This window comes from Ictalurus furcatus, chromosome 21 (genome assembly GCF_023375685.1).
Source record: "Ictalurus furcatus strain D&B chromosome 21, Billie_1.0, whole genome shotgun sequence".
Classification (NCBI taxonomy): domain Eukaryota; kingdom Metazoa; phylum Chordata; class Actinopteri; order Siluriformes; family Ictaluridae; genus Ictalurus; species Ictalurus furcatus.
This window is the reverse complement of record NC_071275.1, coordinates 11,065,153-11,131,514: the sequence shown is the minus strand read 5'-3', so window position 1 is coordinate 11,131,514 and position 66,362 is coordinate 11,065,153. Positions and strand designations below refer to the sequence as shown.

General features: G+C 39.4%; 1 protein-coding gene across 1 annotated transcript; it reads right to left on the bottom strand.

Annotated features, from left to right (window-relative positions):
• Window positions 1-6,095: 6,095 nt before the first annotated feature.
• On the bottom strand, window positions 6,096-64,984 carry pax7a (paired box 7a). The gene is made up of 9 exons (XM_053652907.1): window positions 64,571-64,984; window positions 63,135-63,370; window positions 61,982-62,126; window positions 61,508-61,636; window positions 37,798-37,997; window positions 27,693-27,858; window positions 27,411-27,607; window positions 8,415-8,664; window positions 6,096-6,634 (listed from the first exon to the last, which is right to left on the bottom strand). Exons 1-9 carry the CDS (start codon window positions 64,653-64,655, stop codon window positions 6,519-6,521), a joined length of 1,524 nt encoding a protein of 507 aa, XP_053508882.1. The 5' UTR covers window positions 64,656-64,984; the 3' UTR covers window positions 6,096-6,518.
• Between the last annotated feature and the right edge of the window lie 1,378 nt (window positions 64,985-66,362).

Below are 66,362 nucleotides of genomic sequence, written 5' to 3'. Positions count from 1 at the left end.
CCAAATCAAGGTCCTTCTTTCTCACCTCACACACTTTCCAGGCATGCCTCCCAGGAGATAGCGGCCCACCGGCATTCCTCTCTCTCACACGTCCTGGAGCTCAGGAGTTTCATTTCCATCCCTGTGATCTAAACAAGCCCATTATGGGAAGGACACGAGCCACGGCCGATGGGAAAACGTCCCAGTGTTAAGCCACCGTGGCACCTAGGCACCTTCAATGGCTCTACGTCTAAGTGCGGGGCACAATATAGAGGGTTTTTAAAAAATATATTTATTTTTTTATCAGAACCTTTCCAGAAGAAGCGAGAGGAATCGGCTCTTGTGGGTTCTGTTTATCTGTCGTCCTGTAGTCAATCAATTACAGCATCAAAGCAGAGGAGAGGGGCAAGCCACAAAGCGGAGGTGCATGGTGGATTGGGACGCAACCCACAGGAGGAGGACCAGGAAAGACAGGAGAGGTGGAGAACTTTGGATGCAGAAAACGAGAACCGTACAAACATAGTTAGAAAAAAATTACAAACAACAAATATTATACCTACATAAGTTGCCTGAAAGTCAATCCTCAATTTTTAAAATGTTTTTAAAAAAAAACATGTAAAAGTATTTATTAATGTTTATTTATGTTATTTATTTATAAGCTTTGTTTTGTTGCTCTTTGATCATTTCCTGTTTTCTTGGATGTTAGAAATAAAAAAAAACCCAACAACAACCATTAAACATGATCTGGGCCATTAAGAAAAAAAAAATGCAAGAAATTTGAAGCAAAAAAAGAGAAAAAAGAAAAAAGGAAGAGTTTAAAAACTTGTTAGACATTACAAGAATAGGTTCATCAAACTTAAGAGTGGGGGTGCCAATACTTTTACACCAGCGTTAAGGAAAGTATTCATATGACTAAAGCTCAGCTTCTGTGTTATGTCATGTTGTATATTCATTCTTGCTTATTGTCATGAAGGGTGCCAATATTTTTGTAGTCTACCACACGCTAATCCCGCCGTGCTGCTGTGGTCATCAAAAATACACTCAGTGTGGATCACATCGCTGGAGCGCAGAGAGCTGGGGTTCTCCTCAGTGTTCTCCTCAGAGTCTCCTCAGAGTTCTCCTCAAAGTTCTCCTCAGAGATCTCCTCAGAGTCTCTAGGTTCTCCACAGAGTTCTCCTCAGAGTCTCTGGGTTCTCCTCAGAGTTCTCCTCAGAGTTCTCCTCAGAGTGTCTTCAGGGTTCTCCTTAGGGTTCTCCAGTGGGACACTGCGATCTCACACATCAGACCCCAGAGTGTGGAAACACATAAATGTTACTGTCAGAATGAACAGAAGAGAACGTTGTTGCCTAGTTACGCACATGGTCACCGGCTTAACATTTAAGTTCTTACACTTAAATACTAAAGACGACTTAAATCACCAATGTTACACTCATCTGCCATGTTTGCAGGTTGAATTCACCAAAACTCCTCCTCCGTCACTCCCTCCCTCCCTCGTGCAAGGAATTGTGGGCAATATTGACTGAAAAAGTGCCCATGGATCCACACTTCGAAAATCTACCAGAAATAGTAGACCATCCAGGTTCCTTTTCACCATACTACGATTTGGTACACACTAATTCTAATTTCGGATACTATTTAGGATGGACAGTAGGCGAACTGGGAAGCAGCATACTTCCTAATTTGTTTTTATGACACCTCTAATCACACACACCTGATTCTCAGACTCACACCTGAAGGCTGATTATGTGTATCAGGTGCGTTAAATTAGGAGTGAAAATCATTCGATTAGCATGAATGTAAAAGCAGGGACCGACGAAAAATATTATTTTAATCATGTTATAGATTAAAGTAAGAGTTCGCGGCACAAAAATGAAAGTAGATATGATGACACAGAGGTCTGGACCTGGGTTGTTTTGGAAGATTTGGATTTTTCCCCCTCCATTTGTCAAATTCAAAATGGAAACAGCAACTTGATATTCAAGTTGATAACTTGAATCTTGATACTAGGGTGCCATAATGTAGGAAATACTTTGTGTTTTGGGTTCCAAGACCCAATTGGGAGTGATGATCGGTTCTCGACTGACCACAGAGCAGCAGAGAGGAGGACTCTTAAGGATTGCCAATAGACATCCGTTATCGCTGGACAAAAATGTCGCCTCGGTGTGGACGGAAGGCCAAAACGTAGAGAAAACTCTTAGTTTTCGCTAATCATGGTTAATGAACGTGCTGCCAGAGTGAGATTTTTGATCGACAGCTCCCTGACCTGGAAGTAGGGACTTCAGCTGTGTGAATTTTGGAGAGCGTCCTGGATGCAGTTCTCTGTATAGTTCTAGTGTTTGTACTTTGTAGTGGAAATGACTTGCTTACTGAGTCAGTATATTAGTTTGTTAATAATATTTGAGGTTTGGGTAGTCTCATACCACTATTAATTTTTCGAGATGAGCTCTCAGAAGCGGTATGGAATGTCATCGTCATCATCATCATCATCATCATCCTCCTCCTCAGCTGGACACTCAAGCTGTTAATCCAATTCTCACTAGCCAATGAGAGTAAGTCGCTGTTAAACCCTGCCCATAAGTGAGAATGGCGAGTGTAAACTTGTGAAGCATAAATGAAAACTTTGAAAGCGTAAACTAAAATTCTGGCTGCGCGTTCATAAGCCATGATAAGCGAAAAGGAAGCTTAGAAAACTGTTAATAAAGAACGCTGTTCATTAGAATTTTTGCCCCTGAGTTTTCAGTTTCAGAGTGTTTTTCTTATATTGTATATTTTTGTTCGTTTCTTAAAGAGTTACCTTCAATACTTTTGCCACAGATTTAATTCCATAAAAATGCAAATCTAAAATCATAAAATAAACATCCATCCATCCATCTTCTATACCACTTATCCTTTTCAGGGTCGCGGGGAATCCTGGAGCCTATCCCAGGGAGCATCGGGCACAAGGCGGGGTACATCCTGGACAGGGTGCCACTGTATGATTATAAATAAACGTCAGCTGATGAATTACAGATCACTACAAACTCCTTGTCTGGCTACAAATAAACACTTAATAAACACGTAGTTCAATTTTAAGTTGTATTGTGTAACATTACTCATTAATAACATACTACGAGCGTGAGAAAGCTCATTATTAACTATTGTCTTGATGGCCTAATATCAAAATTCAGAAATCATCAAGTAACTATTGATTTTAACTCAATAAACATAGAGTCAGAAAAGTTTGTGGATAAATGGAAGGAAAACATAACGAAGATTAGAAATTAGCGATTCATGCTGTGCACATATTTAACCAGAACACATTAATGCCACGTGGACCTCATGAAAAAGTTTCATCCCGGTTTGGGGGTGGAAATTTTGATTGCTGTCAAATTGACATAATGTTAACTCTTTAAAAAAAAGATAGCTGTTTGTGATCATACAAATAGATGAAACCAGATGTTATATCTATTTATATCTATAAACCATTATGTTGAAGGCTAAATATTCTGACCCAGTATTTCAGTTAACGACTAGGCCTATATTCCCATAGATCCATACCAGACTTTCCTTTAATGATGCATTTGTATTTGCATTTGAAGCATCGTCATGTTTATAAAATTATAAACTCATGATACAAGCAGGGTTTTTTTCTTTTCTTTCTGTTTTAGATCTTTAATCAGTAACATTTATGCCAGTGTTACAGGAAAGACACCAAAGTAGTAAATACCAAATACAAGTTTCACACTAATCTATTACATCATACAGCAGAATAAATTATACCATGGGAATGTATACACACACACACACACACACACACACACACACACACACACACACACACACAGACGCACATGCTAAACAGAAATGGAAGAAAGCATAAACACAAATCCTAAGTGATAGGTTTAAGTGATTGGTTTCAGGGGTTTCAGGAGGAAATAGATACACTTTTAATATCCAAATGTCGATTAGCACACGTTAGCCACGGATGGTCTAAGCTAAGAGTTGATTCTCTGTTTATTTATAAAATGTACACAATCAGGGGCAAAGGAATCATCTAAACAGTCAACAACTACTCGCAGTGTCTTGATATGTTGAGGCTTCATGAGGAGTTCTTCAGCGCCGGAGCTGCAGTAGCACCGATCATGGCTGTGTTTTTCTACCAGATATATTCCACAACAATCAAACAAACGTCTCTGTTCCAAAAAGTAATAATAAAATAAAATAAAAATTCACATCTGCAAACTGAAAATGTTGAGTTCTTATCATCGGCGTCCATGTAATCGATGTCAGTTTGTGTAGTGGTCAGGAAGAGTCAAATATAATATATACTATATATATATTTCACAATTTTTTGGGAATTTATGGAATGCTGTTTCATATTATAGCAAAAAAAATTTTCCATCATCATGGAAATAAAACATAAGAACAGAAAAAAAGAATAAACCCACACTCTGACAAAGTACTGTATTTTTTAAATGAAAAAAAGCCTACATATCAATTAAAAAGTAAAGTAAACAAATGTAAAAAGAAAAAAGACGAAAAAACCAAATCCCTTGTTTCATCTACTATCAGACATAATTGTTGTTTTTTTTTTGGTTTAGTATAAAACATACTCTTCATAAACAAAACAAATACAATCTGTGTGTTTTACTGTACAGTTTCCTTCACGGGCAACTAAATATAAATACGCTGGAACGGCTATACAAAGGTCAAAGATTGGACCGTCGTTAAAGAAAGTTGAAGAAAGAGTCTGAATGAAGAACGGGAAGTGAAAAGAAAGAAAGAAAGAAAGAGAGAGAGAAAAGGAAAGGAAAGGAAAAAGAGAGAGAGAGGGAGAGAGAGAGAGAGAGAGAGAGAGAGGGAGGGAGGGAGAGAGAGAGAGAGAGAGAGAGAGAGAGAGAGAGAGAATGTGATGTTGCACTTTCACCTGTGCCCTTTAGCGACTGAGATGAGGATTCGATTTGCGGAAGTGTGTGTGAACACAGGGATTCGGATCTGGAAAAAAAACGGCACTCCGACGTTCTGACGTAATCCAAACACCACATGAGTAAAGGTGTTTGTTCGTATACATGTAGGCCAAGACATTGTATATTTTATTATTATAGGCTATCAGTTCCAAATATCCAAGACCACACTGAAAATCTGGGATCATATGTTTAAGTGTTTAATTGAAGACAGAAGGTTTTACAATTTTAAAACAAAGTTTATTATGCTAAATATTCAGAATATATAATATCCTGCGGTATTTCTTCATTATTTAAACTGAAGCAAATGTATGATATTGATCATGTGAAGTTTTTGTAGCCGAAATTTTTTCGGATATTCTTCGAGTCTTATCCCTCATGCTGTCATTAAAGCAGAAAACGGGACGAACCAAATACTAACAACTTCCGAAATTTGTGTAAATATTTCTAAAATTTTACTTTTCACTCAATTTTTTATTTTTTTTTGCTGATAATGAAAACTGTTGCATTAAATTACAAAGCATTTACATTTTTTTTTTGCTCTATGTTATTTATACAAAGGAAGAATCCAGGAAGTAACTGCAGTGGAATAATTCAGTAATAATAGTAGATGAGGTCAAAGTTCAGTGTAGGTACACGAAAGTCCTTCATCTGCTGCCTAAGCAAAGTGCTTCTGAGTCTTTAGGAGGTGAAACCAGGTTCTGAAACACCTTGTTTCTCTCAAAACGTGATTTTTACCAGGCCTACATACATGCAGTACTGTAGATGCATATTTAACTTCGCTCAAGGGGAGTCTTTAATGTGAAGAGTTTAGTGATTTAGAGATCGAAAAATTTTGGTTGTCCGTAGGACCACACAAACAGAGCCTATATCCCACAAATCCTCTTTCCTAAGGGAGAAGAGTAGCGCAGAGAACATTTGTCTCACAAGCGATGACGTAAATTCCCAGGAGAAGGTCCTCAGTCAGACTTCCCAAGATCTTCTGGAATGTAAAGCGAAATAGGAAAGCTCGTCAATGCGCACCATTTCACATTAAGACTACAGAGTTCCGAAATTTGGGAACGGGAAAGGAATGTCACGGTCTGACGAACACAAATTCAGAGAGAACGAAGAAATGAAGGAATGAAGGGACTTGCACTCATAGCTTTTCATACAGCTTCATTATGATGATGATGATGACGATGATGATGTTTGTTGAAATCATAAAATTATTCGACGGACTTTTGCATGAGATCCGGTCGGTGTTGTGTTTCAGAGCAAAAACAAAGGTGTTAATCATAATTACAACAACAAGGAAGAGGAGAAATATCATTATCAGGAGAGTACTAATAAAAAAAATGAACAATTTTTAATGACGTCTGACTTCATAGATGAGTATATACAGTACAGGAAGAGACACGGTCAGAAATAAAAGCCTGTCCTCTTTATCAGACGAGTTCTCGCTTAAACACCAGGGACATCAGGCTGGAAGTCTCTCACACACACAAGTGTTAGAGAATTACAAGCAGATCACTTAATAAGCAGATCCACTGGTGTGTGTGTGTGAGGGTGTTTGTGTGTGTGTGTGTGTGTGTGTGTGTGTGAGTGATGAGATGATCAGTAGGCCTGTCCCGTCTCCACCTGCAGCAGGCCGAGTACTGCAGAGTGATCTCCCAGCTTCATCCTCCTCTGGGTGGACAGACTGACATTTTTAGCCAGGTAGTCGACTGCACCTAGAAAATCACACACACACACACACACACACACACACACACATACACACACACACATTAGTTGTGTGCTTAGTTGTGTCATTATTCTCACTATATCCTATATGAGTACGGGACAGGGATAGCACTGTATTACGCAAGTCCTGCCTTTTCATAAAAAGAAAGAGCCAATCACGTTGCTGGTAAGGGCGTTAAAGGAAAAATACTGGCCTATCAGATTCTTAGATTCTTAGATATAGTCTGTCTCCACACTAGCGTTGCTAACTTACTGTATCTAGATTTAGTGACTTTTGACTATTTATCACTCTTGTTCCCAACAACCAATCAGTGATCAGCATTATTCCCGATGACCAATCACTGACCACCATTGTTCCCGACATCCATTTACTGATCACCAGTATTCCCAGCGACCAATCACCGTTCTTCCTGTCTGTTGGCAGCACTTGATGACACTGGCATAGCTTAAGCATGAACCCGTGCTGTCACTCACTGGAGATGTGTGTGTGTGTGTGTGTGTGTGTGCCACTCTTTATTACTCTTGGCATCTCGGATTTCATGCCTCACACACTCCTCATCAAAGCCCTTCCATTCATTCTGCCGTCATTAAGCGGCTCGTGTCGCTCAATCTCTCTGATAATTAACCTGACACTCACTCATCAACTTGCCTCCCACAGTGATCCACCTTCCTATCGATCCAACACACACATACACACACACACACACGCACTGAGGACACACACTTCACTTGCACTCCACACCAAGGCAGTGAGCAGAAGTGCTGCAGTTTGGCCCCGGTGTCAACACCAGCCACTGATTATGTTAATTCAATCAATCAGTCCTTTCCTGGCCTGCAGTATGTGTGTGTGTGTGTGTGTGTGTGTGTGTGTGTGTGTGTGAGGGAAGGTGAGAGAGGTGGCTAAGAGGACACTGACCCCCCCGAGGGTACTTGGTGCGCTTTGAAGCAGCCCGGTGCCCGTTTCCCCAGCCGAGCAGAGTGGAGTGTGACTAACCGAGGAGCCCCGGGACATGGATAGGATCTTTATCAGGAGCATGTGTGTGTTCCTCTGGCCACAGGGGTCACGGAATGAAAGAGACACAGCCATCGATCGACACGTTCACCACTTCCACCACCCTTAAACAAAACAATTATTTTTGCCCAGTGGTAGAAAGTCAAGTTGATTGCACTTGCAGCTAATCCGAGACACTGAAACCTTCTAGATTATACTGTGACTCTGTATTACTAAATATTTCGAGTAAACATGAAGTATGGGCCACTCCGGGACAAAGGTGGAAGAAATAAAACATGCTATGTTGTGCTGTTGGAGGAAAATAATCAACGAAGGAGTGGTGTGAAGAAGCAGAGTTACTGTTACCACCCGGAAGTGTTTTATTCCTCTTATGCTGCAGCGATTTTTTCTTTTTTTAAAGAACGACACTTCATACTTTTTTTTATCCGTTTAACGTTGTAGAACATCTGAGAAACACGTTCCTGTTATCACTTACATAAAGAGTCGTTTCCTCACTCCCAGCCTATTTTTTTTTCTATCTCTTGACGTTAATAAGACAAAAAAAACACACACTTAGTCATGTTACTGAGAAAGTGCTGACACTGGAGACTCCTTCCAAAAATGCTAAATGTTAAATGTCTCCTTCAACAAGTCAACGGTTGCACATGGTTTAAAAAAATAATATAATAAAAAATACAAGTGTCGAGCTGTTGCTATAGAAACGATAAGGTATTAGAACTGCTGGTCGGGATGATGCGGACAGGAGCGGTACTCACTCTGGCCGTACTGGCTGTACTGGTAGCCGGCCGTAACGGGGTCCACGCTGTAGCTGGTGGCGCTGTAAGTAGGAGGGCAGTAGGATTGGGACGAGGCCAGGCTCTCCACGCTCTTGATGGGATCCGAGCGCTGGCTGCAGCTGGCCGAGATGGAGCCGGAGGCGTCCAGGCTGCTGTGGAGCGGTGAGATGGGGAAGTCGTGCTGTGGCTGAGTGGGCACGGCGTTGGGGTTGCTCAGGATGCTCATCACCTGCAGAGACACGGCGGAATAAAGCAAATGACGCTTAAAACGTCCGATCTGAGTTCTCCGTGAGTCAGGCATGAACTTTAAGAACTTTTCAAGAAGAACTTTACTGTCATGTCCACAAACTACAACGCACAATGAAATTCTTATCCGTTCTCACGGATGCTGCTGTAGATAAGAAATAATTACAAATAATATTGCTGAAGAGTTGCATGATGTGAAGATCTTAAAAGCTCCACTGATTGTTTAATGAGTGGCTTGGAATTTATCCATCAACACACACACACACACACACACACACACACACACACTAAATGTCACCCTGGAAATTCTTCCAGAGATGTATTAAGAGTAAAAGAGCACCGGGACAGCATGGACTCCCAGGCAGGGCACGGGCGGCGGCCAGGCAGCTCAACAAGCGCTGAGGGAGAACTTAATCCCACCCTCCAGGCATCCCACAATCCCCTGCTCATGAATAATAACGAGTCAAGAAAGATCCAGCCAAGCACCCATTCATGAACGTGCCTTTTTGTTTTTCGACCGAATTACACCGCGCTTTATACAACAGATCACAAATCCACAGCTGTTTAACTTTATATATATTACATTTGCATATAAAGGATAGTAAAAAAAAAAAAGGAAAATTAGAGTTGAAAGCGAAAACATGGGGTTTTGCATTAAAAAAAGTGAAAGATGCTACTCGAATATGTATAAAGTTAAGATAAAAAAAGATGTGTTTTAAAGTAAAATATGTTTTAAAGTAAAGTGAATTGTTTGAATTAGGACACAGGACATTTGCTGTGAGTGATATTACTTGCAAATTTGCACAATATTAACAATTCGGGTTATGGTCAAGTTTAGGGGTGGAGTTGGTGTTTTTACCTTTGTGATATACAGTATGTATACTATATATACATAAAATAATGGTGAAAATGCACAGAAATGTGACTGCTTTGAAAGAAAAACAAATATATTACCACAGTCTTTGAGATTTGAATTACAGGTGTGCATCAGGACTGGGAGTTTTACTTTCCTCTGTATGCATGGGAGAATATGATGCTCGACAAAGATTTGATGAGTTTTTCATGTGATTATGCGAGTAATATGCGATCACACATACTGTAGAACAATGATGCACGAGGGTGATGCCGTGTAAATGGATGAATCTGTGAAAAAGAATGAATCATGTGGAGGAGAAAACCACATGGACTGCATGTGAAGGAATTAAGGTGAAAAATTTGTGTGTGTGTGTGTGTGTGGGGGGGGGGTACACAGGTACTACTGCGTGAAATATAACATATTAAGTGACTAAAAACCAAACGTGAGTCGTGCGATCGTTAACGTGACGTAACGTGATGGTTAACGTTAACGAAACACGTCGGTGCTTTCCAGCTTGACTGCTTTACTGATGTACAGTACACAGGCTGTACAATGCCGTGGAAGCTATGAAGGAATTTCAAGTTGTACAATATTGAGATTTCGAGTAACGCCAGATGTGAGACAGACAAAGCGAACTGAGGGGAAAGTGTTCTTAATGCTCTGCGTCAGTTCCATAAACAAGATGGTACATCTGTAACCCGCAGTATATTTAAGAGGTTTATGAGACGTGTTCAGGGACATAAGGCCCTGAGAGAAAGAGAGAGATAGAGAGAGAGAGAGAAACAGAGGGAGAGACAGAGAGAGACAGAGAGAGACAGTGCGAGAGACAGAGCGAGAGAGAGACAGAGAGACAGACAGACACAGAGAGAGTGAGAGAGAGAGACAGAGAGACACAGAGCGAGAGACAGAGAGAGAGACAGAGAGAGACAGAGAGACACAGAGACAGAGAGAGAGAGACAGAGAGAGTGAGAGAGAGAGAGAGAGACAGAGAGATAGAGAGAGATGGAGAGAGAGGACAGAAAGATGCCTCACACACGATCTCTCTCTTTCTCTTCACATCAGGTTCCTGTTAAATCAGCTACGCTGTGCTGCCCTTTGGCCTCCCTGCCTGCTAAACCAATTAGTCCATCATGGAGTTGCTTAGACACACACATTCACACACACACACACACACACACACATACACACGTACATACATATATTGATCCTTGATGCTCTGGAGGAAACGTATTATTTTTAATATTTGACAAACGCTTCTCCTAGGAAATGGGAAACACTTGAGCCACATCGGTTAGCCATTTCCGAATGGTAATTCTATCAGTAGGACTTCTCACACACACACACACACACACACACACACACACACACACACACACACACACATCACACGCACACACGCACACACACACACATGGAGCATGTATGGGACATGGATTCATGTATGCTGGATATCCATGGTCCTTCCAGTTGAGACACAGGTGGAAGAGGAACTGGGAATGCCGGAGCCATGAGGAGGCAATACTACACGCTACAGCGCTGTGTAACACACTCATGAAGATGTGTGATCTTTCATTGTCTCTCTGAAGAAACAGTTGAACCCTACAACAAAGTGCTTTACTTACACACAGGGTTCAAGTAGAACCCTTTCGGAGGCGTAAAGAACCACGGAAAAACCCTTTTTTAAATTCGTAATACGTAGATCAGGAGTTTAACATTTTGCCTGGTGTTACTCAAAGGTGGTTCTTGAAGGGTCCTTAACATGTGCATGGGATAATATGGATTCTTTTCCTCCTTCTAAAAATGTTCTACTGGATATAGTACACTTCAAGAGTTCTTCAGGGGTGTACTAGAATGGTTCTACTGTACATGGAGCGCTTTCTAATACAGAAGCACTCTTAGGAGCACAGACCTCAGAACCCTGTATAAATATATGCACACATATCACAGAATACACCTTCAGAAGAACATGTATTTGGTTCCAGATGAGTTTGTTGCCCATCTGCTTCTGTACACAAAGTATTAGCCTCCCTGCACCCCATTCTTCCATGAAAAGGAACCTTCATAAGACCAAGAACCCTCTAAAACCTTTTTTTTTCTCTAAGGGTGTATTCCTTCTATTCATTTTTCTTCTTTCTTTCATCATTTAAAAATAACATATATCTAGAACCCTGAAGGAGTTTGTCCCTCTGGAGGAACCTTTTGAGGTTCCATGTTGAATCCTACAATCATATCATAGAAGTAGTAGGACACTTATAGGGGGCTAAGAAATTGAAAACACTTAATGTATATACCAAGAGCTAAGAGAGCTAAATGCCTGACAGGATCTAGGTTTTGATGTTACATTTATATACAGATTATTGTACAGGTTAAAATGACAGGCAGATTTTTAATTCTAATACTAATGCTAATATCCTGTTAAAGCGGCCATGAGTGCACTACACCAGCATTTGGGATGGAGCCCGAAACCCGAAACTGGAAGCGCGAGGCCGACCTCTTTTTCCTTTTCTTTCTTCTTCATCCAAAAAGTTAAATGGTTGACAGTATGATGGTACAAGTGTTTTACACACCTAGATGTCACTGTTGAGAAACAGTCCAGCAACAGAAAGCATTCAATGCTGGTCAGTAACACAGTGTTAAAAACCCAAACCTCACAGTTGTACACTCATACCACACACACACACACACACACACACACACACACACACACTGGTGGTCTTAGGGAGGTCTCTATCTATGGGTAGAAAGGAATGAATACTTTGTGCATAGTGAAGTGAGCTACATGCTTGGTGTGTGTAAAAAACTACAGCAAGTAACAAGCTAAGTTCCATGAGAAGGTTGAGGAGAAGTTGTTTAACCTTTACGCATGCAGTGAGATTATCTCCTTCACCTGAGATCTGATTACACATGTCTCGTCACCTGGGGACGCTCACGTGGCTGAAAAAACACAAATCAATAGCATCCCGAGTCTTAATCTGATACCATGTTTTATCTGGATCATCTCAAGTTGGAGAGGGAAGAAGATGAGCACCTCGTGGCTATCACACACACTTCACAATCTCCTCCCCTCCCATCCCCCAGTCTCACTCTCTCTCTCTCTCTCTCTCTTGCGCTCTCTCTCTCTTTCTTTCTCTCTCTCTCTTTCGTGTGACTTTGATGAGCTGTGTTGTGTAGATAACCGCTGCCAGGACTGCAGAGTGTAGAAGCACACAGCCTCGGGGCAAGTGCCCGTCTCAACACACACCCGTCTCTCTCTCTCTCTCTCTCTCTCTCTGCTCATAGATTACTCAATAAGTCCTAATATGAAGAGGGGAAAAAAACTAATTAATTCTCCCAACTTCTGAGAGCTCACAGCCTACGGCATCTCTAAAGCACAAGTGTAAATTGATACAATGTGCATCCTTTTAGATAAACAAACACACAGACAAAACGCCAGGCTTTCACTCCATCCATACACACACACACACACACACACCGAGCAGTCAAATTAGACACTATAAAATTATTATGCTATAAATGTAAGTGGCAGCTAGATGACATTTTCACAAGTGGGAATGAGAATTATAAGTACGCTGCTTATTTATTTATTTATTTATTTATTTGTATGTTTGTTTATTTATTTATTTGTTCATTCAAAGTTTGAAGGAACTCCACGTCAGTAGCAATGACAATCAAAAATCCGGCATTTAATCCACCATCCTATATGTTCTATCTCTTTTGTTATTTATTAATTTTTTTTTAAATTTCACATATGTAGCTCTTATTCATTCGTCAGCCTTTTAACATATTCATTTGTTTGTTTCTTCATTCGTAGATTCGTCATCTTTGTTCTCTACTTTAGAAGAAATGACAGTGAAAAAAATCCTAAATAAATTCTCCCATGCCATAGGCTTTTAATTATTTCTTATTGACTATTTTAATTTACTATTTAATTTGAACATATTTATTCATTCATTTAGTCAATCGTTTTATAAATATTCTTTCTTTTGTAAGTTCACTTTAGTAACAATAAGGGTCAACAATCCTAAATGTGTTCCCCCCTCCCATTTAGTTTTATTTATTGTTTATTTAACAGCTTTTCAAACTAACTTGTTTATTTATTCATTCATTTGTTTAGTCACTTGTCATTTTTTTCATTATTTTCTTTGTAAGTACATTTGAGTAACAATGAGAGTCAAAAACCTAAAGTTTATTTCCCCATGCTGTAAAAAAACAGCTTCATTTACTTATTTACTTACTTACTTACTTACTTAATTACATAAAATAACATTTTGTTATTGATATATTCTTACTCATTATTTATTAAACAGATTTGTACATTATTTTTAGCTTATTTATCTATTTGCTTGTTTTATATTTTTAAAACTTCATGTTAGAAGTCAAAAACATTCAGTTTGTTCCCCCATGCCATATACAACAGCCTTATTTATATTTCTTATTTATTTAACATTTGGTTATTTCTATATTTTTTATTGATTCTGCTATTTATTAAACTGCATTTTACGATTTATTTTGTATTTTGTATATAAGTTCACTCTTGTAACAATAACAGTCAAAAATCCTATATTTACCCCCCCCCCCCCCCCCATAGCTTATTAAAGCTTATTAGAGCTTACTCAGTCTATGGGAAATACAATAAAATAAATAAATGCATGATATACGGTATCATATAAGAGAGCTATTCAATCTCTCTCTCTCTCTCTCTCTCTCTATCACACACACACACACACACACACACACACACACACACACACACACACACAGGTTTGTTGATTGGTGAAGTGTTGAAGTGTTGAGTACAAAGACTTCTGTAGGACTGAGTTACTGAATTCGCCTGAGGGCCGTCAGCCTGCAGAGGAGATAGCAGCAGAACCCTTCTTTCCTAATACACACACACACACATACACACACTCCTAATCTGGCCCACAGTGGATTGTGGGGACTTTTGTCACCACAAACTCCCCCTTTTTGAGTCCTCAGTGCCCTCCGGTGGTACCTTCAAGTTTAACAGAGGTCAGGGTGGAGAACCGCGGAGAATCCGCCGCCCGAGTGTGTGTGTGAGCTGCCCGAGTGTGTGTGAGCCGCTGAGAGTTATCGGAGAGGAGCAGAACGACATCACTGATTGGCCGAGCTGATAGGCGGCATGAAACCGGAGAGAGACTCATGTGGTTTAATGGTGTAAAAAGGAGTAAGAGTTTTTGAGTAAATAATAAATAAATAAATAAATACAATACAATAAGCACGTTTCTTTAATTTCATTAGATCAGTGCCAGATCTATTAACAACCCATTCACTTTGGCATCAATACACCAACAGTACCATTAACAACCATGTATTATTTATTTATTTATTTATTTATTTTTAGAATATCAAACCAAAATTACCCAAACCTGCATCAGAGAGTGAAATCACTTCCTCATCATAAACAACATAATATTTGGATAATCTTTAACGAACATTTAGAAATGCTGTAAATGAACTGATGCTACTTGAATCAACACTTTCATGAAGTGAGCTAAGTTACTGTGTTACTTTATTAACGTTATTAAAGGTGTATTAATGCTGAACTAGCCTACAAGTTAACTAATGCAGTAAGTAATGCTACTTAACGGAATATTTAGACTATATAAAACCTATTACGTGTTTCCTATGAACACTTTAATCAGTTTTATTTAGTGATGTGAAAATGTAAAAGCAGCTTCCAGCAATAAAATCATAAACCCATAATCACACAAGTCTAGCCTGCAGAAATGTGGACCGCACCCCTCCCCCCAACACACACACACACACACAGCACAGCCCCCATCTGAGGAGACAAAATGACTATTTAAAAATAACAGTGGTTGCATAAATTCAATTAGGGGGCTTTTGGTCACGGTGGAAGTCGAGCGCGGGGCAATTAAGCAGCCTGGGAGTGCCTAGCCAAGCCGACTGGTGGCAGGGAGCAGATGACGGGGGCAGCGGTGAGCGTCAGCGCCTTAATTGGCCACAGCACATTAATCAAAAGTGAAAAGAAGCTTCCGTCGAGGACAGAGAGAGAGAGAGAGAGAGAGAGAGAGAGAGAGAGAGAGAAATGAGGAAAGGAAATAGAGACTGACCCAGGAGATGCTGAAGCGATGAAGGCAAGGTGTGATAATTGTGTTCAATTAGGCGTCTGATTGGCACTGACAGAATCTGGGCACTGACAAGTGCAGCACAGATGAGAGCGATTAGCAACTGCTGGAACAAGCTGTCAGTCCTCACGGCCCGCTAACGGCATCAAACCCAGCGCATATGGCTTCCTCTGACCGGCCAGCTCGCTAATATCCTCTAATACACTCCTGTTCTACACCATCAACACAGTCACTCTCACTCTCTCTCTCTCTCTCTCACACACACACACACACACGGAGCTGTGTGTTAACGTTGAAATTTAAGCCACTGCAGATGGAATGGATCATTTTGAAAGATTAGGCTATAGATATCACAATAAATCATTTCCCACTCAAAATCATGGACTGTACCACTTTAGGTTGTTTCTCACTTCAACTGCCATCAAATGTTTCACATGTAGTCTTACTGGGAGGTTTGCTGTTTTAGAAAAGACAAACTCTTTTTTTTTGTTCCTGACCAATCAGGTTTCAAATTCAGGGGCAACCCAGAGAAACAAACATGGAGGATGTATCACATAACTTGTTTTTATTTTTCCCCAAAAAAGTTGCTGGAGTGCCTTTTTACTGATTTTCCCTCTCTCTCTCTCTCTCTCTGTGTGTGTGTGTGTGTGTATATATATATATATATATATATATATATATATATATATATATATATATATGTATGATGAACATATATATGTTGTTTGTTGGTAAAAGCTCTAACCAGTAGCTAGTATCAGCTAAATATCTAGCCTAGCTTGTTCTGTAGATGAGTTTTGTTTTTTTGCTCACAGTTTTCCTTTCCCAATAGACTGAAATGGGGGCAGGGGTAGGGGTGTGTCTATAAAAAAAACACCGAAAAATAACAGAAGTAATGTAAAACGGTCCTCACAAGATTTCACCCAGTTTTTTTTCAAACTTTGCGATGCAAATTTGCGGAGTTTTTTTGTGCTTTTTTGTGACAAACTACTTAAATTGGTGAAATTGCAATCGCACAGAATTGTTTCGCTCGGTCTTTCGCAGTGATGTTTGTTGGTAAACTAGACCTTTTAGCTGTACTCGTGTTCGACGCACGTGAATTGAAGAGGGCTTTGGCTGAACGCGTGTTGTAATGACGTCACGTGACCCGTCTCAGCCAGAATCTGCGGAAAATCTGCGGTAATAAGCTCCTCTGAATATTGCGGAGTTTGTTTGATTTTGCGTCAATTGTGGAGGGACCGGTAAACACAGAGAATTGTTCTCGGGCTGGACCGCAGCTTTCCGAACGGCTTTTCTCAGCATTGTAACATCCTGATGCTCATGCCATGGCTTAAACAGGTTTTTTTTTTCATCTATATTTTTCCAGATTATTTTCTAAAAAATCAACTATTGCACCTTTAATGCACAGGCCCATATTAACTGTCACTATCTGTTAATGTATAAGGTCAAAGAGTGTGTGTGTGTGTGTGTGTGTGTGTGAGTGTGTGTGTGTCAGGGAGCAGACAGAAGCTGTAAAAAGGTCTGTGCTCTATTGCTCTTTCTCTCTCATGGGGCAGGAGGCAAGGCGGCGAAGTGTAAAGTGTGTAAAGTGAGGGACACGAGCTGGGAATGAGCCGACTCACTCTCTAAACGCTGGCAGTGTGTTCGGCGGAGAACCAGAGGTTAATGTGTCTTCTATTGGGGAGCAATTGCAAAGCGCATGGAGCGCAATCCTCTATTCTCCGCTAGTGATATGCTTGAGTGGCTGCGGGATGGATTCAGCCACCAGGAACAGGAGCTCACACCCACACACACACACACACACACACACACACACACACTTCTCACTTCGCAGAAATTAAACGGCACATTTTATGATACTGGATGAGTGCTTTCAGCATGGCTGTGGTAGAGAGAGAGAGAGAGAGAGAGAGAGAGAGAGAGAGAGCATAGTAAAGGAACTGAGGAAGAACCCACAGTGGTGGTGGGGTGGGGGTGGGGGGGTTGTTTGCTGAAGACAGCAGGGGGGCGTCCCAGTGAAAAATGTCAGGTCAAATTATTCTTGACAGTGTTAATATCTGGCCCTCATAGCCATAATCACATGTAAATAAATAGTGAAATAGCTCTCAGCTGGAGGCAGGGAGCAGAGGGATGCTTCCAGATGAGCGCCATGGCTGACACACACTTCCTAATCAGAGGATGGTGAGGGTGTTCAAGAACCGAGTGATACTCGAGCTGAAACAATACAATCTGATCACTTTTATTTGAGACGTTGTACCTACACTCTCCGAAAGAAAAGGTAGCAGACTGTACTTTTCCTAATCTTTCCTTGTTCCTTTAGTGTTTACATGCGGAAGGTGCATGTAATTTAATTAGCATTTAGACAAGGAGTGCTAAACAATGCTATTATACTGTATATGAAACAAACCCGATCTCCGACATGCAAAAGTACAGAAGGTACAGCCGTTCAACTTCAATTGCAAGTCAGGAACTCCAATATCCACCTCGCTCGAGTTCTCTGACATAAACACACCTAACATCACAGCACTATAGCAGCACACCAATATGGCAGTCAACATTTTAACAGCTCAGTAAGTTTAAATTTGTAACGTAATTCTGATAATTTCAGGCCAAATATCCTAATGTGATAAGACCAACGTGACATAATATTCATGAGCAAACATGAACGAGACAGGTGAGTCATGTTATACGTCATGTCTTTTTGTTAACTGTGCAGAAATAATTCATGTAGATGTTTATCAAATATAAATTCAGCGACTAGGCAGACAAATATGACATTTTGATCTCAGGAACTCAGGAAAACAGACATGGAACGTTCCAAGGTACGAGTACAAGTGAACCGCAGCATTAAATCCTGAAGTAGGCGTGGCCTGGAAAACAAGTTCTAGCTCTGACAGTTCCTCAACCTAAGCTACATCACTTCAGTTCAAAATCTAGTCCCTGCAGGATTTAACGGTTTTCCGATCGGACAAGTGAACGCCGCAATATTCGGAGGAGCTTGCAAGTTTTTAGATTTACCGCAGGTTCGGGGCGAGACAAAGCCGAAGCCGAAGCCGAAGCCTTCTTCGATTCATGTGCATCGAACACAAGTACAGCTAAAAGGATTCATTTACCAACAAACATCACCGTGAAAGACCGTGCGAAACCATTTCATGCGATTGAGAAATAGTTTTCCGCAAAAAAAGTACAAAAAACTCCGCAAGTTGCATCGCAATTTTTTTTTTAAAAGCCACAGCAAAAGCAAATGTTTTTGGCCACAACAATCACAAAAAAAACCTCTGTGAAATCCTGTAAGGACAGATAATCAGTATCAACTAAAATTGGGATTGTTTTTTTTTACACACACAAAACAACAAACTAAGAATTCAAGTCACCACGACCCTGACCAAACAGTTCATAAAATAATTGCACACTTCCATAAATTAATGTTGTCTTCGTTTGTCCTGTGAGCTTCATATCAAACCACTGAACAAAATACATCCCTACTGTATGTTCAGCAAGTTTTAAAGGTACACCAGAGGTCACTAATGCCTAATAATGTGTATTAAAATACATTTAGAAATGTGTCCTGATATAATATTCATATTAAAAGTACACAAAATGTCTGCTTTATAATACCAAGTATGACGAGGATAAGTACTTCTTTATTTCTGACAGTGTCCCAAAGCCATGATAGACTCATAACACAATATCATCCTTCCCCGAAATCATTTTAAATCCTCATCAAGCCTCTTTCATTTATGTAAGAACCGTTTTATGGACATCCAAAGACGTCCATATTAAATATCCAAGGCACAGAATTTGATCTCAAAGGGGGGAAAAATCTCTGAGGGTTTTGGGGGATTTTATCCGGTGGGGTGCCGATGAGCGTGAGAGAAAACGAGAGCATGTGAGTGTGGCGTGTAAGCGAGTAAGAAGCCGTTGCGGTATTAATCACGTCCACGCACCTGTCACACCGGCATGTGGAACTAACAGGAAGCACATTGGAGAAAGTGACGCCATCCAAATGGCTGGAGCTACCAGCGCAGGTTCGCCCATGTTTACTCGGGCAGACAGCGACCCCGTGACCTCCTGACCTACTGAACCTGTAGATCTGAGGACAAAGCCAAGCCTGGATATGTCTAAACACCCTCACACACACACACACACACACACACACACACACACACACACACTTCCACCTGTCTACAGAAAAAAACCCCTAATCTATAGAAAGGTAATAATCTGTATTATGATTTTAAAGAAATCTGTAATTTGGGGCCAAATTGAGACTCAATGCTGTAAATCCCAGCAGAAATATCTCACTGTAACTGGCATTTAGGATACACACACACACACACACACACGCACAATTTTATACTGGCTGCTTGCTTCTGCAAGATAAATGTAAAAAATCGCAGACATTCACCATTTATCAGGAAACAGGAGCTCACATTCAGCGAGGGAAAAACTATCTCTGAGAGGGGAAGAGAAAGAGAGAGAGAGAGAGAGAGAGAGAGAGAGAGAGAGAGAGTCTTGCATTTAAATAGCATTTTATTGTCCCTCCGTAGCCTTTTATATCTGAGTGAAGGGAAAAAGAGAAAGAGACACAGAGAGAGAGAGAGACAGAAAGAGAGAGAGAAAGAAACAAAAAGAAAGAGAGACACAGAAAGAGATTGAGAGAGGGAGGGAGATAAAGAAACAAAGAGAGAAAGAGAAATAGAGACAGAAAGAAAAAGAGACACAGAGAGAGACAGAGATAAAGAGACAATGAGAGACAGAGAGAAAGAGAGAGACAGACAGAAAGAGAGACAGAACGAGAGAGACAGACAGAAAGAGAGACACAGAGAGAGACAGAAAGAAAAAGAGTCACAGAGAGAGAGATACAGAGATAAAGAGACACAGAGAGAGACAGACAGAAAGAGAGACACAGAGAGAGACAGAGAGAGAGACACACACACAGAGAGACAGACAAACATACGTACAGAGAGAGATTCAAGGGATTGTGTAAGACGTGCGTAAAAATCACGTGAAATTCCACTGCATGCGAAACATACAGGTGATGTGTATAAAAACGTGGGTAAATGTCACGTTTTCCATGTGATCATTAACACGTGACGTTCACATAGCTTTTCCATAAACGTGTCTAAAGTTGTAAGAACAGATATGAACATTAAGCTCACACAGGATCGCTAACCCTGACCTTATATATATATATATATATATATATATATATATATATATATATATATATATAAACTATACCATAACACTTGCACAACAGACAATAGAGTCTTACCAAACCGTCAGAGTACTGATGCTGTGTAAGTGTACTTTTTATACACTTTTGATTTATTTACAGCCTTTCACTCTCGCATGCAAATAAAGTGCAGAAACGGGTCTGAGCTCTGAACCTGGGAACGTCTTTAGTAGATCAGACGTGGGTGAAAAGGGGAAGAAAATATATTTTTTTCCCCTTTTAGATACAAAGAGAAATTACCAGAACACCCAACCAGACCCCCTGATGCTAAAAGTTTTTGCGCCCGTGGGTGATTTGGGAAAACCCAAGCACATTTCTTGGCACGGATCTTCTTTCTCAAGCCTCTTATGCATCTTTTCCCATTACACCAAAAACATAAACAGTATCAGCTTTAATGTAATTATTAAAATAAATACCCCTCCGTAAGCACACACACACACACACACACACACACACACACACACACGGGAAGTGTGTACAGGGTGGTATAAATACAGATATGCGCTCATCTGCTTTGAGAGCACGCCAGCTGACACCGTGCCCAGTGTGCAGCTTATAATAATGCCCAAGTGTGCGTGTGTGTGTGCGTGCGTGTGTGTGCGTGTGTGTGTGTGAGTGTGTGTGTGCACTCTCATTTATATTCAGGAGAAACACAGGTCTTGTCGAAAGTCAATGAGGAACATAGATGATGGAAGCTGAGTTCTGTTCTTTGGAGCTTGTGTAAATGCGCAGTGCTGCAGTATAGACGAGGAGGACGGTTCAGACGGAGTCGGAGCGTCTCTCCTCCCTTATCTCAGTCAGACAGTTGTGGAGAGCTCGAGAGCGGCGGCGGTGAGAGCGGTTAGAGCGGGCGACGCGGGCACACACAGGCCCGGGGACAAAGATCAAAGCAAGGAGTGTGAGGAGTGTGCGCATCGAGGCTTCCTCACTTTTACTCGCCATCCTGCCTCACTCGCATGTCCAGAAATTTCTCTTACTTCTCTCAGTTCTGAAATCCTCACGGTGTTGATTAGTGGTGTAACAATTTGAGGATTTTGACCGATGCGCCGATTTAAAAGGCAAACGACTGCAATTAATTAATACAACAACCATGAGCTGATTTTTAAACTGATGTGTAAATAATTTAATAGGCTAGCAAGCTGATTTGGCCGTAACTCTGTCAGGTTGATAATATTCTGTAATATTCATTGTTCTCGAGTTAACAATAGACGTCATGCAGACGCTTACTGAAGAACAGACAGAGAAACCAAACAAATTTCCCTTCAGGGACAGTAAAGTATATTTGAATTAACAATAGGCCTGCCCTAGATTCTGAACAAAGTTGTTCATATGTCAATCAGAGGCTACTAAATCGCATTACATTGCATTGTATTGCATCGTATTATATCGTATCGTATCGCATGGTATCGTATCCTAATGTATCGCTTTGTATAGTATCATACTGCATGGTACTGTATCGTATCATATCGTACCGCACGATATCGTATCATATTGTATTGCATCGCATGATATTATTTCATATTGTATCGCGTGGTATTGTATCATATCATATCGTATCGTATCATATCGTATCACATCGCATGGTACTGTATCGTATTGTATCACGTGGTATTGTATCGTATCATATTGTATCATATCATATCACATCGCATGGTACTGTATCACATTGTATGACGTGGTATTGTATCGTATCACATCCCATCGTATCATATCATATCGCATGGTATGGTATTGTATTGTATCACATCTTATCGTATTGTATTGTATCGCAGGATAGAGGATACACCGCATAACAAGATCTTATTCGTGCACGACATTTGAACACACACATTATTTGTCTTGCTATCCTTGTGAGGTCCTTTTACTGACCGAATTATTAATGTAGCTAATAAATGCCATACTAAATGACCTAAATCTATGATTTAAGTCTATGATTACAGAATCTATCGGTTTGAGGTTGATTGATAAACATCTGTGTATCTTCTCAAGACTACATCTAATATATGTTAATGTTTGCATGACGTCTTTGTTGCTGTTAAGGGACTTGAAAGTTCCACACGTTCGCACAAGGAGAAATGTCCTCTATAACAAAGAATGAAGGTGAAAAACATTTTCCTTGTTATTTTTTATGACCTATGCTTTCCTTATTGACCGGTGGCCATTTTCTCCTTCCCTTCTTCCAACACCTGCTGTGCTCCAAAATGAAAAAGGGACCGTACCTCCGACCCAGTCAAGCACAGCTTAATGGATCTCATTTTGACATGGCGGCGCTCCGAGTCGAACCTCCTGACTTCCTACAAGCGGCGATGAGGACAACCGCAGGCCGCTGAGCAGCGATGAGTTTTCTGCCCGGCCGTAATGAGAAAATGTAGTGTGTCTGTGTGGGTTATGGGATTGGAAAGGTGACTGCGACGGCTGTCCTGAGATCAGCAGGGATCCATTACCACAGGCCACTCGGCCACCGCAACCCATTTGCCAGGAATGACAACATTTTGGTTGATTTTTACCAGCTACGAGCAGAAATGGCTTGTCTCCACCAAACAGATGTTCAATATAGCAGTGTTTTATATCTAGAAAAGGGAAGATCTTTTTTTTCAGAGAGAGAGAGAGAGAGAGAGAGAACTTGGGAAAGGAACCAGACTTAAAGACACATCTCCTACAGGTTAAAGGTTCTAGGTTCAAAAGAACACACAGGGTTGCTCTCACACGGAAAAAAACAACAACTTTCGTGTCTTCTCCTGATACAAAACACATCAGTAAATCTTACAGGAAAAATCTCAGCAAAAGTCACACACAGGATAATGACGCATCAAGTCCATTCAAATATACTACACACGTACTTTTGTATATTTACAGAAATGTGCGGTTTATTTGCAATAAACATTATCATGCCTGGGTATACATGAAGAGGATTACTCTGGGTGCCGGGTATTCTCTGTTCCAGTTTAGTTGTAAATGCAGGAATACTGTATTTTAATGTTTTGTTTTTTTATTTTTTTTAAAAATACATATATTTGAGTTAAATATACATATATGTTACATACTCAAATATATATTTATTGTTCAAGCATTTACAATTTTATTTGTAGAAGAGATTCCAATTTTATTTTACTTGAATATCATTAGAACTTGATTTGACCTGGTCTTTCTTTCTGCCTTGAAAAATCTCATAACTCTTTTTTTTTTTTTTTTTGTCTCGTATTATTTCTACCAAGGAATTTTCTTGTGCTAAATGAGGCACAAGTGAGAATCGCTATTAAATCTCCTGTGATATGAAAGAGAAAGAAATGTTCCACTGGGAAAAGCTTTACGACAAACAGCCCTTTATTAGGAAACACTGCTGGAATGCCAGGCATCTCCTCTGGTCTTTAAGGTTTTACCCAGATTGAGCTTTACTGTTGTGTGGAAGCCGAGAGATTCCCGGCGAAAGGACGGATGTGGGGTTCAGCAGTAAGTGACTGCAGCAGATGCTCGAATGCGGTAGGGATTCCTGCGTTCGGTCAGAGGTTTCGTGTGAAAGCGCTGGCAACCACAGCACAGAGACTTTGAGCTGAGCCTGAACTCTGGCTCTGCTGTCAGGCCGGACATATATCTCCGGCCTGATGAGAGTCTGATGGCTCTACCACATGGCCGAGAGAGAAAGATTGAGAGAATGAGTGAGAGATTTAGCCCTTCACCCTTCCTCCTCTTCCTCCTCGGACATCTCACCATTTTTCCACGTTTAGGAATACACGACGGTGGAATAAAAGATCACCCCTGAACGCTGCATCAGTTTTATACTCATAAGGCATTAATTTTTTATTCATTTTCCCTCATTCACAGGGACTTGTACAGCGATGCTGATGCTTCACATACTCCAAGTTTAATAAAACAGATTAAACTTAACAAATAAGAATGTATAATCATCGATACCGTGAAGCTTTCTGTAAAGAGACGTTTATTTAACATTTATGGAAGGAGTCTCCAGTGTCAGCGCTTTGCAAGAGTCAGGGGTAAAGCTGCAAGTTTAAGTTTTTGACATCTTCAGGACAGAGGAGTTTCGAGAGAAAGGCAGGTCAATAAGGGAAACATTGCTGCTATGACAAAAGTGAGAACAGTAACTAACTTCTTTCACAGATGTTCCACAATGTTAAATGTAACCATAAACGGATAAAAATAGTCTTTAATAATTGATAAATTGCTTGTTTTTTCCCTGATTGCTTTATCCCTAACCTAATTATAGCATACCGAAATTATGAACCACTTTACCATCGGTCTGATTTGAGACTTTCTAAAATGTCTAATTGAAATTTTCCAACAGATTTAAGAGAAAAAAATTGATACATTTTCAACAAATATGTTAAAAACATAGCCTCCTCATTAAAAAAAAATCAAAAATTAATTTCTCATTTCTTCTCGAGCCCAAAAGCTGCAGTCCTAATCCACAGCATTAACCAGGAAACATTTATCATGTATTACTGAGAGGAATTCTGAGAAGCTGATTCTGTAGCCGGTATTACGGAGGCACATTAATGGATAAAAATTTTTTAAAAACCCTGTGTGTGCTGTGGCATTTATGCAGGTTGAGCAGGAGAGCATTAGCGCTTAAAACCTCTGTGCTGTGATTAACAATCACACACACGGCGAGGAGCCCATGTTATCCTTCTGCAACGGAAAAGCTCTTTTTTTGTCATCAAATCCTTCATTCTTTCTTTCTCAGGAAAAAGAGAGAGAGAGAGAGAGAGTTAGAGAGCTAATACCACAAAATGTTCCCCAATCTGCTTTGAGAAAAGAAAAAAAAGAAGACAGAGAAAAAACTCTCAATAAAACACGTGTGAACAAGGGGTAATTGTGGACAAATGCAGCATTGAAATTCATTTTCAACTCTTTACACACCATTTCAATCTTATTTTCTGCTTGTTAGCCACGTCTTGTTGGTGAGGGTCAGCAAGACTGCCCGGTATTGATGGGTAATTGTGTATAATTCACTCTTCGCTTGCGTCAATACGCATCATTTTTCACTGCTCTCTCTGTCTAAACACGCATTCACAACAGCGCCAATGATCTACAGCTAGCAGTACTTGGAAAGACATGTTAGCATGTGTCTACTGTACACGTGCTAACAATCCCATATGAAGCGGATGGAGATGCTCGCACTCGAAGCCTAACCAAAGACACCTATTGACTCAAACTGCAATTAGGACACTGAAGCTTCAAGTCACATTCAGGACATAATTCTCTGCTCTGTTAACTACTCCATAGAGATGGGAAGCACACTGACGTGTTCAAGAAAATATATTTACATTTACATTTATTCATTTAGCAGATGCTTTTATCCAAAGCAACTTACAAATGAGAAAATACAAGCAAAGCAGAGTAATACAAGTAGTGCTACCGTACAAGATCCAGAAGAAACAAAGTGTGCAGAGTAGAGGTGTAAGTACCAGAGTAAATTTATATATATATATATATATACATATATATATATATATATATATATTTTTTTTTAAAAATCACTTTCAATCCGACTCGTGCTGCTTCGACTTCCTCTAAGACAACATCAACGTTTCTAGGAGCTGTGACCATTTTATAGCGCTCTAGTGCAGGCTAGGTGAGGAGTAAACATTGAGAGTCTTTTACCACTACAAAGTGGACCATTTTCCTATAACAGCACATCCCCGAGTACATTTTATTCCTCTTATACCACAGGAATTTGCCAACATTTACATATTCGTGTTCATTAAAGAACAATGTGTCACACCTTTTATCCGTTTATAGGTACATTTAATGTTAGTTCCTGTTTTCACTCATGTTATAGCAGTTATAACATAAGTCGTTCCATTACCAGCTGGTCTTTTCTCTCTCTCTCCTGAAGTTAATAGTTACAGCTATTACCTTTGACAAAGGACTGACACTGGAGACTCCTTCCACAAATGTTACATAAATGTCACCTTACAGAAAACTTCACCACCCATTTTTTTAATCAATAACCATTTTTTAAGCCCGTTTTAACGTATTAGAATGAGCGCATTGATACAATCCTGCGATTTGCAGCTTCACTACTGTCAGACCTGCTGTTATAGAAAACTAATCAACAGCTTCCGACCAATCACAATCCAGAATTTAAGTGTTCTGTGATGTAGATTGTTTAAGGAAGTCTAAATCAAGGACCCGTTTGGTAAAAAAAACCAAAAAACTCTGCACTCAGGATTAATGAGTAATACATTATTTAAAGGTGAAGTTTGTGATGTTTAAAAGTGTTTCCACACCTGTAAGAGCTACTGTACCACTATGTACACTAAGTACCTGTGTACACTATGTACAGTATGTACCTATGTACACTATGTACCTGTAAGAATATACTGTATATATTTTTAAAGATACCAATTAACAATACTGCCATGCAATAGATCTCAGTAGTCTACTAATCTATGTTTTCATTCAAACTGCAGTTCACATCACAGACAGCAGAGGGCTGTAAATATTGCACACTGCTCCTTTAACACTACTCCAGCACTGAAGAATGTGATTTAATTTGGTCTGACCTGTGGGGAGAGCCCGTTGCTGACCGGGTTCATGTGGTTGCTCGAAGCCGACGGGGCCATGAAGGTGTCCGAGTAGCTGGAGAAGGTGTGGCGATTGGACGAGAGGCCATAGGCGGAGCTACTGTCGGCTGAGAGCCCGCCCTGGTGCATGGACGAGGGTGGGAGAGGCTGAGGTCGATGCAATGTGCTACTTCCATCTACAATGCAAACGCGTGCCCTATTAGAACGATAAAGCAAAACCATCGGTTCATCTTCAAGACACAGCATGTGATTGGTTCTTACCCTGGGAGAGGGTGGTGCTAGGGTAGGTGGTCTCTGGAAGTTGATAGGTTGGCAGTGTTGGCATTCCAGTTGGAGGAAACCCTCCAGGTAACAGGTGGTTAAACGCTGCCAGCTGATTGGCTCCTGCTTGTTTGCGCCATCTGGCTCGTCGGTTACTAAACCACACCTGGGAGGAGGAAATAAACAAGACCTTCGTTGAAGTAGAGAATGAGGAAAATAGAAATAAAACAAGAAAAATGACTTATAATCCAGATAAAGTTAATATGACTGAATGGCGACAGTTACCTTTTAAAACACTAAAAGTATTTAGTATTTTAAGGTAAATAATAATAATTTTTTTTCGTTTTATGGAAGTCTGTGAAAAACCTGTTTTCAGTGAGTTAGATAATTGCATGTGATGTGAGACGATCTGCTACAGAAGTTTAAAAAAATGCTTTAAAAATGTTTAAAATGCCGGAATCGCTAAACCACGACCATTTTCATGCAGAATTGTTCTGAATCTGCTGAAATACTTTGCTGCGCTCGTAACCATTTGACACAGTAAGATCCAAATGTTCTTTCTATTCAGAATTAATAACCCCAAATATTTATAGCTCAGACACTCAGACAGAAATGCACACAGTGGGGATGATTGAGAGCGCGTCCCTGTGGGAAAGTGTGTTTTATCACAGGGCGAGGCCCCTGTTGTTCTTGCTAAGTGGCTGAAGCTGTGTTCTGTGTAAACAAGGCTCCCTGAGCTGCCATTTAGAGAGCCTGCGCGATTACGAGCTCGGAGGTAGACAACACGTTTCCACAACATGGACATCTTGACCGTTTAAAATGATCACTGCGACCAATATGTTCATGCTGAAGTCTTAGGTTTCACCAAAAGAAATAAATAAACAAGATGTGGGACGCAGTGAGGCTCCATCATCAACTAAATCCTCTGTCTTCGACGAAAAGCACTGTCGTCGAACTACAAAATAAGCTCCCACAGAAGCGACTCTAGACGCTCGTCTTTAACCGACGGTAATTTACACATTGTAAAAAGGCTTCTGCTTCACCAAAACATGAATATAATTAGAGGACGTGAAAAGGCTCGGCCCGTACAGACGGCAACCTGTTCCATTTCACCAGGACAAGGCCGGGGCCCCGTGTGCGCCAAAGGTTGAACGACATTGATCTATGCCTCGCACTGGCAATTCATCCGCGCTTAATACACTGTCAGCGCAGTTCATCTACTGTTGTGTTTCAAATGGCCCGGTCCATTGTGAGGCAGGATGAAAGAGCAGGACAAAGAACTCTCAATACAGTGGACCGAACACTGGCCACAAAGAAGGGGCGTCCCTTTTTAAACAGGCCTTTAAGAGTTCCACTTTCATGGTATGCACACAAGGACACACTCTATTCGGAGGCGGTGGAACCGCAGACACACTCGACAAAACACACATGCACAGACACACACCCACACACCCCTTCCTCCCCCCATTCCCAAAGTGGTATTTATATTGTCTGTGTGCAAAACTGTCAGGTCGCTAGCAGCTAGCGTCTCATTCAAATCGGCTTCAATGGATCTTTAGCGTTTGATTCGACCAGAGATGACTCTTACCCATCTGTCAAGTGTTTGGTTCAAACCCCCTTTTTTTCCTTTAGTCTTTAGTTGCAGAAAGCGACGCCCACCCTTCCCCCACTTTCAGACTATAAAGCTTCTGAGGGGGCCCTTTAACTCGGACTCGAGCCTTAATCCACGCTGCTCAGGCAGGAAAAAAAGCAGCAGAAGTCGGGATCATGTCATCGACTGGCTCCATTAAGGTGCGCTGGAGCGGGTGGCTAGGCTTGAACTGATCTCCTACTGGGGTTGGACAAACAGGTCTCCTGGCCCCAGGGCACGGAAGCTATTGGGATGCACCACTTCCTTTCCTTAAATGACTCTGAAATCGTAGCAGTGCCACATGACCTGTGACCCCGAGACCCTACTCTTGACCTTTTCAGTCTTTCAACTCCACAGCAATTGTGGAGCAACACGGTGTGACGTCATGCTTCTGGGTCTGAATCTGAAACTTTTGTAGGTGACCTTAAAAAAGAAGATTGTGTTTTGCAATTTCTTGGAATTTTCTTTTTATTACCTGCTATTTTAGGTTGTTTTTCTGTTCAAATTCATGATTTTATGCTCTAGATCCTGCACTCGATGTGGATGTGCTTCTGTAATCACACATATGAGTGAAATTTGCCCTTTGAATTAAGAGTCTCTGAAGCACGCTCTTCGATCGAGTTAAATTCGCCGACCTCTGAGGCCTGCGTGTCCCTTCAAAAATGCAAATGGAAAAGCCTCTGAACATGTCCGTGTGAGTGTGTGTTTGTGTGTGTGTAAGGATGCCGTCTGGGTCCAGCCCACAACAGCTGCATTTCTCAGCTGGATTTGAGGCTCTGCTCTGGAACCTGATCACAAAGTCACCTTGGACAGTCCCAGTTTTCCCTCCATTCCATTCCACAATCCATCCTAATTCCTCCACAGAGACCCGTCTCATCCTTCATAAGCATTTTCCTGTCTACTGAGACTGATGATCTGCTGCCTTATGAAGGACGACACATTCGGAGACCGACAGAGTGAAAGGGATCCTGTATATGAGAATAGGTCACATTGCCTGTGACAATGACAGTAAAAGCATCCGCCTCATTGTTAAGCTCATCATCGTCGGGTCAAACATGGAAAGAAGTGACGTTTGGTTAAGTGTAAGTTAATTGTAAATAGTTTTGTACGCCAGATTTACAAAAGTTTGCAAAACATATAAACATTTTCCTTACACTCATCTGAGTCAAACACCAATCAGCCATAAATTACCAAATGCATTCAAGGCACAGGTGATGTACATTTAGCCATGCACACACAAGAGCTGAAAATGAAAAAAAAAAAAAAAGTCGACTAAACGGTGAAAGAGCTTCCTAAGCATGGCATGCAGTAGATCTTCCAGTAATGCAGCTCAGCCACTGTAGCACATCGGCTACCGAAGGCACACACTCACGCTTACTTTTTTAAGTATAGGGCACCAATACTTTTGTCATAACTGAACAGCTTGTCATATTTGTCTTAATTTATGGGTGCGTAATATGAAATGATGGAGTTTTGCAAAATAAATAATCTGTATTAAGAAAAAAATTCATCGCCAATTATAAGATGTCAAGCCACTCAACCAAGGTTCACACTGGGATACAAATGTTTGTTTCCTGAGCTAACTGAAGGTGACTTACGAATAAATTAATTTGAGAACCTCAGCGAAGTCTTGCCCAACATGAATAGAATAGGAAAGTTTGTTTGTGCTGTAAATGAATTTAAAATAATTAAAATAAAATTTTCTGTAAAATTGTAAAATAAAATTTTCTGCAGATTAGCATCACAGAACAAAGATCATTGTTAAAAGGTAGAGCGAGCATTACATGAAACACTCTCTCTCTCTCTCTCTCTCTCTCTCTCTCTTCACCAGCAGTGCTTTTGTGAATCATGACCCATGCTAATTTGTTTGCTATATATTGTTTTCAGTACCTGACTGTGTACTATGTGTATAATATATACAGTATGCTACAGTACGTGTTGCATCATGTGATATGCATAGCCAATCAGCAATCGACAGTGTTGCTAGCCCCACCATCAAGAACCATTAGTTCCTCTTGGTTCCAAGCTTGCCCAGGTATGAGAAACCTTTCAACCTGAATCTTTCTTTCTATTTTTAGTTACTAATGCCAAAATATCCACAGGTTTTAGGTTCCTGTTACCATGATTGCACATAGACGCGATTAAACACACACACACATACACACTCACAAGCAGGACGGCACTATGCTAATTAACGTAGCTTTGAGTGTGAAACGCAGGGAGGATGCAGAGGGATTAGCACGATAAGTATCAGAGAATACAGAGCAACTGAAAGCAAGTCATTTAAATTCTAATAATAAGAAACTGTTCGAACATTCACACGGATGCACTGCAACAAATTCGCCCGTCTGCAATCTGCACCAAATCCTATTTATTCTTTTATAGAACATAAGCTCAGACTCGGAGGAACGAGGGGCTTTCCTGTCGGGCTGGGTGGGATTTCTGCACAAGAAACTTACTGTAATAAATCCCGGACGCATCTCAATACGGCTATTACATATAGAGAATCACGCTAATACTAGCACGCTGTGCTGAATTTCGTTCCCCGTGTTCACTGTTCTACTACAAGCAGTAAAATAAAGTCCTCTCTCAAGCTACTAGCATAAAGCATGCTACCACGACTCCTGATTCAAACTTCTTGCCAAATTTGATTTGGATGGTTCGTAAAACGGCAATGCTTATAGCTTATTAGATTCTACCTATAATAGCGTCATGCGCTATGTTCATTAGTGCTGAAAAGAGAATCTGTGTGAAGCAGCTAACTCCAGCGGAGATGGCTACAGCCACTTAGAATATTTGAAAATGAAGTGAAATGAGAACACGATTCACATTTGGTGACAGAAGTTCTGATTTACAGCGAGCAGAAACTTCTTCGTCCGTCTGTTCGATCGTCCTTCTTCTTTTACGAAGCACCGCAGACTTTTACATTCGACCCGGCTAACGTTTCAAAGCAAAAGCAACAAGCTTCTCTCTCACTCTCTCTCTCTTTCTCTCTCTTTCCCTCTCTCTCTATCTCTCTTTCCGTCTCTCTGGGAAGTGACCTGGCCGTTAGATCTCATGCTAAGCGATGGGGGGAGATTGAGAACGTGGTGCTCAGACAGAGAGACCGGAGAGGCCGTCACGCCAGCATGAAACTGATATAGATCCGATCCCGCAATCTATCAGCCAGGGCGATAAAACTGCACTAGAGGTTTCTGATGAAGATGGATGGGTTGAGGAGACTCATGGGAGGGGTCTGGAAGCAGATCTGACACTGGAGATTCTGCTCCACAGTGAACACTTTGATATAGGGTTATCATAGACGTCAGATCTCATCGCTTTCGGTGTTTAAGCAGAGATGCTTAACAGCGCCGAGGTTGTGGGACATCAAGAACTTAGCTTTGCCTTGTTTTGAAGTTGTATTAGCATCTGTCTGCGTGCTAGCAACGCCACTACCAGTCTATAGGACTTTATTTGTATTCTATTACAATTCCTTTTATTGGTTGCTGTTATTCCATATATGTAGTGATACTACTACTACTACTACTATTAATAACAATAATCATAATAATAATAATAATAATAATAATAATAATAATAATAATATAAAACAAATTCAACGGGAATGTTCCTCGTATTCAGAGTCAGATTCCGCAGGTGCTTAAGTAGATTTTCTGGTCTATCCCATTAAGAATCGGTGTTTAGCTCACATACGGAAGCACACTGCTTACAAGCAAGAAAAAAAAATCATATTATCATATTATATTATTACAAGATAATGTAATAATGAGTTTATTGTTGTTATGAGAAAATCTTATTATTATTATTGTGAGAAAAACATCTCGGCATTCCATGAAAAAAGAATCTCTTTATTATGAGAATATGTCACATTATTACAAAATTAAATCTCATTATTTTAAGAAAGTGTCTCATTATTATAAATAAATACGTTTAAAAAACTTGTGTGAAGATGATTTTTCATACATTTGGAACATTTGTAAACTCTGTTAATACAGAATTTTAAAAAATCCCCTTCCATAATAACAAGATCCTTTTGTCGTAATAACAAGATGATTTCTAATAATAACGAGATACAGATCAGCTGATGGGTTGGTCTAATTTTTTTTGCATGGCTGTAGTGAGATTTTTCTTGACAGAAACGAGGTTTGTCAATAGAATCTAGACATGCTAAGCAGGGATTGCTTATTAATAACCGAACATCTCGATTTCTCAATCTCAAGAGCAATATCATAAAATTACGTCCACAAATCTGAAGCGCTGTTGTTCAACATGTGCTTGAGAAAAGTAGAGGAGCTGAACAGGAGAGACAGCTCTGATGTGCAGTGAGCCTGGAGCAGATGATTGAGCGCTGGTGAGGACCCCTCTCCTGGCCTCTTTCTCACCCCACTGCCCTCAACTTCAGCCCCACTAAACTGACATCTGCTGGATGGGTCTCCACAGCTGTCGACAAGCAGTTCAGCACCCGCTGCCAAAGGCCTGTCCATTACCCAGCCTTCCAGAGCCAACTACATAACAAATGCCCCAAGTTTGTGCCCAAAGCCAGACCAAGGAACTCATGAAATTCTTGTTCTTGTTGCCTTCCAGAAACTTGTATTAGAACATTATAGGAGTGGTTAATGGACCTGCCAAAGCATTCACCAAAAAAAAAAAAACACTTTTGGATCAGGTTGCCAGGGTCACAGATTTTATGCCAATTTGGGCCAGTTTTCAAAGAAGGTTTGAAAAAAAAAAAAGTCCATGGTGGTGATTTTTCCTTTCTTTTTCTTTGAGTTGGTTAAAAAAAATAGTCCACAGCCACCAAGATCTTGTTTGAAGCAAATAAACGAAATGAAATCAATTTCAACAAACACATGCTATAGCAAACAGTGGGAAAACGTGAGTGCGGGCATTTGTCTACGGTCTACAGAAGCATTTCTGTTGTAAGATTGCTGTAAGCAGTATTTTGAATAGATTTGGAGAAATAAAAGCGAGATTACGCAGTGGATAATATCCGTACGATGTGAAAAAGTTATGACAAATCGGTAACGTAAGCTCAATGTGGTGAACTTGTTCCGAGTCGTTACGATGTAATAACTGAGAAAACTGGGCTGGGAATTTCACTGAGAACAGTCAACCCTCGATTGGGATTTTTCTGTAAGGCTGGACTCGCAGATCTTCCAGAAACGGCTCTTCGGGTGTGTACACATCACTCGTTCTTTTTTGAAGTTGGTCCAATAAAGCAGCTGAAATGAAGCGCCTGTGATGATTCCAGCAGATAGTTGATTTGCGCAGATGGACTGAATCCAACCCAGTGACAAAACCACACATGACATGAGGAAGGGGGAAAAAATACGGGATGTTCACAACTGACCCCATAGTCCATGCTCAGGCTCTCCCCCCCAGGCCACTAGCCAAGCAACACTCCAGACCTATAGCTGTTATTTAATTTAGTTAACCACGGGCGCTTTCTCAGAGTGACCTTTTTAAGAAAATCGAGTTTGGAATGACTTTTGGAGATTTTCAAAGTGTTTCAAAATTAGATTAGGAGTAGAAAACTTCATTAACAAATTTTATCCGACGACAAGAATTCCTCGCCTCTTCACATGACATCTTTTTGCGTCATCATGCTCCGGGACCTAGATGGAAGAAGAATGGTCTTTAAAGTCCTTTAAGCCTCGTGCAATCTTTTCTTCATGATCTCGACTCATCTCATTTGCATGTTTTGAATCCAGCAGACTTCCACTTGCTAAGTAAGGATTCAAACACGACTGCGCTGTTAAAGGAAAATAATCAACACTGCAATGCAGAGGGCCGTTACCCCCCCCCCCCCCAAAGTTAACATAAACAGCACAAACAGCACGTCCTGAAGTGTTTTATTCCTTCATGTCATACTTCATATGTTTATAGTTACAGTTAATCTTGTGGAATGTCCACGAGACAAGTTCCTGTTTTTATCCCCCCTAATATGTGTGCTGATGTTCTAGAAAATGAAATCAACACTTTCTGACCAATCAGAATCCAGAATTCAACATCTCTATACTATAATGTTATTTAAAGCACATGCTAAAGAATGTCTCATGCAGAAACGCTGTGTTAAAACACTGCTATATGTCTTTCCGTTTTGTCCCATAATTCAAAATCGCAGGAACAAAGTTGTCTGTGATTTTGGTTTTTTTCAATCATGCACATGCAATATTGTTTATTGCATCAGTACTTTGGTCAGATTATAACAGATGTACCAGATAAAACCACCATCGATGTACCTCTATCCCTGAGCTCAAATTTGTCTAGAAGAACATCTTAAAGTGTCAAATAATGTGAAAAACAAGCATAGGATAATTCTCTCTGCGTCTTTCCACTAGTGCAGAAGCGACCATGTCGACATGAATCCTTCAGACATATGGGAAATCCGTTACTGTGCTTTTTCTATAGGGATCGTGAGTGCAGGGAATGAGGGTCCACGAAGGGCAAAGAGAGCGATGGATAAAGGGAAGAAAAAAAGGCAGCCCAAGAACACATCTTTAAAAAAAAAAATTATAAGCCTTTGATTGATTAATGTTGTTGTGGGGGCATGGAGTCCCTGGAGAGTAAGAGCGGTCTCTGATTCGTAGAAGGGTTCACAAGCAGCCTGCTGTCTTTTAAGTGCTAGGAGGAGATGGAAAGCCTAGAGGAGATATGAGAAACTCATCAGGAATGTGTTTTGTCTCACTTTCCCTTCTTGTCTGTCCATCTGCCCCCCCCCCCCCCCCCCCCCCCAACTCATCCTCTCAGAGACAACAGCTGCCGCTATAACTCTACTGTATTTGCTTTTCGTTCTTCCATAAAATCCACAGGGTGGCAAAAAGCTGTCAAAAACCACCTCAGAGGGTTGGTTGTATAGTAATAAATGGATGCTAGTCCACCTCGTAACTGCTCTGGGTTTTCCGACAGCACTGGACAACTGACAAAGAAACTCCCAGTGGGTTAAAACTTCTAGGCTCGCATGGATAAATTGACTATATAACGCCTGTAGATACTAAACAGAGATCAAACAAACGAACAATCATGTTGGTGAAGATCTTTGGGCTTGTTCAACAATTCTTAACTTTTTACGTGAAACGTAATTGTTAAGAAAAAGAATAAACACCGGGACAAAAAAAAATGGAGCACTTCATGGTAAAACACCAAATGCAGCTTCTTAACAGTCTGTCTATCATTACAACTGAGTGGAAGAGTGACAAACAAAGCACAACACAAGACTACATGGATCAAAGACGGGCATGATTTGATACATGGGGACAGAACAAACAACGCAAGACAACTCATGCAGTGCAGAAAGTGGCTATATCTATACTTATATATTTACACACCAGTGCGAATGAGCTAAACGTAAAACAGGTGAATTGAGACATGTGACATGGTGCCGTGGCTGATGGGAAATGTAGTTTCTAGTCCTTCTCCAATATTACATAACAAAGAGCAAAAATGTTAATCATGTCCATGTTTATGTGCAGGTTCACCTCAAAGTCATGCATATTGGGGGGAAAAAGCTATTCCATATTAACAATACTAAATTCCATGCACTTTATACAGATCGCTTAAAATTCTACGGCATCATTACAAATGACCACAAACCTACACCATATACATAGTATATAATCTGGAAATAAAAAAAAAAAACAAACAAACAAACAAGGGTTTATACAATGATCATGCGTGGATAAGACATCAACAGATTTAATTGAATTAGTTATTTATTTCCCTCAAACATACAGTATACTCACATGATAAAAAAAACTTCACTAATTACTTCCCTCATCTCTTGCATTTACTTAATAAGGAAGCCGATTTTGCCTCCGCTGTCATTCTGTTGAAGATCTGGAGATAACAAGTCTATGGAAATGCATAGTATGTTTCCCTACTTTTTAGGAGGCTTAAGAACCCTAAATTATCCAGTTAACCTTTAGAGGACCGTTGAAGAACCCTTTTTAGTCCCCCCCCCCACTAAACCCACCACCACAACCCTGATCTTCAGAGGACAATAAAGAGATTGTTAGCAATATATAGTATATAAACTTCCATTTTGATGGAAACCACTCCTACACAGCAAAATCACCAGTGTTGATTTGACACCCACAGTGTTGAATTTACACCATACAGTATTTATATAAGTCCATTGGACTCAAATAAACACTCTGGGTGTTAATTAAACACTAGGGATTTTACTATGTAAGAGAGGGCGGGACAAAAGTGAAGGAAAGAAAAAAGAAAGAAAAACCTAATACATTTATATAAATAGAATAGGAGAAAATAATTGGAGAATTTTTTTGTGAAAAAGAAGAGTGCAGGTCTTTTGTATACTGCAATCTGAGAAAAGTCAGTTAAACACAAAATCAGATATCTAATCATGCTGTGTATTGTGGGTTTATATGTTCACCTGCTGATTTGTACGTTGCTGTGTGAAACTTGTACGAGTGTATGTGTGTGTGTGTGTGTGTGTGTGTGTGTGTGTCTAACCTGTACACGAGCCTCAGTGAGTTTGGTCCTCTGAGCCAGCTCCTCTCGGGTGTAGATGTCGGGGTAGTGTGTCCTCTCGAAGGCCTTCTCTAGCTCTTCCAGCTGCTCGGCAGTGAACGTGGTGCGACTGCGTCTCTGTTTCCTCTTCAGAGGCAGGTCGGGCTCCGACTCCACATCCGAACCCTCGTCTGTGCGGTGACCTGCAGTTTAACGTCATTTTATTAAAAAATATTAAAGCAGCTTCACTCTCAGCATGGCCTGCAATAATTCACCTTCACTCTTAAAAATAAAGGTTCTTCAATGGTTCTTTACAGCATCATAGGTTCTTCAAAAAACCTTCTTCTTGTCAAGAATCAATTAAGATTGTATAGCGTTCTTGAGAGATTGGAGATTAAAGAAGTTCTTTATGTTTCTTTATCATGTTCTTCAGAGCAATGTATTGGTTCTTCAAGGTATCATCCCTTAACAGATTAAAGTTGCTTTATGAAGTATAAGTATAAGGTTGCTTGTGGGACTGGAAAAGGTTCTCCTGGCATCACCTTTAAGAACTTTGGCTCCTAACAGCACTAACTATGTTTTTTTAAAAAATTTATATTAAAGAACTTATGATAACATGGTTCCTTGTGGCACTGCAGTGAAGAACCATTTCTGGGTTCTTTAACGCATCAGTAAAAATGGTTATCTAAAGAAATTGAGAGTAAAAGGTTCTTTGTGCAACTTAAAAGGGATCTCCTTTTGATGGCATCAGGCTGGAAAAACACTTTTTGGTTCTAACTGAAACCTTTATGTTACAGCACACATAAACAGTCGTTCCCTCACCAGCCTCTCTTTCATTCTCTTTAATAAGACCAAAAAAAACACAGCTCTGAAGAGCTGACACTGGAGACTCCTTCCGTAAACGATAGCTAAATAAACGCCTCCTTACAGAAAACTTTACCACATCAATGATTACACATGTTTATTTATTTATTTTATTATTTATTTTTTTTTACGTGGAGCGTCTGACGTACAAGTCACTGTGAACGAGTCGTTAACATAAAAACAATCAAACGAGCGCATTAATATAAACCTGTGATTTGTTGCACTTGGAGCTGTTATTATAGAAAGTATTATATAAACACCTTCTGACCAATCAGAATCCAGAATTCAACATCGCTGTGGGTATTTTATGTGGTGATCTTTTTGGTATATATTTCAAGCGGATGGAGAAACAGAATCTTTAAGGGACATTCGTCTTTTTTCCCCCCAAAAAAAAGCTAACTAGCAAGGATAAACAACTCTTTACCCATAGCAATTTATGCATGAATATGGACATGTATACAAAATGGAAACACAATGAACACAAAAAAAAACATCCTAAAAAGAACTGGTGTAAAGCCGAGTGAGTGCAATCACAGCAGTATTAATGTTGTGTTATCTTCACACGGAGCCCAGGCTGCACTTCGTATGGGTTTTATTCATGTGTGGAGTCTTCAGAAGCATAATCCTGCCACTGAGCTCCGGAGGCCTGGGGACAGCGCTGGGAGGGTTATGGTAATCTACACAGGACACCTTGCCGTTCGGCGTCTCTCTCTTTCTCTCCACAGCGGCCCGAGGCTAGCCGCTCAGAGGCAAGCGCTTCAAATAAGTACGTTTGATACTCTATTACTTCTGAGCCATTGAATTCCCCACTCTTTGTGGGTTGGAGCCGGGGTTCAAAACATATTACAACAAATTGTACATTTAGCCTCTTTTTTTGTGCTTCCGTCAAACAAGAGCATAGATTTTGCTTCCATGTTTACAGCTCAAACAGAGTAGGTTTTCTGTCTGCCAAAATTGCATCATGCTGCATTTATGTCTACATATTTACAGAGGTGGGTGAAACTTTATGACAGAAAAAGGTTCACGCAAAAGGTTTTCTTCTGACAAGTGGAAGAACATAACAGAGACGGACGTGTTGCTCCAGGTTCTGTGCTCTTGCATCATCGCTGAGCAAAAAAAAGAAATTGAGGGAGAGGATTGAAAGAGAGAGATGGAGAGGATGTGAGCACCTTCCCCCGCAATACCACAGCTGTGACAGAAGAAGGCAAATCTCCTTTTGAGACTGTGTGTGTGTGTGTGTGTGTGTGTGTGTCCTGCAAGGCTTCCAGCAGCCTGGACCACTTCATAGCAGCTTTCTCCTCTCTCAGCTCTCTGTTCAGCTCTCAGCTTCCCCAATTCCCCAGCATCTGCCAGGAATACTACCGCTACATTACTATGCCAACAGGGTGTGTGTGTGTGTGTGTGTGTGTGTCTGTCCATCTGTGCATGTGCAAGCATGTTTTGCACATGCACCAGAATTCACAACGAGACTGAGGGCAAAAAACCCCACAAAAAAACTGTTAATAAAAAAAGAACAACCAAAAAAACTGGCTGGGTCTCAATTCCAGCTCCGGAGTTTAATTAAACAAGGAATTATGGGATTATATGGAGACTATCATTACAGGCCACTTGAGGAGTCTTCCCTGAATGTCTTTTTTTTGTCTCCCCGATCCGAGGCTCGATGATTCTCAACGGATTACACGCGGCCGCAGGACATGAGTCCGCATTCATTAAATCAATTCTTGCGTCTTCCCATCTTTTAATAAAGATTGATTTTTCCAGCGCACTCCAGCGAAAATACCCATGAACATACAAACTTGGATGTGTACATATCTGGGAATATCCCTTTGTTGGTTTTCATGAGGATGTGGCACAGAGATTTTATTTATTTTTATTTTTTTGGCCTCTAAGGCACCATGACAACACTTGAGCTCACCACAGCGGGCTATAGATCACTTTCCAAAGTCACCTCGGCCTCCTGTGAAGGCATGAGTGGGGGGAAGCGATGGCTATGTGCTGCGGTGGTATTTTCATCCTTAGATACCACACAATTCTGTACCACAATGACGTTTGCTCAAACTCTCTAGACGTATTAGTTTGTTAGCATTTTTATACAGGGATCTATGTACACTACGTTCTTTTGCATTTATTTTGAAATGAAAAAATAGATACGCAGACAAGATGACGTTTCCATCGTTTCAGCTCTGTTTTCATTAACCTACCCTGAATGATCAGGATGTGCATCAGTGATTGCTAAGTAGACCATAGATCAGTGTTAACGCCCGATGTAATATCGATCACTTTTTAAAAATAGCAAGAAGGCGATGGTAAAGGAGGACAACATTTCGGCTGAAAAGATCAGCAATTTAAGGATATTTTAATCACCCAAACTTCATTTTCTTCTTGTCAATCCGATTTTTGTCATACATTATATGAAAACAGAATTCCAGAGCAAAGTTGCCTTCAGAAATAATGAAATGAAATGTTTCTACAGTTTAAAAAAAAAAACAAACAATATATACAGCAGCAAGGAGTAGTAAATAAAACAAAGTCAATATTTGGTGTGATGCTGGTGTGGAAAAAGTAGTCTCACGTACACGTTCTGCAGGTTTATAAGGAAATGAGCTGTACATTTAACCGAGCATCTTGCAGAACCAGCCATGGTTCTTCTGGAGACTTTGACTGTCGCACTCGCTTCTAATTTTTGCAGAGAAACCCAGCAGGCTTCATTATGTTTTTTGTCTGAAAAGTAAATAGTCTCTTATGTAATACGCTGCTTTCTTTACTGATATACTAACCTTTTTCTGTAACATTTCATTTTGTCCTAGAAAACAAATGTTTGGAAATCTGAAATGTTTTTGTACTGACTCGATAATGTAGAACTCATGAAATAAAAATCTATAACAATGTTTGTACTAAAAAAAATTACAAATATAGAGTGACTAAGACTTTTGCACAGTACTGTATGTAGAGAGTGTAGTGTAGAAGAGCTGACTTGTACCACCAGGCCGACTCCATTCACTCTGAAATGTACCCCAGTGGCATTTTAGTCATATTTGGATCCATGAATATTTGATTTCAAGACTTTGTGTGGTCAAATAAGTAGAAACAATCTGGAATTGAGTCAATGTTTTAGTTTTTTAAAAGTATTTTCATGAAAAAATTAATTCATTTCCTAGTTTTGTGTGTGTCAAAATGAACGAATGTAATGTACAGGCTTTTAACCTTCATTTATTATTCACATTTATACATGATCCTCCATAATTTTAGAAGAATAGTCAAAATATTTACATGTACTCAATGATTTAAAAAAAAAAAAAAAAAAGACCATGTATGCAGTCTAATGGTGTTCTCGGGCTTTGAGAAGTTCATATACACACCCAGGACTGAAGGTCAACAGCCGCCTCCCTGACAAAGAGCAAAGGATTATGGTAATGAAACAGACGCCAGGGCTGATAGAGCAGAGAGAGAGAGAGAGAGAGAGACAGAGAGAGAGACAGAGAGAGAGACAGAGAGAGAGGCATGATACGAACCCCATATCTATACCAGTGAGATCCTCTGATTGTGATGATGGGTTTTATCATGGGGTAGAAGGCAGTGATGGCCTCCTATGGATTATGGGCAAAAACTATGAGGATGTCATAAGAGACATTTCATTTTTAATCTGGATTCACACTGTTTTTTAGTCCACAGTTATAAATCTGTTGCATAGCAAGGGACATTGGGGGACATTTGATAGTTCTTGTTTATTTACCAATGTGATAAAATGTCAGCTAATTAACACCTCCAATAAAAATAAAATCCCGGCGGATGATGAGGTCAATGCACAAACACTTCTCCCTGTTTTAAAACAATAAGGTACATCCCGATTAATCCCCCCACATAATGACTCCGCTGTAATTCCATTTGAAGGTTGTGGGGATATTGATAAACGGCAGCTCACTTATCAAGCAATTAAAGTCTAATTATATTGCATTCAGTCAGTGCTACAGCCAGGATGGTGTTTTCCTCCAGGGCCTAATGCGATCTTTAACTAAATATTGACATGAGGCGAAATTTAATTTGGCATGAATCAGGTGCGAAACAGATGTTCGGGCGAGTTTTAGATTCACGCTTCATTCTAAAGCAACTCCTCACGGAGCAATAAGAGGTAGAGAGAGATAAACTTGTGCCAAAGACAAAGAACTGTTTTACTGAATTGAATATTCTTGTTAATTAAGAGCAGGCTTCTCCTGCGGGATCATTTAGACTGCTAATGGTCCATGAATCATTTCAACAGAATCTATTCTGAGATTAAGGAATCATTTAAAATTAATGAGTGCATGAGAAAATAAATCTTAGGTATGAAACAGGTTTGTATTTATGTTTGTATCGCAATTGTGTGTGTATGTGTGTGTGTGTGTGTATGTATATATATATATATACACACACACACACACACCCCACAGCAATGTATTATACCATTCTATACTATGCTATACTGTAGTATACTATACTACACCACTCTACAATACGCTACACTATACTATACTTGAGTATATAACTTTGTAGCAATAACCTTTTGATATTAGGAGGAATATCAAAATATATACTGTACTGTACTGTACTATAACATACTATACTATACTATAATAAAGTATGACTATACTCTAAATATTCCCTTTTGATATCAGAAGGGATTTCAAAATGAATACTACACTACACTATACTACACTATAATATACTATACTACATTACACTAGACTGTACTATATCTGGTAACTGTAATCCTTTATAGTTCTGTTATAAATGCGTTATACTACACCACACTACGCTACACTATACTATACTCCAATATACTATATTACACCACACTACATTACACTACACTACACTATACTATACTACAATATACCATACTATACTACACCACACTACACTACACTATAATACACTATACTCTACAAAATATTACAGTATACTACACCACGCTACACCAAATGGTAAATGGTGCACTTATATAGCGCTTTTATCCAAAGCGCTTTACACTGTGTCTCATTCACCAATTCACACACACTCACACACCAATGGTAGCAGAGATGCCATGCAAGGCGCTAACTTGCCATCAGGAGCAACTTGGGGTTCAGTGTCTTGCCCAAAGACACTTCGGTATGTGCAGTCATGTGGGCCGGGAATCGAACCGCCAACCGTACGATTAGTGGACAACCTGCTCTACCACCTGAACCACAACCGCCCTACTACACACTACATTATACTATACTACACTACAATATACTACACTATACTACACTATACTATACTACACCACACTACACTACACTATACTATACAACACTATACTACACCACTCTATACTATATTACACTTTACTATACTATACTACACCGCACTACACTACACCACACTACACTACACTATACTACACCACACTACACCACACTACACTACACTATACTACACCACACTACACTACACTATACTACACTATACTACACCACACTACACTACACTATACTACACCACACTACACTATACTACACCACACTACACTACACTATACTACGCCACACTACACTACACTATACTGCACTATACTACACCACACTACACTACACTATACTACACCACACTACACTACACTATACTATACTACACTATACTACACCACACTATACTACACCACACTACACCACACTACACTATACTACACTATACTATACTACGCTATACTACACCACATTACACTACACTATACTATACTACACTATAATGGCGTATATAAGGATATTAGGAGGAAAGTAAAAAACTAGGGGGAAAAAGCATGAAGAGGACTAAAGGACTAAAAAACCACCATTGCACTCTTTAAATCAATTTCCCCATTTAAACCTGGATATTCAGTAACCTTCCATTTAAAACTCCAAACTCTTCCTTTCTTTGACAGTGTCTTTACTTTCATCTAACTAAGATGCCTTTAAAACGATAAACCACACCAGCATCTTTGTTCCTAATGACAAGCACAGTAAACTTCTATTTCAGGAACATTTGCCAAAAAACTTTCTTGGTCACTCCGAGCTTCTCCACATAATGACTAAAACAATATGAGGTCCGTTAAGCTAGTCCAGTGTGGTAGCAGAGCTCATGTTCAAACCCCTGCACATGGGATATCCATCACCTGTCTCCAAACTCCTCCTCTGACCTCGCAGTTGCCTTTTTATTCCTCTTCTCTCACTCCTTCTCTCTCGCCCCGTCTCTCGAGGGGCCTTTTTCAGTGGCAGTCCTGACTAAATGTGAGGTAATAGAGCCTTGATCAACTCCACCTCACAGCTGGACACTTCATAAAAAGACATTCCAGCAGTGAGGTTCATGTCCACAGACGAAGGCATGCGCCGGGGATAAACGTGCGGATCAGGAAAATGGTCTAACCTTTTCTCAGAGGTTATGTATGCTTAAAAATATTACATGTTAAACTGTTTGGGTCTAATTACACAGCAAATTATCCAGGAAAGAACCATGGCAGCATTTCATTCGGACTGAAACAGATACATAGGACTGATTCTTGTTCAAATTTAACCAAAATAAGGAGCTTAAACCTTCCAAATGAGGCAGTATTTAGCTTGAGTTAACAAAAAAAAGACAATATTTGTGTCTATTATGTAAAGCATAAAACACACCTCCAGTAACCTGAAGATGTCAGAGTTACAGCTTTACCTCTAGGTGTTACAAAGTGCTGACACCGGAGACTCCTTCCATAAATGAACATCTCCTAAACAAAATCTGTTTAAATGGAGTGTCCGCCTTTTCAGTAATTACTTCAGTACTCCAGTCATTTTCTAGCATACCCAATTTCTAGCATGCGAGCAGATGCAAGGGAAGTGACTGCAGGAGCAAAAACTTTACCCCCACACCACTGAATAGAGCACGATAACGCGAAGATCAACCTTAATCTCATATTGCATCAGGCAGCAGAAATAAATCTAATTGCAGAATTGAGTTTAATACAATTTAACAGTGTCCAAGCTCAAAAAGGAGTGTTAAAGATCGCTATTTAGGGGAAAAAAAGAGACAATTGAATAGGACACTGGAGGTAGAAGTGCAGATTTCACCATCACCCAAAATCCTGTGAATTAGTCAGGGATAAATGATGATGAAAGGCTTCCATGACATGGTGAGAGGGCGGTAGAGGCGGCTCGAGCCTCGTCTGCGATGCCTGCCTTTGAATCAGCATTAGCTCGACATTACGGCAAGATTCCATGGAGCCTTATTTTAATACCGTAACCAATGGCCTCGGTATCAGCTGTAGCTACCTCGCAAACTACCCAAGACAGAGGGACAAAAAAACAGACGGGGCTTTTTTTTTTTTTTTTGCAGTGAGGCATTAGCTCATAATGGCTCATTTTGAAAAGCGCATTAGTTCCAGGATAATTACAAACAGGTCCTCACACATGCTATTTTTCAGGGACTTGACATGAAGCAGCGGATGACACCAGTTGAGTGTAAATGACAACCACCACCACCTCCCTCCCACCTAAATAATCACAAGACCAAAATAACAGTGCAGAATTAATCTTTTCCTATCTTTATTTGTTTGGTTTACATGTTTATTTCGTGCCTGCCATTGTGTGACTTCTTGTTGCAATCATGCTTTTTGTCAGTCACAGAAGAACGCCTTCATTGCACAAACAGTTCCCAAAACGAGACGTCTGATCTGATTTGCTATCTCTGACGTCCATCTGCCTCTCTCACATATCTCTCTGGCTCGCAGCCTGAATATAAACACAAGTCTCTCGCAGATAAAGCTCAGATACTGGTGTGCCCATGGAAGAAGAAGAAGAAGATGAAGATGAAGAAGGAGAAGATGAAGAAGGAGGAGGTGGAGGACTTGAGGGGAATTTGTTGTGAGATCAAAAATCTGACAAGGAAAGAATTAGCATTTTTTTTAAAAGCAAGATTGTGCCCAGATTCTTTTTTCCACTGCTATTAAAGTGTTTAAAGGGACAAACATGGTTAAGCCTAAAGACATGACGGAATACTGCCTCTACTGAAAGAAAAATTACTCAAATTTGTAAATATGGCTGTACAGAAAGAAAGAAAGAAAAAAGAAAGAAAGAAAGGACACTAGCCTAACTTTTTCCTCCAGCCAAACACTACATCAGATTTGTAAAGGTGTAAATATGCGTTGACTGTGAGCTTCTCTGTATTGGCCGACTTTTTATCCCGACACAACTCCCACTGAGGTTTGTTCATTCATCCATTCAGTAGCTTTTCTGTGGCTCTGAGTTGACCAGATGCTTACAAACACTGAATCAAAGGGCTACTCCTGTGTTCCTTTACTCTATTGATTCAGAAGGAGTTATCCACACTGCCCTTAAACAAGGAGAAACAGAGAAAACATTAAGTCAAAAGTACTATTTGGATGGGATTAGTTGTCCAGAATAATGCTGGAGGGATGTAGTGCATAGGAATTATGATCAATTTGCACAGGCTAAAAGATCTCTATATAAATAACAGAGATGGGTGTGTCTTTACAATGCATATCTTTAATGCTAACTGATTCTAAGCACTTGTTGTAGATCATTAGTAGGTCGCATGACCAAAACATGGATGTAGGCTGCACCTGTATTAGGAACATTTATCTCATTTACATTTATCTCATCTATGATACTTTCATGCAAAGTGTTTTACAACTGAGACAGGTTAAGGGTCTTCTTCAAAGATACAACAGTGACAGGTATTGGGATCAGTGGCGGGGATTGGGATCAGTGGCGGGTATTGAGATCAGTGGAGGGGATCGGGAACAGCGGCAGGGATTGGGGGAAGTGGCAGGGATTGGGATCAGTGGCAGGGATTGTGTTCAGAACTCACAACCTTGTGATAATACCTAAGGCATAATTCCTTAACCACTGTGACTCCACCGTCCCTGGGACTCAATAACTTACCTAAAACCAACACTTCTCTGACACGTCCTTTTAAAAGTCATCTATATTTTAATGTTCTGTGTTTAAAACTTGGTTTTGGTAAGAAACAACAGAAGAGTGAGCACTTCCTGGAGTGTCACTATACTGAAAATATGTGAGAAAACTCTTTTCCAGCAGGATATAACAAAATCTACACCAGCATGTTAATTCAAACTAAAAGATGACTTTTTAAAGAACGTGTCAGAGAAGTGTCGGTTATTTCTACAAATTATTTTGTAGGAGGTAAAATATGGAATATTTCCAGAAAAATGAATGACATGAAGGATTAAAACAGGACTAAAAGATACACTGGAGATACGCCGGTATTAATTACATTACCTCACATACACTAGTAAAAAAATAAACCCGTCCAAATAGGGCTTAAGTTTATAGTTCTCTCTTCAGGACAGCTGCCTCAAGCTATCAAGTGAGCCTCATTGTCAAAACCATTCTCACTCTCATCTATCAGCATTATTGAATTAACGACATCCTTGCACTCAAAACATTGAGATAAAACTCTCATCCATTAGAAATGACAAAAGTGCCAAGTGTGAAAGGTGAAGAAAAAAAGTAAAAAGGGGAGGGAAGGATTCTATAATATTTGGCTCCCACAACAAACAATTAGACCGTCTTTTTTTCTTTAATAGAGGTAGAAAAGAAGAGGTTTTAAAGGGAGAGAGAGAGAGAGAGAGAGAGAGAGAGAGAGGAAGAGAGAGTGATATACACAGAGAGAGAGAGAGAGAGAGAGAGAGAATGCGGGTGAGAGAAATGGCAGAGGCGCTGCTCTTTTATGGTTCCTGTCATGTGTGTAAAGACGCTGAGCGGTCGGAGGAGAGCGGGCCCGGGGCCTCTCGGCTCCTTTAGCCCCGCATAGACGCCGCACACCAGGGGGCCATTACAGCCTGAATAGGGCCCTGACAAGGCTGTGCAGCTTGGTGGGGTATCGATAAACGCTGACATATTGACTCCCTGTGCCCAAGCTCCAGGGGACAGGCATGCCTGAATATAAAGCGTGAAGGGCTTGAAGGGTGAGATTATCCCTCCACACCATGAGCACCACCAGCACCACCACCACCACCTTTTTGGAAGTTTTGAAAGTTTAGGGTTTTTATCCATAAAATTGTTTTTAATGTGCAAATGAATGTTTGTAAAGGTTCTTCTGAAATGACCATCCACATAGTGAGAAATCCCAAAAGAATCACAATCGTACAGTATCGAACAGTCTAAGATGACAGTTCCTTGCATCACCTAGGATAATAAACTATATGTTTCTCCCGGCGGTGGTCGTCTTTGGGGTCAGCCACCCTAACATTCACACTATACGCACTAGAAATTGCCATCCTAATGAAAAGTATTTCATTTCCTGATATTGGTTCCCAGCTAATTAAGGGCATGGCCACAGCAATCAAATTAAGAAGGACAACAAAGGTGAGAAAGAAGAGTCGAAAAGGTTGTGCAGGCACTCAAATGGGAAATCCAAATCTTGTGGCATCAAAAAATTCTATAGGAAGGCATTATTAGAGGCAACATGCCACCTGAAAACTTGTCTGATTTCTAACACTCAAGAAAAAATTTGAGGAGATTTGAAAAGTAGATTCAAAAATCTTGTGTAATAATATGTACAGGGCATTCTTTAATATTCACTATCACAACAACATATTCACAAGCAAACAAATACACAGTAAACATTTAAGATTTAGTCTGAAGACTCGTTCTGTTTTCAAAGATATTGCCAATTAAGATAATCCGTAGCATCAGATGAAGACATAAAAAGGTCAAATCAAACACAAATACAGTAAGAGAGACATCAAGACAAATACAAATATCAGTAAAAATGGGAAAGTAACAGTAATAATAAAAGTTTGCATGAGTCTAATTTACTTCATAGTGTTTGTTTTCTTATTATTGGCTTTTAAAAATATATATATTTCTGTTAGTTTGCATTCTCCCTCATTTCTTTGTGAAGCATCTGATAACACTCTCAATGGCTGTCAAAGAGAGACGGAGCGACAAACGATGCATAAATAAGCTCATTATTCATAAACAGGACACAAGCCTGTTTTGTTCTATGTGAAGTTACAGGACTTGCACAAGCAGCTTTGACCTCTTCAACACCTTTTAGCCTCCTTCTGCATGTTTTTTCATGTATTTGGTGTAAAACATCTCTGATTTGCAACACTCGAAGAGCATATTTATCATCCTGGTGGGTGTGCGGCTGAAAGAATGGCCAGACGTTAAATGAAAATAATGAAGATTCCACTTGTGGAGGGGATCAGAAGCATAAAATGGGCGATGTTATGGCCCTAAGTAGCATGCGCTAATGGTGATTTTAAAGCAGCCGAGCATGATGTGAATGACTCTAATTCATCAGTGTTCAGACTACATGCACGGCTCCAAACTTAATTAGTGTTGCCCATTATGTGGGGCAGTTTTTCTCCATTGTAATGAAATTAGAGGGGAAATTCCTGTTGTCTTTTCCACTGCGCCTCGGTGGTAAACAAGCGGCTCGCAAATAATCCGGTACACTGTGCCCATCCGCTCCAGCTGTCAAAACTGGCAGGCAGTGAAAATCTGAGCTGACAAAAAGTTTAAAATCATTTACAGGACAATGTTACAGGAGACTTTGTTGAGGATCGTAATACGAGCCAACCATGCAGGGGGTCTAATCTCCGAAAAAGCACAACAAGGAGAAGGGAAGAGGGTCAAGCGGATCGGTTTGACATTTTTAACCCCTTCCAAAGACTGCTACAGCTTAAACATCTTGCATGGTTATAGCGAGCAAGAAATGGTTATTTATTACCATTTTAAACCAGGAATTTAAAGCTAGATATATTAATGTATTAATGTATTTAACACGGCAGACATTTTTATCTAAAGCAAATTACAACATGAAGCTGTAAAAATGATATAAAAATGTCCACCAACTGAACACAAACAAATGCAACATAAAAACACACACGCAGAGAGAGAGAGAGAGAGAGAGAGAGAGAGAGAGAGAGAGAGAACTAATCACAAAAATGTAAGAAAGACTTTACAATCTGATCTAAAATCAACAATCCCAGAAAGCAAGAAAGGGACATTTAGACTAATGAGAGTGTTATGAAGGTGTATGTTATAGCAAGGAGTTGGACTTAAAAATCAACAGAAATAAACAAATAGAAATAAATAATGATTGAAAATGTAAAATGTAAATGTAAATGAAAATCCTCCATTTGTAGGCAGACTTTTAGTGAAGGTTTACACTATTTTTGTAATTTATAATTTTTTTTTTGTATTTTCCCTTTTTAACTAGAATAATTTTCTTAATTTGTTTGGAGAGGATGAATATAGATGTCATGCAGTATGTCCTGCTGAAATAATGAAAATGTTTATTAGCATTAGAACCATTTTTTTTAACTGTTTACAATTTTTGTAAAACTGCAGTTTTCTTGCCTGCTGAAAATTCATCTAAAATGAAACAGTATATTTTTCAGCGTAACCTTTCAAGCTTTTTCAAACCTTTAAAATGCTTTTAAAATTAAAGGAGCAAATCTGTGCAACAGGACACACAATTATACACCACAAATAAAATGCAATTTTAAAGAAAAAATAGACGCATTCACATAAGACACTAGGTTTACTAGTAAAAGCCCAGCTCATTATAAGCGTTTATTTTCTAGAATTGCTAAAGGTGCGTCCTTTAATAAACCTATACTGAAAATTTGTCATTTTATCACACTTTCCTGAAACTGGAAAACATATATCATGAGAAGATGGTGATTTATGTGCTTTATATGTCTATATAGTGGCCTGAGATGTATTTTTTAGTGACCGAAGCTAAGAAACTCATTGCATTTGTTCATGACACACTGCATTGCTTCAGCAGTTATTTGTGTTTTACAGTGCCATAAATAATGAAACAAGGCTTTTATGAGAGATGATAAGGTACTTTCTAAGTCATCCTTCATTAGAGTGATATGTCAAACAACAGAAATGATACTACTATTGAAGCAGAATAAAAATAAATAATAAAAAAAACACATGCCTTTGTGGCTTAATGAGGATGAAAGTAATTAGAATAGAGAAGAAAGCAATACCATTCACACCCAAAAGGCAACAAATATAGAATAACACCACAATCAAAACACTCCACAGGAAATGAGCTTCACACAAAACCCCTGAAACAAGGGGCCCTTCTCTTTCTGTTTGCTTTCTGAGAGGTATTTCAAGTGTGTGACAAGAAATCAGCTCTAAAAGGTCCAATTTAATCGGAATTGCCTCCACTCTAAGAGCAAAATACAGCCTGGAGTCAAAACCCCTTTGGGAATTTATTTCCGACACCGAGGGCCCTCGTCCTTCCGAAGGCATGGTCAAGAATTACCAGACGGAGATGGATTGGAGGGGAAATGGCCTTTAGAGACGTCATTTTGTCTCGTCACGTCAAACACCTAGTTGAAAGTGACAAACGTCTTTTCCTTTCCCCAGTCTCCTATCTCCTGTTCAGGAAAAAGGTTTGTCTAATGAAAGTGAAAACGTGCGATCCTGAAGCCATATCGACCAAACAGGAGCCCGATTCTGTCCATTCCCAGAGTTTTTAAAGAGCTCATTACAGTACATCACACGGCCCATGTCGAGCCAAGCTCACGATAAACAGATCTTTAGCTGAATGCTGAAGTGAACTGAGCCTAAATTGGATTGCCGATACAGATACCTCGAGGAGAGGCGGCTTGTGATATTAAAGAAGAAAGCGACAATCGAGAAGAAAGCCTGGGGACTTGAGACGAGAGCCATCAGAGCTCCGGTTCTTTAACTGAAGCGTTATTGATCTTTTCATCATCTGGGACTTTTAACTTGTTTGTTTAGAGGAGCTTTAACCCTGCTAATAGCTGTCTCTGCGCGTAATCTCCCTCACTTTGGGTCGTCCCGCCACACATTCCCAACCCCTTTCTAAACCTTTGTGTGTGTGTGTGTGTGTGTGTGTGTGTGTGATGGGGTTCTGCTCTGCAGGACGATTGTGTTGCTAATGTGGACACCTGCCAGATTGGGGAGGGATAAAACCACCACATCACATCATCACATCACAGGACTCTCAAACACAATTAAGTTTGGGGAAGATGGGGTCACAAATCAGAGAGAGAGAGAGAGAGAGAGAGAGAGAGAGAGAGAGAGAGAGAGAGAGAGAACAGGTAAGGAGACAGACAGATAGACAGTCATGTCTGTCTATAAATGCAGAGATGTGTGTATTCCATGTAAACATATAATTTTTGTACCAGTCTACCTGCACTATTTGTTTTGCCAACAATGTGAGCACATTCATGCAAATAAACTGAACTGAGAGAGAGAGAGACAGAGAGAGAGAGAGAGACAGAGAGAGAAAGAGAGAGAGAGAGAGAGAGACAGAGAGAGAGAGAGAGAGAGAGAGAGACTAGACAAATTCTAGACAAATCTAGAAATTGCCCCCAAATATTTCTATGATATAATGTTTAGCTACACTTTTTATGTGACTATTTTCATTTTGTTTCTGTTTTAACAGAGTTAACATGATTGTAAAGCCGTGACCTCCAGTGAAAATGAAAATAAATAAATAAATAAATGAACAGAAATACCAAAAGCACAAGTAAACCCCGCATCCATCAACACTACACCTATCAAACTTGATCAGAGTGGACTGTCTGGATTGGTGTGAAAGTGCAGATTTATATAAATAACACTGATACACACTGCACTCGTCTCTCTCTCTTGCTCTCTCTCTCTCTGTCTTCTTTCACTCTCTCTCTTTAACGTGTTGCTGTCCAGCCCGATCGTGTCAGTTTGAAGCCTCCATTCAGAAGTATTCATGCATCTGCCTTTGTGCCACAATGGCCTCTAGTTTATAAACTGTCTGCTCACTGGGCCTCGGGCTTCAGTCCTCATTGTCTTCCTCGCCTTAATAAACTTTTTGAAGGAGTTCATCAACTCCTCTGAATAGTGCACCGAGTCTGAAGACACAAAGTAACAGAGGGCTCCATTTTTCCTTCCCCCCTCCTTCCTTCTTTCTTACTTTCTTTCTTTCTCTCTCTCTTTTCCCTTTTTTTTTTTTGCAGGAGCAGTTTGTCGGACAATGCGGAGAGGAGCCTGTCAGACTTCAGAGAGGTCTCAGAACCGACACAAGAACAAAAAGAGGCAGCATTCAATTACAGAACAAAATGCTTTTCATTAAAAAAAGGGAAGAAGACAATTGAATTTTCTCTCCATTCAAGCAGCATGGAGGATGATTCAGTGATTCGAGCTCTCCTCGATATCTTATTCACGGAATAAAAAGAAACACACAAAGTCTAAGAAAGTAGAATGCAAATAATAAAACGCACACACACACACACACACACACACACACACACACACACACACACACACAAGCAGAGGCGTCCTTAATATTCAGAGTAGTGCATGATAGAAAAGTAGACTCAATATGCAGAACACTTATATATACAAGACTATTAGAAGAAAGCATCTCCATTTCTTTCTTTCTTTCTTTCTTTCTTTTTTGTAATTAAGATTCCAGTAGGAACCATTTTTAAGTTGTATATATTTCATAGCAATATAAGTGAAATTAATTTAATTAGTTATTTATACTTTTGAATAAGTCCCTGGAACCTTTGGAGGCTAATTAAATTGGGTATAAAAAAAGAGAAAAGTGAACAATAGGGATATTTATTTATTTATTTATAAAAAGATGTTTTAAAAAAATCTAACCATCAGAATGATTTAAAGTGATTCCAGAAATTCTGTTGAAACAGAACCTTACAGAACCCTAGTTTCAATAATATTCGAATCAGAACCATGATTAGATTTAAAAAAAAAAAAAAAAGTAAAATGCATTTAAAAAAACAACAACAACAACAACAACATATTTTTAGTTTATTTTATTACTGTCTCTGACACTCTTTAAGAGGCAGTATAAATTTTAGAGCTGCAGTAATTTTTTAATGCTGGCTATAAGCCATTAATCCGCTGTTACACCTTTAAAATGTGTGAAAACTTTAAGGTCTTAAAGGCACTTCCACCCTATAATTAATTTCATACCCAATTAGTTTAGGATGGCCACATGCTGGCCACAGATCACCACTACCTGCCTCTCTCTCTCTCTCTCTCTCTCTCTCTCTCTCTAGCCATAAAGTCAACACACCTCCTAACACCCTTCTTGCTGCTGAGCACTAATGTGTGTAAATGCCATAAGCACTTCAATCCGCCCACTAACGCACTAACGCACTCTGTAGCAGGCTTTATGTCAACTTATTACGGCTCAGATCGCCTCTGTAGTAAGCTTTCCCAGCGTTTTCACAGCAGGTTTAAGAAATCCTATGAAAATAATAAGCGATATTTACAAAAAGGTCACAGGAACGTCATACGTAAATAACCACATGGGTCACACGTGGTCTTTAGTCACGTCACGTATTTTTTTCACGTGCATGCGTTTTAATTTTTCCCACATTTCACCAAATTTCCAAAATCATTTCTTACGATTATTTTTATTTTCACGAGTTATTAGTATTTCACGTGTACGGCATGTCGATTTTTCACGTGAGCACATTTTTGTCAAGTGTTTACTTCAGTCCACATCTGCATTTTCCAGACAGGACATGGTGAAATGCACGTTTACATTTTTTTCAAATGTCATTATTATTATTATTATTATTATTATTATTATTATTAGCTATTATTACACATATGTCAACAACAACAACAACAACAACAATAATAATAGAAGGAATTTATACTACAGCTTTTCACAAGACAGACAGACAGACAGACAGACAGATAGATAGATAGATAGATAGATAGATAGATAGATAGATAGATAGATAGATAGATAGACTAATATTTGGATGAAACGAGTATCACGATTTCAAATGAGTAAATTCATATTATGAGGCGTTATTAAAGCTACACGGAGGGTCGGAAATTAGCGGTTGTGTTGGTTTTCTTCTGATTTTGCCTACTCTTGTTAAAAATATCAATTGTCACGTGAGACCGAGTCTCTGAAATTGATAACGAAATTCGTTCCGCTCATTCTAAAAGCTTTAAAACCTAGTAAAGCCTATATAATTTCTATAAACATTGTTCTCATGTGACAACCATCACCAAAATCTCCAGACATTAAAAAATATCTTAAAGGTTTGAACGTAGGCCTACACTTATAAACACTGTAAGTGAACTCAGTATTGTCCATCGTGTTGAATGTGATGCGTTTTAATTGCCAAATACATACATACATCCCTACATACACCTAATACAAATAAAGTTTTTTTTTTTAATTCTCTAGTTAAATCTAGGATACTCATCCTATGCTGTTTTATGTATATCAGAGGAAAATTCATATTGGATTCATATTCATAGCAGATCTCAAACAGATGATAGAGCCCCAATCTGCGCATGTCAAAATCAATTGTACACACTGATCCTCCAGAACCATTAACACACTCTGAAGCCGCTAAACACACCGCCTAACACTCTAACCTCTCAGAAGGAAATTAAATTGACACTCACTGTCATAAACGTCTAATAAAAACTCATCTAGATGTCCGACAGGCCGATAGACAGCACGGACTCCGAATATATCATTAAACCCTATAAAAACTCGGAGAAATGTTATATTCCTGCTCATCTTCACAGATACAGAAAATAGATCAGATTGAAAAAGCCACTGTTGTCCTGCCATAGCTTTCATTGCGTTTCTGTCACCACGAAAGGCTCTGATGAGCAAAAGGATAAAAAAAAACTTTATAAACATCTCAATGTGCTATCACTGCCCAAAACATAAAAACTGTCAAATGCTCCTCAAAATCTCCCATCAGAAGACGGAAACACGAATACTGATGAAAGTTTAACTGCGTTAAAGGATAACAATATTGTGACAATTGTCTTTATTATGAATAATAACTGGATTTGAACTCTATTCCATTACACATGCGTTTTCATATAAGCGTAATGGCTCTGCTGGTCACTTGGTATTGGTTCGGGAAAATTTAATTGGTTCCAGGAATTACAGGCGTCTTTATAAGCGGATTTAAATCGGGTTAAATGCGGAGAGGAACCGTTTCCCTCCCGCCCTGTTGAGCAACAATGGCTCGAGTGTACTTTTATTGTGGTGGGAGATCTGCTCAATTTATTAAGCCATCCTGTGAAATGGTGAAAATAGCATTTCGAGAGTCTAAATATACCTCAAATGGCTGAAATGCGCATTGCTCATGCGCACTGGTGTTCATATCCATATCCAAATATGGAAAGCTAATGAAAAATAAAACAACGACGAATAATAATAATAATAATAATAATAATAATAATAATAATAATAATAATAATAATAATAACGATTTTTATATTATTATTATTATTATTATTATTATTATTATTATTATTGTCCTCTAGGCTATATGAGTTGAAGAAATGCATGCGATGTAAATTCCATGATGAGATGAGTGTTGAAAGGGTGAAAGGGTGAAAGGGGAGGTTAATCCGAGTTTAATGCAGTGAATGCAGAGCTAGGGTCCAGGCTGTGATGCTCGGTGTTATCTCTGCCCAACATTTGGGTTTCCCTCAATTTCATCTGCGCGAAAAGTGCGCATGGTGTGACTCTTCACGCGCCCGAGGAAAAAATGTTATTAATAGCTAAATATCTTCGCCATACTTTCGCTAAATCTCTCTCTCTCTCTCTCTCTCTCTCTCTCTCTCTCTCTCTCTCTCTCTCACACACACACACACACACACACACACACACCCTATTCCAGATGGGTTTGTTTGAAGTTTCCTTGCTCATTCACCTATTCACCAGGAACCGGACTCACTCACGTGCGCACATGGGGAGATTGAATGTTTTATATATATATATATATATATATATATATATATATATATATATATATATATATATATATATATATATATGTATATATGTATATATGTATGTATATGTATTAACCTTTTGTTAATTTAACAATTAACCTGTGCAATATTTATTTGATGGACATGTTTGCATTTGATGAACTCTTTGCAATAAATAAATAAATGTTGGCATATTGACAACAAAAAGGTCAACAACAAGTGAAGTTTTCATTTTAGGGTTGAGTCAACCCTGTAAATATTAATTGTACACTTTTATTAGAAAAGGGTATTCAAGGTTACACTCCCTAGTCCTTTGACCTGGAAGTATAGGTACAGTAAGATATACATAAAATATTTAAGCTACATTATTGCACCGTGATTCGGCCACCTTTCAGATAAAGCTTTAAAGGTAAACTACATGCACCTTGCTAGGTGACAAAAGATCTACTTCCTGACGGTAATACCAGCAACAAGGAACAGAACACTTTACTGCCCTTTTTAAGTGTTCATTCAGAATTGCATGTTTTTCTTCTACGCCTCCTGTATGTCAATATTATACCAATATTCAATGCAAATGTTACACATGAGGTGTTAACCCCAAGAGAGTTACTGTAATTATATCCTTTACGAGTTAATTTTACACTTCAAGTGTTAATTCTACATTTCGACGCAGCCTGTCTCCTTATACGAATCTCAACAGGACACTAATATTTAATGCAAATATTACATTTTAGGTGTTAATTCAACCCTGGTAGAGTTAATTCTACACAGCACGGGTTAATTCAACACAGGGCAACACTGACGTGATGTGATTGTCCTTTATTATGCTTAAAACGCGACCCGGGTGATTTTCTCCTGGCGCTCCATGACAGTGATATCTGATTATTCAGACATTCTTTTGTCTCCTTTTCTTTTTGTGTCCGGAATATCCTCGGGTGCCAGGGATCTATCTTTAATTGAATATGCACAGTGAAAGCGAGCCTGCTGCCCGACAGCCCCAGCAGGACTATCTGTGCTCTGGCCGCGCGTTATTATCCCCTCAGAGCGCCGCTAAATCCCGCCTGGCCTCTGTTTGATTAGATTGAGGACCTCAGGTAATCCTCCGGTTTGCTGAAGTGTCCATGGCCTCTCTGTCTCTCTGTGACGCGTCTTTATACTGGTGCGACTGGTGCAGATGGTTCCCGATAAATGGACGCACGGATACGTCGCATTTATTCACTTATGATGATGATTTTTTTCCCTTTCTCGCGTCTGACAGACAAAAGGAGGACCAGGTGAGCTGTCAGAGAGAGCTGCGCGCCGAGTCATAACACATTAGAGGGTAATTAAGCTCGCTAGGTTGAGGCCAAACTCTCCAAATTGCTCTAAATTTGTGTGTTGTGTTTGCGTAACGAGGATGTCAGGTGAAGCCCAAAATGAAGCTGAAATTAGGTGCATGTCTTTTTTTTTTTTTTAAAACAAAAACAAAAACAAAACAAAACAAAACAAAACAAACAAACAAACAAACAAACAAAAAAAACCCAAAGAGGGTCCAGACAGTTTATGTTAAACCACTGCGATACGGAGTTAATTCAGCACTTAGGACGTTGTTGTATAGGGCGTTATGACGCGTCATTACAGTGCAGCTCATAGGATAGTATGTATTAGATTTTAATGCATGCACACTTATTCTTATTTATTGGGATACCATGAGGATACAAACTTTTGCATGTAAAGCATCAAGGGCCTCTGACCACTTGCGGTATAAAAATATGAAATGTTTACTAATAGTTTATTTTGAAATAAATAAATAAATAAAATAAATAAATATCGCATCAGAAAAATACACTAAAACCTCATGAATTGACGTTCCAGGCAAATCCGCGGTGAGCCGTTTTAGAGATGAAAGTGAACATAAATAAAGAGTTCAGATTAATCAGGCTTTAAAAAATATTCAACACTAGGTTTGTGCTCGAAACCTGAGCGCGTGCAATATGATGGAGGATAAAATGCGCCTCGTATAGGACTAGCAAATAAACCCGGCGGCTATTACAGCTCACACACACACACACACACACACACACACACACACACAAATAAGCATTAACGTTATTCTAAGTACTAAGGTTCTTTTGAGGAACTGAACGGCGCGACACGATGCTATTAAGGCAGATTAGTGAGAATCATTAAACACACACACACACACACACACACACACACACACACACACACACACACACACACACACACACACACACACACACAGCTTAAAGCTGTAACACAGGCATGCTGCTACTTCCTATCAATCAGCGCAACACACGTTTTTAAATAAAAATAAATAACCAGATTGTAAAGAATTAATAAGCAAAACGGACCAACATGCTCCCAAAACAACATTCCGATTCATTCCGACTAAATGATCTGTCGTGTAAAAACTTCAGGACAGTTCCTACATAACATTCCTATTATCTACATACTGAAATATCTAGCAGCAGCCTAGAATAACAATATTTCCAAAACACAGGCCTACTCTGATTATTATCCATTGATATGTTTTCAGTAAGCAGACTATAATAAATAACTAATACAAATGAAAGCATAAAAAGAGAAACAATTCAAACATTTTAAAGGCACACTGCGTTAGGCTATGTCATAAAAAAGAGATCTCCAGCGGTCTCATTATCCAAAGGCGCGCGCACCCACCATTCCTTATTCACATTTCACCCATTTTTAATGTCTAAAGTCTACACAAAGCTTTTCTTGTGTTAAAGTACTATCATATGCGCTGAATAGTCATATGCACATATGACATCTATTGTGTTACAAGAGAATTCCACTGCTCAGTTCAGCTGTTACGCAAGAAATCAATCATACTAAAAACGTAATAGAAATTATTATTAAAGGAAATGTACATTAGAATTATTCATAAACATTATACATCTTTGTTTATAATATATATTTGTGCATTTGTTTCAGTTCTCAAAATTGTAATAATTGCAAAGCAACCTTGGGTTTGAGATTATTATTATTATTATTATTATTATTATTATTATTATTACTACTACTACTACTACTATTACTACTACTACTAATAATAATAATAATATAGATTCAGTTATTATTCATTATTTTCAGTTATTAGAATTATTACAATTACAAAATAAACACTGTCATTATAACATTACTAGATGCCTACAATGCTATTATATATAATATATATGTATATAATAATATTAACATACACGATACAATACAATTGCATTAAATGCAAATAATGCAATAAATAACATTTGCATTTAATATAAATCCAATACACGCTGTAATGGACGTTAAAATTCTTCTTCTTCTTCTTCTTCTTCTTCTTCTTCTTATTATTATTATTATTATTGTTCTTAATGCTAATAATATTAAATTATTACATAATTTATAATAACATTACTACTGCATATGACTTCTAAATTAAGAACCGCAATCATTATTAATTTTTAGTCGTTATTACTGTTAAAACTATTACAATAAAATAAAAAAACGTTGTTTATATATAATTTTATTTATAATATGATTAGCTGTTATTATAGCTACCACTGTCAGAATAAATTAATTATTATTATTATTATTATTATTATTATTATTATTATTATTATTATAGCTTAATTACATGGTGTGTTTAAAATGACAGACCCACTCCCGTGTGAGCTAAAGTGACGGCGTTGCTGAGAGATTATTGGTCAGCTGTCAGCTGTCGAGGCTGGTGGTTAAACTGAGCGAGTGATGAGCTCCACAAATGAATTGACGGCGCTAAATACCTTCCGTCAGGGCTCCCATAAATAATTGAGTGAAGGACTGGGTGGCTAACAGCATGGCTAATTTCCTGTGTGCCGAGGACGAGCGCGATTTCCCCCTGACTGCCGAGAACAGAGCACTCATACCTCCACATTATCATCATCATCATCATCATCATCATCATCATCAATCTCTCTTCCCAAAAAAAGCAGCGGGACAATGATAGGGGCAATTATATATCCGTTAATCAGAGCACGTGCACTCATTAATAATCATCATCATCATCATCATCATCATCATCATAAAACACTAACCTCTGTCTCCCAAAATGCCATCGATGCTGTGCTTCGTTTTCTTCTCTCCATCTTCCTCCTTCTTATCGCAATCATCATCATCATCTTTCTTTCCAAAACGTGCTCTCAAAACCCGGCTAATGGAGCTCACTGGGATAAAAAAAAAGGGAAAAAGAAAAAACAGAAAAAACCCATAATATATAAAGAACTTTACAATTAAAAAAAATATATTTACATAAATTTAAAAAATCAATTACATATCACACGTGGTTAATACGTCATCACGTGAGAAAACATATGATGGTGCATTTCACACGTGTGACATCGTGTGAATATTATATTTTATATTTTATATATATATTATATTTTTTTAAGCGAATATTCGCATGTGCAGGAGAGAGAGAGGGAGAGAGAGAGAGAGAGAGAGAGAGAGAGAGAGAGAGAGAGAGAGAGAGAGAGAGCATTAGGTGTCATTAGGAAGAAAAGTGTGCTTACCAGATGAGGCCTCACCTGAAGGAACCGTGCTTCTGTCACACACTCCGTCCTTCAACAGTTTGTCGCGGATCTCCCAGCTGAACATGCCCGGGTTTTCACGCTTGTATTCCTCAATCCTTTTCTCCACGTCGGGCGTTGCCACCTGCTTTAGTGTCGAACGGCGATTTTGCACAAAAGGCATGAAAAAAATAGAGTATTTTAATTCCATAGTTCAATAATGTGCCATAAATAAAACAATGATGTTTATGTGCTTTGTCAAACAACCTATTCTGATTTAAAGCGGTGTGGATATTATGTCAATAATGAGTTACTTTCCATAACTTCGCTATTTATATTGTATAATCTTCTATCTTCTATCTTATTATTCGACTCAAAGAAAAAATATCTAACTAACCTTTCCGACTTTCCAATATTAATATACACTCTCAGAAATAGGAATAATAAGGTATCAACCTGTACCTTTCCTTGCGACTTCTCTTCTGTACCTTTAGTCGCTACATATCTTTAGACCTTTAAAAATAATTTATGGTGCGCATTTGGAACTTGGAAAAAGCTTGGAAGCTAATTAAAGGTACAACACAAGCAGCAACCCACACTAAATGTACTAAAGTTCATGGTACCACACCAGAAACATGGAAAAGTAGCCTAAAGTAGTACCTTTAGACCTGTTTCTGAGAGTGTATGCCACATTAAGGATTAATACTACTATTACTGCTACTACTACTACTACTACTACTACTACTAATAATAATAATAATAATAATATCTAACTTACATTTCCGAATTTAATTTAATAGGAAATATTTAGTAAATATGTGCAAATCATTAGCTAGGTTTAGAAAAAAAAGGGTACTACACTGTACTACGCTTGTCGCAGTCTTGGTGGGAATCTTTATATCTTTAAATATAACTTTCAGCGTAAAACTTTAAAGTTAAATTCATGTATCATAATTATTTTAAAGGTATAGAGATACATACTAAAGGTACCAAAGATGTAACCTTGAAGGTAAGATAGTAAGCGACAAATGTGAGTGTGCGCCTTGAATAGGTCGAAAACATCTTGTGTCAGTAACAATTTGCAAAAATAAAAGTTGAACGAGTTTTCTTTGACGGCCCATGTTTAGGATTTTGACTATTTACCGTTTTAACTTACCCTGGGTTTACTCCCCCCTATGGCTCCGGGCCGGATCGAACCCGTCTCCTGGTAGCGGCACAGGATTTTGGAGACGCAGCCGTGGGAAACGCGCAGCTGTCGGGAGATGACGCAGGGCCGGATGCCGTGGTGCGCCATCTCCACGATCTTGTGTCGGATGTGGTTCGGTAAAGGCCTCCCGTTGATGAACACGCCGCCGAGCTGGTTCACTCGACCCTGGCCCAGCGGGGTGGACACTGCCTCGTGACAAAATACAAAATCAGACACGTCGCAAGTTATCAAGAAGTTATAAAAACCCACAAGCACATAAAGTCAATCGCAATGTTTTTTTGTTTTTTTTGTGGTGGCTTTGTCTATGGAAATGCACGTGAATGAATCATTTCAAAATGCATGACAAGTATTTTTTAAAAAGTAATTTCTGTTGTATTACCACCCCCACCCCTTCCACACCAGACACATGCCAGACACACTCCATCTATTTGTCCTGTAACATGCATCATTTGAGGCAGCAGAACACTTGAGCGCCGCATTTCGCATTCAAGAGGCACTAAAAGGCGCGTGCACTTTACACCTTGATTATTCCTAGTCATGCAGTACAAATATTGGCGTGATCCTTTGAGCCGTCTCTTAGCTGTGTGTTTTTACTTCCATTTGCCGCAGCCGACTACTTCACTAAATCCCGAAGCTCGAGTGCAGACGCGAGGTTCGTGAGTTTGAACATTTTTCATCAAACGGCCCTTAAGCACGAACTCCGTCTCATCACACTCCCATTTAGTGCTGTAGCTCTGCATGCAAGTGTAACTTTTTATGCGTGTGTGTGCTTGTGTGTGTGTGTGTGTGTGTGCTTGGATATATGCAGCTTCGACATACTGCTAGTTTTTTTAATGTAAAAAAAATAAATAATAAACCATTTTCCCGCAATTATATTAACTATAAATAAACATTTTGCGCAATACTCTTGCTCTGTTGCATATTGATCATTAGTGTATATGTACCTATTTATTTATCAAAAATGTATGCACTTTCCTAGAACTAAAATAAAAAAAATTAAATTATATATTACATTATATTTTATTACAGAATCACAGCTTTTTACCAAATCTACTCATATAGGCTACAAATACAGTTGTCTGGAGTAAGTTGGCGCAAAAACTTCCTTCGGGATCAATAAAGTTTTATCTGAAATTTTGATACATAGCCCAAGTGATGCTACAACAACAAGCTATAATATTTAATGAAGTATTGTCCAAGATGATCACTTTTGAGCTTACATTTCTTAGCATTCTTCTTTCCCAGAGCTTTCCGTTTAAAAAAGAATACTACCTGCTCTAGGAAATACAGTGTGCGTGAAATAGTGTTTTATGAAAAACACTATTTTATAAGCAATTTTTGTAAAAAAAATGAAATAAAATAAAATAAAATCAGAAAAGCTGTACCTTCAAGGGGAAATCCAGTGCGGGGGTAGTTCTGGCCCGGTGCTGGCCGAACCATTCGAGGAACCGTTCCTGGTAAAGTAGCCATTACAGCTACTCTAAAAATATTTAATAGTCCCTAGTGATGTTAAAAGAGATAAGTCCAGTCTCGCTTTAGTCAGAGGAAACTACAACTACAGCAGATCCAGTGTTTTAAAAAGCCATGCACGAAAAAATAGATTCCAGAAACACTGAAGTAAATAACAGTCTCAGAAAAAAGTCACACACACACACACACACATACACACACGCACTAGTGCGTTCAGGCGCGCTTTGGATAAAAAACAACAACAACTAAAGAGTGCAGTGTGTTTTACACAAAGTATGCAGAGAGTAAAAAAACTGAATGAAGGTAGATGATGTTTAGATGTTTGCCTCGACTCAGTCAGAGGTCTGCTGGTTTTGCTAACCTCCCTGGAGTAGCTGAAGTGGCCCAACTTTGGAGCATGGCGGTGGGAGGCAGGGATGGAGGGAGGGTTGGGAGGGTTGGGCGGGCGAGCGGGCAGGCGCGCAGCGATAGGTTCTCTGGCCTTTCTTTTAATTCCGTTTGAAAAGAGGAGGAGAAGCCTCGGAGCTGGCTACCAATGAGAGGAAACAGGAAAAAGACGCGTACGCACATAGAGTCTGCTTCACTACCATCCTCCTCCTCCTCCTCCTCCTCCATTATAAGGCCAAACCAAGTTTTCATTCATCTCTGATTTGAGATGTATGCTAAACGTTCCCTCTAATCATACGAACACACACACACACACACACACACACACACCACATGGTCTCCTCTGCATGCAAACTATTTCCTTCCTGACCCTGTCAGTAGTTGACGTTAGCATCAGTTACATTCAGTCCAGTCACCTGAGTAACTGTCTGATAAAATACATACAAGGCTGTAAAAAAAAAACAACACATAAATAAATAAATAAATATTTCGATATTCACTTTAGCAACCATTGCACTAATCCAACCGACAACATTTTAACATCTTATATGAACTTTTACGCAGCATCCTATAGAATATGAAACGGGCATGTCCTAGTTCTAGAAGTCTTCACACATCATTTGAGGCGTTCATCACATTCTTCAACAGCTGCTCTTATTCTGGAGCACAATTCGACTCCTCAACAGTAATAACAGCGACAATGAAATAAAACACCATGATGCCTACACACTATACACACACCCACACATACATACATATATCTAGTGACTTCATGTGTACAACTTCTGTACCTTTCTACCTGAAAAGGTGCATGTCGTGTACCTTTAAAGCTTTAAGTTAATTACCTCTAATTGGGTAGCCTACCTACTGATTTTTTCCCCAAAGGTACATTATGTCTACATTTCCAACAAGTTATAGTTTAGTACCCTTTTACTTGATCTGATAGTCTACTACAGCACAATATACTAACAGCAATAACACTATTAATACTCCAGCGTGACCTCAGAATAAAAGTCTGTGACTGTCTTTTCCTCACACCGTAAACACGCATGCATCCTGAATCAGATCAAATTAAAATCCGCACTTTGTAGTAAATAGAAACCCATGTTCTGAGCTGACACCGCTGATGTCCCTCCATAAAATAGGTTATAACATAATATGATTTAAATCTGATTTAAGATGTGATCAACGGTTAACTGAACAGTCCCCCTGAATTTGGGGTGATGATCCATGCGGTTTATTAGTATAGTATCACGTTTTATTTTAGACACCATGTGGACAAAGCTGTGAATGTAAAATGTAATGTAATGCCATTTCTGT

Coding starts and splice junctions, on each gene's coding strand:
- pax7a (XM_053652907.1), bottom strand. CDS start 64,655: ATGGCTACTTTACCAGGAACGGTTCCTCGAATGGTTCGGCCAGCACCG. Junction 27,859..37,797: donor TCACTGAGGCTCGTGTACAG/GTTAGACACACA, acceptor TCCTCCTCCCAG/GTGTGGTTTAGTAACCGACG. Junction 6,635..8,414: donor GTACAGCCAGTACGGCCAGA/GTGAGTACCGCT, acceptor GTGATTTTCTAG/GTGCAGTCGACTACCTGGCT.